The sequence below is a fragment of the Tympanuchus pallidicinctus genome, unplaced genomic scaffold (genome assembly GCF_026119805.1).
Source record: "Tympanuchus pallidicinctus isolate F22 unplaced genomic scaffold, pur_lepc_1.0 scaffold11, whole genome shotgun sequence".
Classification (NCBI taxonomy): Eukaryota; Metazoa; Chordata; class Aves; order Galliformes; family Phasianidae; genus Tympanuchus; species Tympanuchus pallidicinctus.
Window position 1 is genome coordinate 6,926,316 of NW_026294627.1, and position 72,089 is coordinate 6,998,404.

Consider the following 72,089-nt stretch of genomic DNA (forward strand, 5'->3'; position numbering starts at 1 on the left):
AAATCAGTCTGCATCATACTGTCATAGTTTTTGGTCATTATCAATCCTGAATAACAAGATTTAACAGAATTTTTAGTTCTGGATCTTCTTGTTACCCATGTATATCTCAAAAACATTTTTGAAACTTGTGAAATTATTGATCTTGACTTTTTATTTTGACAATAATTACATTCACTTAGCTTTTGTATTGAAAAAGATAATAAAAAATGACTCCTGGCCTGCTCCTTGTATCTCATCATTATATAGACTCCTGGCATACCTCATTCAGTGCCAAGTTGAGTCCTGTGCAGACCCATGTGGAAGGAGCATTCTTATCCTGACAGTTAGACACAACCTTCTGGACAGGGCCTCCTAAAAGCCAGGAGCAGCACAGATAGACCATTATGTGCTTCCTTTGTGTCAGTTGGCTTTTCCACAAGGAGATATTTGCTTCTTTAGAGCACTGCACAGAGCATTCAGAGCCAAATGAAATATCATCCTGTGGAGGTACACAATAAAGGCAATCTGTCTGAGAAAAGGAGAAACATTTCAATCATCCTTCATGACACAATCTTGGAATAATTATTTCTCAAATAAATATATACGTATATTTTTTTTAATGGAAATTATTTTAACAACTCTAAGCCCTCAGACAACTGCAGATGTTTTGTTGTTTTAGGAAGGTATGCTGCAACTATCTTCCTTTTCAGCAAATCAGCAAGTTACCCTACAAATATTCAAAGAACTGCACAGCCAGTTGAAAAAATACGTACATATACATCTTTATGGTGTTTTGTTCATTTGTTTGTTTTTCTTTCTGTTTTCCTTTATTCAGCATTCTAATACTAAGCGAACATAACTTCTGGCCAAAGAACTGAGCTGTGATTTTGGCTTGAAGAGCGAGCATTGTGCTACCTTTTGTCTCACCTTCTCTGTCTATAATCTTATCCTTTCTTTACCTCAGTAATATTTACAGTTTGAAGATGTGATGGAGCTTTCTACAAGTATAACCTGAGTGGAGAATGGTTTGAGAGCAGCCCTGAGGGGAAGGATTTGGGGTTGTTGGTTGACGAAAGACTCAACATGAGCTATCAGAGTGCATTTGCAGCCCGTAAGGCCAACCACATCCTGGGTACCATCAAAAGAAGCATGACCAGCAGGTCCAGGAAGGTGATTCTGCCCTTCTACTCTGTTCTCATGAGAGCCTACCTGGAGTACTTACTCTGTCCTGTTCTGGAGCTCCCAACACAAGAAGGACATGGAGCTGTTGGAGCAGGTCCAGAGGAGAGCCATGAAGATGATCAGAAGGCTGGAGAACCTTTCCTATGGGGAAAATCAAGTTTTTCCTACGGGGCTCTTCAGCCTGGAGAAGAGAAGGCTCTGAGGAGACCTGAGATGGAGCCCTCCAGTACCTGAAGGGGCCTTCATGAAAGCTGGGAGGGACTTTTTATGAAGGCAGGTAATGAGAGGATGAGGAGAAATGGCTTTAAACTGGAAGTAGGCAGATTTAGACTAGAGGTTTGAAAGACATTCTTTACTGTGAGGGTGGTGAGACACTAGAATAGGTTGCCAGTGAGGTTGTGGATGCCCCCTCCCTGGAAGCACTTGAGGCCAGGCTGGATGGAGCTTTGAGCAACCTGTTCTAGAGGGAGGTGTCCCTGCCTATAGCAGAGGGGTTGAAACTACATGATCTCCAAGGTCCTTTCCAACCCAAACCATATTGTTCTATGAAGCTGCATATCAGTGTATTGTTGAACTGGACATATGGACAGATCTTTGACTCCAGACTCACATTTTTTTCCATACCACCTCATAACAAATTTGAACTGAATTTTGAGGCCAGTACAGTAATAAAGAAAAAGAAAAGAGAAAGTGCAAATGAAACCAAAGTCCCTAATTCATGTAGAGCTAAGAATTATTTTCAGAAGAGGAAAAATTCAAAATGATTTTTATTTTGCTTAAAAATAAAATGGTATGATGTATTAATCCTTTTATCCTTTTATTCATATAAAAACAAACAAACAAACAACAAACTTCAGTCTTTAAAGTAAAAAATATTATTTTGGTACCAAAGAATTGACAGATTTTCCCTAAGAAATGTTGAAAGCAACAGTCTCATGTTTTCATGATAAAATATTTCAGTTAATATTAGACACTTAAAAAATGTCAAAATGAAGTGATTCAGGATTATAATTTCCCTCCCTCTCTATTTTTCAGCTGAAATTATTATGAGTAGTTTCTTTCCACCTACTCTCACTCCAAACTACACTTAGTGCTAGATATTCCGTTCCTCACATGCACGCTCTATAGGCTTAGGCTCTATATCATACAGCACTCCTGGAACTTGGAGTGCCTCAGGCTGGGAATCTATCTGGTAGTAGGGATGTTTTAATGCTGTGCTGAACAGAGCACACAAAACAGCAGGAAACCTGAGGAACTCTCAAACTCCAAGCTTCAGCCGCCACAGACAAGAAAATCATAGATTCCACCACTGTGTTAGTGAATAACCAGTTAGTTTATTCAGCTGAGAAATCCAATTTAAAACTCATATAGGAATATCATTATCCTGTGAGCTACAGCAGTGAGAAGAACGTAAAAAAAAAGATTGCTCAACCAGGACTAAAGTGGGTTATTCTTCAAGTAATCCATTCACTGATCAATTCTAGTGAGTGTTTTAACTAAATCAGGACAGAAGGAGAAGTTCAGAATGGGTATAAAACACCGCCATCTGCATAGCAATGTTTCTAAAACAACTACTTCACAAGCATTTTCCAGCAGCTGGACAAAATCCACAGAAGGCAATTCTAAAGGGATTTGTTCTAGAAATACTGCTTTTAGTATGTATCGTTCCAGTTACTACTTTCTGACCTTGCATATTTCAGGATCTCTGGCATATGCTATACCATAAAATAAATATTTTCTCCACTAAAACTGCTGTCTGCTTTAGATTTTTGTTTTATTTGAAAAAAAAACAACCTGTGCAGTAAGTGATTTTTCCACCCCAATTTTAATTTAACAACCTCTGGTTTCTTGATGTGTTTCTTGTAATACAACTCTGTCCAGAATCCATTGGTTCAGGTAAATTCCTATTTTTGCTTGTTCATAATAGGGTTATTCAGGTCTTTTGCATTCCAAGAAGGCTTTATGCCATTCATTTAAAGCGTTATTGTACCTTATGATTTCTACTTTATTTAATTTTTTTTATTTAAAATGATCCCATGTATCTATATGGTGGTCTGGGGCTGAGGCTGAAGGAGCCCTCTCTCTGGCTAATCCTTCAGTAGCTCAGTTTCCAGTTTCAGAACAACATATGCAGGTAGCTAGTAAATGCAGATGATTGAATCCAAGCTTTTACCCATTAGCCTTATGTATAATAATTACAACCGGAACAGATATAGCTGTGCCTTGCTTTCTCCATTTTAAACTTTCTGCAGAAACAATTTCTGATTTTTTCTATGACACAACTCTAACAAAATTCTTTTTCTAACTGCTGCCTCTTCTTTGCTATGTCAAAAGTTACTTTGCAAAGCCATCAAAACCCACTATTCTCTCTTCCATATTTAAACATCCCCCTCCATTTTGACAACCTCCAGGGCTGTAGCACCTCAGGAACTGCTCTCAGGTGTCTTTTTTTAATTTCATTTTGTTTTTCTTCTCATCTTCCATAAGAGTCTCTAATTGCAAAACTTGACAATGGTTGTACCTTTAGGATACAGATACCACAGACTTCTACAACATACATGTAACACTGTATTCCACTTTTCTCTGCATGTTGCGTCCTACAGGTAGATGGTACATCTTTGGAACCTTGTCATGGATTTTCAGATCACAAAAAGCCATGTTTAGAAATTACCTAAAAGAATCCTAATGCCATGTCAGTGTTGTTGTTTATCTTTCATCTTGTTGAATCCACACAATTAATTAGTTCATGAGTCACAGCTTTTATTCTCATTTAAATGTTTACGTAAGTAATATTTATGAAAAACTTTGTAAGCAAACTTGTCTATACTCAGTAATGATGGAAATTTTTATGTGGATTACTCTGCCAGCAAGAGGAGCACTCGTGAGAACACATTTGCTTATTACATTCAGAGCATTAGTACTAGCAATGTCCACTCTGGATCTGTGGATCTCTGATCGACATATCCATATAATCTCTGGATTATATCCACAGCTGGATATAATATCCATTTATTTTATTCTTTTAAACGAAAGTTGTGTCAGACTTTTAACAGTTTAGATGACAGGAATTAAGAGGTCAGCCATTTTCCTAATTAAATCAGTAATCAAGAACCTGGAGTTGAAGAACTTACACTCAATAGAAATGTGACTGGAGGAATCAGCGGTGTGCCATTAAGTGTGCCCTTGTTGCAAAGGCCCCTAAGAGCATCTGGGCTTCATTAACATGAGCATAGCCAGCAGGTTAAGAGAGTGAGAGTTATTCTCAACTTTACCACTTGTGAAATCACGTTTGAAGTGCTATGCCCATTTTTGAACTCCCTAGAATTACATAAACTGGAGCAATTCCAATGGAGGGCCACTCTCATGGCTGAAGCATGAGGTAAGCAGGAGGCAGCTGAGGTACCTGAGTTTGTTCAGCCTGAGGAAGAGAAAGCTGGGTAGTGACCTAACTGCTGTCTTGAACTGTCTCAAAAAGGACTTGTAAGACAACTTCACTCTTTCCAGATCTGAGAAATGAAAGGAGAAGAGGCAAGGATAAAATACCATGCCAAAGAAAATACCAGATAGATGTAAAGAAAATAAAATTCTGAATACAACTTGTTATGCAATGTAATAGGTTGCCCAGAGTGGCTGTGGGATCTGCATTTGGCAATTGTCAGAGATCTATTTGGGAAGTGCCTGAACCCCAACACTCCAGAACAATTAATCCTAAACATCTTCATAGGCCACATCTCAGGAAGGCCAAGGTGTAGCTGGGTATCTGGGTGCTGCTCTGCTAAGCTTTTAAGGGAAGAAGTGTTTGGGACTTGGTAATGGAGATCTTTCTCCAAGGGCAGGCTCTAGCTTGCTATCCTGGCCACGCAGCAGCATGGTGGGAAGACTACCTGGATCATAAGGGACTCTTTCGAAAATAACAACCATCTTTTATTTCTCACACTGTAAGGATCTTACAAATTCTGGCCCATAAAGAGACCTCCTCTGTGCTACAGCAGCAAAAATTACACTAAAAAAGAAGATTGCTCTGCATCTAATAGAAAAAGAACACTTGTAGAATAAGCTGTGCTAGTGGCATAAATAATGATGTCATAGTCTAGTTCCGTCTCTTTTTCAGTTCACTTCTAATAATTTTTGTAGTTTCCTTCTCTGTATTCTTTTCTAAACCTTTCCTATTTTTTCTTTTTTAAACTTTCATTGTATAATCCCAGGTAACACTAACCTCTCACTGCAAAGAGCAGACAGGAGTCTGTCTGCACTCAGTGGGAAGGCAGCCCTTTAGGCAGTCGTGTCCTCTTTCATTTATTGCCTATTCTATTTGGTATCTTTCTTGGATTAAAAATGGTTTATGTGAAAACATCTCAGATAATCTCAGCTCAGTAGCCAGTGCTGCAACCATTTTCTACCTCCTTCCTGCAGTCCATACAGAGATACACGTGTGCATGTACATGCATAGAATTAGATCAGGAGGTGGTTTTGAAGAAACAAAATTGAAAAAGACTTAAATCCCTCTCTTTGCTTCTCAGCACAAAAGAAGAGAAATGGAAGTTAGAACATTCTTAAATAACTTCACTTTTACTTCCTGTTTATGGGGAAACTTCTCTGTCCGCGCCTTGACAATGCAAAGTTGTGAGCATTTCCAGAAAATTTCAGATTCCTGTATGGAAGCTAAATTCTTTGGAAAATGTCTTTCTAATACTCTGCATGAAATTCTGTTCCTAAGATAATTCAAATATCTGACCGTCAGGCATGCAGAACAGCATTCACTCACATAACAGATTTTACTTTTATTGAGCAGAAGTTAAATGATCCTTACATCCTTTCACCCATAAACAAAGGACCCTATCCCTTCAGTCCCTAGTAGCAAAATAATAATCTCCTGAAACCAGATAATGAACGAAGCCTACAAAATGTCTCTTTCTGCAAAGACTGAGTCACAGCCCTCAGAAATATTATTCCTTCCAGCAAAAAAAGGCGAGCAATTCCCATCTGCTTTTTTTCATTAAGTTTCAGCAAAGAAATGTGAGAGTTCCATACATTTTCCTCTCTCATTTCTACTCTCAGACCTCATGAAAAATTGAAAAATGTCTGTAGCCAGAAAAACAGTTTTGTATGATTTGTTGATCTGTGGAAATTAATTGTAAAATATCTTGACTTATTCCTGCAAGGGAACACAAATCAAGCTTCCTTCATATCAGAAAAATCTTAATTCTTTAAAACAAATGGCAAGGGATTAACTGTATCATTTTGACTGATTAATCAGATAGATCCTTTCCTTAGAAATACTTGCATAAAATTAGAATAAATCCTTTGGCTTCATTGGCTTTTCTTGAGTTTTACTCTTGACAAGAAGAATCACAGAGTCTCAGTGAGAAGTTGATATCCTTCTGGCATGACACCATTTAATTCAGCTTATTCTTGTATAACTACATCTGGTGAATATGGACTTGAAACCAGACTCAAGCCCAGCCTGCTGATTAAGGTATCACAACTGAAAAAAGGCTTTTACTCCATGTAGGCAGTGATGTTCCCTTCCTTTTCAGTCAGATCTCAGAAAGATTAAGTGCTTCAGAAGATTGGAAAAGATTTCAATGTACTTACTCTATTTCTTCGAATAATTTATCTTTTTTACAGATTAACTACAATAATTAAATATCTACATGGTATTAGTTATGAGATCTAAATGTTTTTAAAACCTCAAAGAAATACTAGGGCTTCTGTTAAAACCCAGTGATAAGTATAGGTACTATGTATGCAACTTATACTAAACTGCTGTGTTCAACCATGCCACAGATGGGACTGATTTGGGGTTTTAAAAGGTACGAGTTCTTGGCTGCCTTTACAATTTGTTTTATGTTTTCTTTTGTTCCTTCACAGAGTATTTTTGGGGAAGAGGTAGACGATAGGATTAAGTTTAGGGAGACTGAGGATTAGGTACTTGTGTGAGAATAAATCTATGATTTGAAAACAAGACAAGATGTAATATTTTATAAAAGACAATATCCAGGGAGAGAATTACATGCATATGGGGTGCTGACTTGTTGAGAGCTGAGATAGCTGAAAATTGACTTTGAGAGTGAATTTATTGTAGTGGTATATAATATTTACATGTCCAATGCAATAAATTTCTTTCTGTCCATGGGAAACTGTATGATCAATAAATGACTTTGGGTAGAATAATGGAGCATCACCTGAGTGCTGGCATCTGCACTAGGCAGGCCAGGTGTTTGTTTTAGCACTCCTAGGAACTACGAATACAAAGGAATATTCTTATTTTAGGCAGGGTGGTAGAAAGGCCGATAAACAGCCTGCAGTAATGCAAGAGAAGTAATGCAATGAAGATCCATTGTGAGTAATGGAACTGAAAGGGTCATGTAGAAATGATGAAGAATTTTTCTCAGTGGAGAATAGGCTTCTTGTGAACCTAACAAGTTTACTGCAAGCTATAGGGCACATACTTGTACCCCCTGGCTCTCCTGTTAGCAGGTCAAGAAGATGGACGCAGGAGTACAGGCAAGTGAGTTCAAACACAAGCTCTATTGCAGTCAGTGGCAAAGCTCTTAAAGAGATCAACTAAAAGGAAGTGGAGAACACAAAAGGAGTGTGTAGACAAAGTGAATGAAAAATGTGCATTGGTGAGAAAAGAGAAGGGCCTCTGTAAGAATAAAAAGCAAAAATGTAAGGGACTATATATATAAAGTAGGAGAATAGAAGCAAAAATAAACTTTCATTAACGTCCTTTTAAACAGGCACTCAAAGCAGCATGCAAATGCATGAAGCAGAGGAAACAGAGGAATAGACTAATTACATTTTTAAAGGGAGAAAACAAGCCGAAATGTGAGAAAAAATATGGGTGATGAATTTCAGCAGAGAAAGCTTTGTTAGATTTGAAAGTGTTGGGTACACTGCAAGAAGTAGAATGTTGAAGGGAAGGGGTGAGTGAGGGAAATTGAAATACATTCAAAATAAAATTCACGTTTGCCTCAGGGAGTGTTACATGTTGTGTATATTACCTACCTAGTAAATATATCATTACGCAGAAGGGATGCTGATGAGAATGAAAAATGCTTTGTATGAAGTAATCAAGCTTAGAAAGGGACAAAATGTGAGGGATAAAACATAGATTATGGAATAGAGAAATGAGAAAATCCAGAGAAAAGAGAGAAGAATTCAGCAAAAAAGGCTACAAGCAAACTAGTGCAAGAGGCGAAAAGAGAACCAATAGAAAAGTGTTAGGGCAGGAAGGTCATCAAAAGAGATTATAGACTAGGATATTGTAAATGTAAGGTATCATTAACCAAAGAAATAGATATGGCTACAATATGAAATTAATTCCCTGCCTCAGTTTTCACAAAATAAAAATAAAGGACAAATGTTAAAAGCAGACATAAAATTTCCCCAGGGAGGAAAAAGAAATATTAGAAATATTACAGGAAATCTCGGTCATGCCAGAACAGGTAATCAAAAATAATGGTCAAAATCATATACACCAAGAATATATACAGGAAAAAAAACCCTCAAACTACCTCTACTTAAGTATACTTTACAACTTCTTTTCTAAAAAAAAAAAAAAAAGAAGAAGAAAGAGGTTAGAGAAGGGAAGAATAAAAGTTTCAGCTCACAGCTCTTTTTAAAGCATATCAATGACAAGCTAAAAGCTATATTTAAAATACTCTGCTCACCGATTCTTAACTCTTCTGATAGAATAAATGTCTTTGGAAAAGAACACAATAAAACCATTCCTCAAAGCCTGTATCTTTCATTCTCTTGTAATTCACATACCCATTAAGCATCTAATCTGCTGCCAATGAAGCCAATGGAAGGATTTAGCGCTGATTTCACTTGGCATTGAGTCAAGTCCCAGCTAGTAGAGCAACTTACATGCCTACAGCAAAGACGTAGCATGGACTTTCATAGCCCTGCGTGCTGAGAGTGTCTCTGCCATAAAGTCATGCATGTTTATCAATGCCATGTGTCTTCCAGGTGGAAAACGCGATATGCAACTGGAGTTGAAGTGAAATTAGTCAGTGAGAAGTTTTAGATTTTATATATACAAGAGTCTCTTAAAACCTCTTTCCCAGGATATACACAAGAAGAAATGACTGATAAGCACTCTTTTATTCCACTGCTGTGGCAGCCTATCTGGATAAAAACCAGATCAGGACAGTAGCTTCATCCAGACATCCACACTATTCCAGTGCTCACAGTCATGTTCCATTGAGTGTGGCATTCAGTGAGAAGGAAAAGTGTTACTTCTATCCCAAAGTCATACCTTAATTCCTTCTGTACTGCCAGATGAGCATAATTACATGCTGCCATTTCCTCAGGAAAGAACTCAACTGCTGTATTTTCAAGCAGTGCTGAGCTAAGACTAAGGCCCATTATCATAATAGTCTTAGAGGAATCAGCTTGAGGAGTAACATATCTGAGATTCCCTCTGAGGTCAGTGGTTCAAAAGCTACAGGGAGCCTTTGTTTTTCCTTTTTTTCAAATGTTCATCAGCACTAGAGGATCTTCTAACAAAAAACTACAGCTGGGTGAGGTGAATCATGCTTTAAGCTACTTTGGAATGATTTCAGAGAAATTCCCTTGATTTATGCATGCATGTAGAGCAGCTAATACTGATACAAGCATCTGATGTTTTTTCTTCTTTTCCTTTTTTCTAATTAAAATTTCTTAAAACCCATTTGGAGAATCCATAAATGCTAGTAGATAGCTTAGTCACACATTACCCCTCTTCTCCTAGTTCTCCAAGTGAGATGCCACGTATAATCTCAAAGAAGCACAAGACCATAGGTTTTGCTTTTTTTGTCTTAAATATCAACGACGTATTAAATTTTGCTGGAATGGAAAAAGAATTTGGAGAAGTAGTACATGGATGGCAGCAGGGTGTAGTTGTTTGTATTTTAGAATATACTGGCTTCAAATTTCTACTGAATACAGAGGGGTGGTTATCTTCTGTGTTTCAAAGAATGATCCCTAAGATTTTAACCCACAGGGTTTCTGTGAATATTTCCAAAGGTGGGAATCTCAGCTGGTGAACTGACACTGACTATACTAAAGTTAATTACTTGCACCGGATGTGAAAGATTAAGCAGAAAAACTGCAAACTAGAAGCAGAATTCAGGAATCCAAACCGCTGAATCACATTCCCACCGCATCTTGAAAGCCGTTAGCCATCCCAAGTGCTCAAGTATATTCATTAAACCTTCTGGTTTATTTATTTCTTTATTTGACATTTAAGACACATTTAAGCTGTACTGCATCACTGGAGAAATTATGACTTCACTGTAGGAACAAAAGGTACATATGAGCCAGCCCTTAGTTAAAGCAAAACAGCCAAAAAGGGTTAGTCAATAAACAAGTGAAGGTTTTGAAAAGCTTTGCGAACATCCAAGCTTTTGTAGTGAAAGCTTCAGTTCAAGAACCTTTTGAAACTCTGGGACATAAGTAAAAGATAAAGCACTACAAGTGCTCAACACATAAAATGTTAGAGCAAGTAAGAAAAAGAGTGAGAATTTGAGCTGCATTCTAAAGACAGCTGAAGAAGGTACAAGCAATTGACAGGACAAAGGGCTATGGTGTTACTGAATGTATGATGCTTGGGAAGAATCCAGATAAGCACCTGGGCAGCTGCATATTCTAGACAATCTGTTGCTGGTTAATGAAGGAAGAGGGCAGTCAGTCACAATCATCTCAGCCCAGTGTTATGAATGCATGGCATAAATCAGATTTTCATCATCTTTTGTAAAGATCTTAGTACAAAACATGGAATAACTTTCAGGTGGAAACAAGGGCACTGTGGAAAATCATCTTCTGTAAGCAGACACATTGGTATAAACAAAGATATAAGACAATGAACAAGCTGAGGAAAGTTTTAGAAATAATTACCTAAATGCCAGAGCAACTGACTGAGCTCATTCATCAGCTTTGGAGGTAAGCATTTGTATGGGTAGATGTCGAAGTGTTAGATCTTTGCAGGGTAAATGTCCATTCTTGATATTCATTTTTTCTTTATATTCACAGATGAATACCACTTCAAGGCTAAGTTTCTCTGGCCTATCATAAATGGTAAAACAAGGATGAGTGCAACCATTCTTAACAATGAGCATTTCACTCTTTCTATTTTGCCATAAATCAGGCTTTCAGTAAAACTACCTCAAATGTGGATGATAAAAACAAATGCAACATAGGTAGATATCTCCCCTTCTTTTAGCACTGGACATTGAATTTTAGATGTGAAACTTTGCAGTTGAAGTTAGAGATATTTAGGATGGAAAATGCTGCCTGAGATTCTTTGCTTATCCTGCAGCCTTGGTGATTCCATTCACACTAAGCTGTGAAGTGTGATCCAGAGATCCTCAAGCTATCAGCAACCCATGTGTGTGAATATGTTCACACAGCAATATATCTTGCTTAGCACCTCATCTTCAGAAGTGGTATAATCATGCTGTCAGAGCTGTGGAACAATATGAATAAGGAAATATTGTTTTCAAAACATGTTTGATAGCTCAGCAGCATGCTTCCCAGTGTGTTGGATTTCAGGGCACGAAAAGAAAGTTTGAACTTCTTTGCATGCATGACGCAAAATATACACTAGGTATTCTTTGGTTACTGCAGTGACATCAATATGGTCTCCAGTCCATCATTTTCTTTTCTTTTTTTCCCACAACTGAGATATTTTAACTGTGCTATTTAGTGGCTTGAAACCAGAGTAGAAAAATATGAAATGTCATGGAATATGTTTAATTTACTACGTAGTTTGGCTGAACAAACAAATAAAGGCAAACATACACTCTAAACAAGTCTCAGGAGACAAGGGAGATTCTGCTTTAATTTTAGGTTTTATTAAAAAAAAAAAAAATCCTAAATTTATATTACATTTTGTAGAATATTTTTTAAAAGTTAAAAGCAAGCTAAGTATTTTCAAAAGTATTTTATATGAAACAACATCTTATGAAATTATTTTCTTTTCAGATTGGCAAAATTGTGCTGTTATTATTATGAGCCACAATAAGGAATGAAAAAATGTATATGGCTATCTTCATATGGTGCACCCAAACTCTGAGAAGAGTTACTCAGTGAAAGGACAGGAGACCAGTTCCAACATGTAAGAGTTCCAACACATGAGCTGGAACATGGAAAAATCTGTTCAGATATTAGGAAAAAAATGCATCCTGGGGAGGATTCTGAGCACCTGGTTTAATGGGACTCTGTTTCAAGCAGGTGGTTAGACCAAGTGACCTACAAAGGTCCATTCTAAACTGAAGTCTTCTGTGATTTCTCTTGGATGCAAATCAAGAGCTTCATTTGCAGAATCATAAAATTCTGTTCTCATCCACCAGCTGCCACCTCTTGATTTGTGACAGCAGACTGGTAGGCAAGAAAAGAGTTTTGTCTATGGTCCTTTTCCACCTGCAGCAGCAGAGCCACAGTACATCTCCACAGTATTTCTTTTTTCACACAATGAGTATACTAAAAATAAATCCAAAACTTAGGTCATCTGAAGATGAAGAGTTTCCATACACACCTTCACAACATAGATGTTGATAAAAAAAACTTGTCAGAACAGGACTCACAACCCTAGTGGAACTTCTAGGTACTTCAATCAGGTCTAAAAGTAAACTCCACTTTTCTAATACCCAGCTTCTCTGTTCTTGCCTGTGCTGGCACACTTCTGTCCATGTGTTGAAATCTGAACATCTGTCACACAAATTTTGCATCTTCATTTTCCATTTGGCCTGAAGTTCCCTAGACCTGAATTCTTCAGAAATAATTATCTTTTCTCATTCTGAACTCACAAGTTGATTTTATTTGAAATGAGCAGAGTTTCATACAATGAAGATAATGCTGGGGAAAGATTATATTCCTAATCAGAAAGCCTATATATTTTTTACATCTAGATTATCTTTAAATTTGAGGGGCCTTCAATTATTGTACTGAAACTAGGAAAAGGCTCCAGACTCAGTTCAAAATCATCTGAATCTTAGCTGCCTTGCTGCCTGGACTGAACTTAGGCATTCAGAAACCTGATACAGATAGGCATAAAATGAGCACCTTAGAATACATTCTGCAAACACAAGTGCTTAGAAAGGAGATGCCGAAACTAGCAAAGAGAAAATCCTTAAATGTCTTCAATGTAGCATGTAGTTTTATTTTTTTTTATTTTTTTTTATTACTACTATATTTTTAACGGCAAAAATGAATTAATGCTTATGTCTAAAAATCTGTCCAATTGGGCTACACCTACATGACAGGTAGAGATACAAGTGTGAGAATGACTTTTCAATTTGCTGTTATTCACAGATGTTGTGTAATTGTGCATTTTACCAGCATCAGAAACACATGACTTGATGAGATTTAGATGCTACATGTGCAAAGTGGAAAGAAAGGGTCTGTGAACTCCAATGGATGTGAGTGGCAGTCACTAGGCTTCCTCAGGTATAATTCGTTAGTAAGAGGTATAAAAGAGTAACTTATCCTGTAAAGTTTCATTAGATCTCAGAACAATTGGAAAGCATACATCAAAAAGCCATGCATTTGGCTTTTCAATCATAAGTTTAAAAGATAAAAAGGGTTTATCTTGCTGTCTAATTTCTCATTCTATACAGTTCACTTTCTTCACGTTCTCTGTACATGTGTGACTGAAGACATTTCATTTTCTTATATAAAAAGAAAGATGAGAGTCTCACTTAACCACATCATTTTGCAAACTGGATATGGAACACATAATCATTTCCTTTTCACAAGCTTTTACATGATGGTCCTGATCCCCATGGTTAATAATCTCCTGTAGTTTTTTACTACAGTGCACTACAATTGAACTAGACCAACTTATATGTGATCCCAAATCTCATCTTGAAAGCAGGTTTCTCTTTAATCTTACCTAGGTGATTTTCCAACTGACCATTTCTAGTTTTATATCACGTTCTTTAGTTGTTCATGTTCATGCAGTTCAGGATGAATTATTGATCATTTGGACAGACTCCAAAATGCACAGACACCTTTTAAAGCCTGCAGATAGTTCATACCATTAAAGGTAACCATCTCTTGTAAACATGCTTTCCCCTTCTGATTCTGCCTTCTGCTCTCCTATATAAAAAACACTTTCAGCTTTCAGATTCTCTTCCCTGAATATGGTCTTCATTTCTCATGAAATTACCCAGTCATTTTCCCCGCCACAAGCATGTGGTCCTACACTGGTCTGGAACATATAGAGGGTTATTGTATTACATGGTTATTTGTGACCTGTAAAATTGATACCAACTTTATTACAGTGCAGCTGACTTGGTTTCAGATTTCAGACGTTATTAATCATAATAGAAAAGAGTGTAACAGCAGGAGCATGTCTGATGGAGGAGACTTCAGACTGAGATTTGTCCTGCGTGTGGGTTGGAAAACAGTTAAAACTATCCATACTTTAAGCCAAGTTCCTTACTTGTGAGATTTATATAGTGTCTTGCATTTGCTTTTAAGGCTACTAAACATATAAGGAGAATTATGCCCTTGGAAGCTTAGCATTGCTTTTATCAGGGAAATAATAAAAGTAAAAAGGCAAATAAAGCTCGAGATAGAAAAGTAAAAATCCCAGTTCAGGACTTCTTGTACACTTATTATAATTGTTGAAATAGCTTCATGGAATGCAGATTTATGAAATACTAAGGGATAGATTCTGACTAAAGTTACCAGGCAGTAAACTGGAATTATTCCTATAACACGAACAGATCTATGTTAAGGAAAATAGAGTCTGAGTTTAGGTGGAATTTGTTGGCAAGATTGTTGATTTTCATCTCACTGAAAGTCATTAGTATAACTCCAGCAGGAAAATGCCAAGACACATAAAGATAGGATGCAATGATTAGTTCCATAGAATCAGTTTATATATATGCATATATTTATATAAAATTTGCAACAAGAAAAACCAAGAAGCTCTTATAAGTAAAAGGAAGTTTCTTATATGTACTCAATAGTCTTTGATAAATTAATCAGTGAGAAAGTGCTTAAGGAGCCATGGCTCACACAAGAGCCCCATAAGTGCCTTATCGCAGGGCAGCAGCTCTGTTATCACTGCATGAAACGATGGAGGTGTAGCAGTGGAGCTACATCTGTGTGGCTGACCATCATGGAAGGACTCACCAGACACTAACAGAGGTATTTCTAACTTCAGTTGTAATACTAAAAACTACAGTTCTGAAATGGGATGACTTTTCATGCCTCAAAGGCACAGGCTAACAGAAAGGCAGAACTTCCCCAGCAGGCAGATACCTTTTAACTGCTTTCCTGATGCTTGCTTTGAAATATGCAAAACCTGCTATGCCATGGCTGCAACCTATGCAGAGACAAAATGCTGTGATACTATTACTATGCCTTCTTTTGTTAGGGTCACCAAAAAGAACTTCTGCATACTACGAAGAGGAATGGGTAATTTGACATAGGAAGGGTTTGGTGCTTCAAGCATGTGATTAATTTCAAGGTTGGGATTACTTTTACTGAAGGCAGGAGTACTTAAATCCTCTACTGAAGAGATCCAAGCTTTGCAGCATATCTGCAAGCACAAACATTAGTCAAAATACATAGAGCAAATGGTTAAAAATTAATTTGCCTGGCTCTCTTTAAGAGCTCAAAGAAAATGTGTTGACACTACAAACAGAGGTGTGAAGGAGAACAAAACATAACCATTTATACAGTGTTTCTTTACTCTGTCAGATCCTCCAGACTGCAGAAGCTGTTAGAAAATGCCAATTTATTTCATGGGTGTGCATGGATATTCAGCATAGATAGCAAATAATTTTGCATAAAGCTTAAAACCCAGTACACACAGTGAGGCTAAATCCCAGGAGTGCTTCTCAGCTTTGAACAGTGCTGCTTAGGAAAAGAAGTGATTGTATATGCAAGAGGAAATCAGAAGTAAAAACCTTCTATGTCGAAAAATGGAATACCAAATGGGGAGATAAATAATATGCTGTTTCAAAGTAAGTCTTGCCACACAAATCCCATAATCACTGTGAGAAAATGGGATTATGTAAATGTATTGGTGATTAGTAAAATTACATATTCATAATTATTTAATTTTATTATCTACTGAAAGTTACACAAATAAATACCTACTGTACCTGCATTTTTCCCATCTGCTTCTTTGTCATTTTTTGATAATTATTATCTATAAGCTATACACTACACAACCCAGATAATGAGCTAGATTTTGTTTAGCAAACATTTATCATGTAGTACCATAAATGATTTCAGAGCAGAAAGAACAAACTGATAGTTAAAGTATATGGATGAGAATCAAGAAATGTTAGCAGTGCTGTCTACTGGTTACTCATAGAAAGTCAATTACTTTTGTGCCTCATTTTTGGGATAATCAAAACAGGCCAATTGCTTGCCCAGAGGTCCCCTTGTTAAGGAGGAGAACAGTATGCAACCAGAAGAGAGCAAATAGCTGACACCTCACCAACTTGTTACCCAGAAAGGCTCGTTATGCAGAATGGCTTAACAACACTCAAGTCTGGCTGCAGGGAATGTAGAAAGAGAAAGCAGTCCAGCTTTCTCTAGAGAAAAAGATTATAAAGTTTTTATGGCCATAGTTTTACTTCAAGCATTAGTTAACATTACTCTGTTCACTCACCTATTAGAAATGCATTGTCTTTATTGATCACAGGCATTGTTCATTCACCATTCTCTTTGTTCTGTTTTCATTTGAGTGCCAAGGTGTGTATTGCCATAACCCAGGAGACCAAGTGAGGTCTTGGGTGGAGCACTGCCTCAGGGGTGGAGTGGAAAGTGACCATGGAGGAGCAGCAGAGACAAAGCACTGTGGGCTGGGTGCATTGTCCATAAACCTGTGGTGCTGTGGGGGAGAAGGCAGAAGAATGTAGGTGTGGGGAAGATACTTGTAGTTAGCTTTTAGTTCTCACTGTTCCAATCTGTAAATTACATTAATCTCATTATGCTGAGTCAATTTTGCCCATGATGGCAGTTGATGAGTGACCGCTCTTATCTCCACCCATGAGCTTTTTTCATTCTTTATCCCTCTGTGCTTTCGAGATGAGTGAGAGAGCAGTATGGTGGTACAGAGCTGCACATCATGTTAAAATTACAACCAGCATTTCACACCACACCTAATCCAATGTAATTTTGGGTTGTTTCCAGGAGAGACAGACCTTCCCCTTCCCCTTCCCTTTCCCTTCCCCTTCTCTTTCCCCTTTGTCCCCAAACGACTCCTACTTCAGTTTCAGCTCTGGTACATGGAAAACATGAGGAGAGTACAGCAGAGCACAAAGAGCAGAAGGAAACACCACCTCTGGGTGCATTGACAACTTGTGAGCTTGAAGTGTTCATCAAACTGTAGACCATATCACCTATTTACAGTTTCCCCCTATTCTCAGCTTCCCCCTGCACTCAGCTCTGGTGAGGCCACACCTCCAGTACTGTGTCCAGTTTTGAGCCCTCCACTGCAAGAAAGACACTGGGGCCCTGGAGTGGGTTCAAAGAAGGGCAATAAAGCTGATGAGGGGTCTGGAGCACAGGGCTGATGAGGAGCGGCTGAAGGAGCTGGAATTATTCAGTCTGGAAAAGAGGAGGCTCAGGGGAGACCTCATTGCTCTCTGTAACTTCCTGAAGGGAGGTTGCAGTGAGCTGGGGGTCGGCCTCTTCTCTCGTGTAGCTGGTGATAGGACTAGAGGGAATGGCTTCAAGCTGCGCCAGGGGAGATTTAGGCTGGACATTAGGAAATACTGCTTTTCTGAAAGAGTGGTCAGGCAGTGGAATGGGCTGCCCAGGGAGGTGATGGAATCACCGACCCTGGAGGTGTTTAAGGAACGTTTGGATTTCGTGTTGAGGGATATGGTATAGTGAGAACTATTGGTGATAGGTGTATGGTTGGTCTGGATGGTCTTGTAGGTCTCTTCTTACCTTGGTATTTCTGTGATTCCTCTCTGTAGGACAGAATAAACCATTTTTACTTTCTTTGTAAGGAGACCAGCAAACACAACTCAGTAACCATTTTGGACCACTAATGATCAGTGCAGATAACAGCAGGTGCAGGTAGATAGCAGATAGATAGTTACAGACATATCGTTCCTCAAAGCCCTTTCTGTTTAGCAGAGCTCTAGCTTGACTTTTTGACTTATGTCTTCCCATAGATGACTTAAGAGCAAAACTTTCTTCTTCCAGAACAAAGCTTGGAAAATGCGATTTCTCATCTGAGAGCAGTATTGACTTTTAGGGGAAGATTAAAAAAAAAAAAAAAAAAAAAAAAAAAAGGAATCCTCTTGAATTGAGATTCAAACTCAAAGAAACACAGTGCAAGAGGACTATAAAACATAGTGAAAGCACTTTGGAGTTTCGGCATCTCATTTGAATGTGGTGTTGACAAACTGAATCCAAATTAGCCGGCCACCCTGTACATCCTTTGATCCCTAGGGAGAGGCCATCTGGAGGTTGTGTCAAGGCCAAACACATATTTTGAGAGGAAAAGCACATACTTCCTTGCATCAATCTCTTCAGACTTAGAAGTCTAAGTATCCAAATCTAAGTATTTGAGTTCAAGCATTCATTTTCCTCATCAGTCACTAAATTTTTCATGTGTATATACTCAAAAGCAATGTATGAATCTAAAAAAATCCTAATACTGTTGACTAGATTTAGGATAAATGTTATAAAATAATGAAATAGGAGAAAGGAAAACAAATCTCTTTCATCTCAAACAGCATTGTGGATCTCACAATAGTCAGTGCAGTCTATTCCTCTGCCCCCTGCCATAGTTTTGCTCCCACATCAGGGCTAACACAGCATCCTTACTCACAGGGGTCAGGCCACCTTGCCAGCAAGTTTCCATCCATACTGCAATGAGTATTCACTAATGTACCATTTCCTTGGAGCAGCTCCTTTAGCTAAGGCATCTTGTTGTCATTTCCCCATCTTCAATTCCATTGCCCTGAACTATTGCTCCCATCCTGCTTTTTTAGCCTTCATTCAGACCCAAAGTCTGGGAAAATGGCTGAGATGTGACCATTTAATGGAGCCACAATGCCCTTTGCCCTCTGAAGCACATACTGCTCGTGAGAAGTTCAGTTTAAACGTCTGTAAGTCCATTTCCTTGTCCCACTGTAATTTTCTCTGAATTTTAGCAGAATCTTATCATGCCACATGGACCACAACATTTTTTAGCTGATATGCCAGCTGTTGGCAGTACAACTTGTGTCATGATCATAACGATAAACACCATTCCAGTTCCTCTTGGTGATGTTCTCCGTTTGTGGGCACATGTCCTTGTCTTCTTGGTAGCCTTCAAGCACCACAGATCGGGTCTGTGTTTCTCGTCCTTTGCTGCATCTCACCCTAGACAATGGAATAAAAACACATGTAATATACAACAAGTTTGGGGTCATATTTCCTTCAAATAAAAATTTATAGGTTCTGATTCTGCAGAGTCAAGTGTCTTATGCTAATAAAACATTGAACCTTTATGTTCTGTGTAAAACTGGCCTTTCGAATGGGCCACCATCTGGTCTTTAATTTTTATATATGGTCTGTATTGATGCCTGAAGTTAATATCACACTTAGATTTCAATTCTTAAAGCTCATTACTAAAAGCTTATAAATTTAGCCATTAAAAATGAAATGATCTGTTCTCAGACAGCTGTCAAATGGATTTCAAATATATGAATGTAAGCAGCTGTGTTTCTTTTGGGGATGCAGAAACCATGTTTTCTTTCTACAGAATTTTTGCACATCTGAAATACTTCTGATGGCTCAGCAGAAGATAGAGACATGAAACTTGGACAGTGAAGTATGACTTGCAGTCATGTAATATCAAGGAAAACCTGTTTTAATGTGGCTGCTTTTTAGACGCTTAAAATGTCTTTTCCATATGCAGTGTTCTTCATATTTCACCTGTAAAGGACCTGCCAGTACTCCACTGATACAGAACATGTGTGGAAGCTGATTAGAAATTTCCATTTTCCACTAAGTTGTTAATGTGCATTTAGCACTGGAATTTTGAGGGAAAAAGAAGAAAAGAAAAAAAAAAAGGAAAACAGTAGGAAAAGAAAAAGGAAGATCTTCCTAATATATGTGCTGCATGAAACAGGAAACTGTATCTACATATTAGTATGTGTTTATAAAAATACTTACGTACAAAAAGCTTCAGGAGGTTGAATTTCTGTATTGCATGTACAAGAAACATCAACAACTGAAAAAACTACCAAAATCTATGCTGGTGAAATCAGAATTAAAGTGAAATAAAATAATTTTTGCAAAATATGAAAGTTTCTCTTTCAAAATTCTCCATTCTCTTAAAGTAAAACTTTTAAAGTTCATTTATCACTAAGTAGCATATACAACTTTCCTATTTACTATATATCATATCATATTCCATAGATTTTCATTCTTTAATATCTAATAATGGAATTTCTATTATTCATAGACTACAATGTTTTCAGGCCAGGAAGAATCAGTAGTGCAATTTAATCTGAATCTTGAATAACCAATACTATGGAATATTGTCCAGGTTGTTTTTTTTTTTTTTTTTTTTTTTTTTTGTAATAACTGCTTTCATTAATCTTTTTTCTGAACAAGTTAAACCCCTCTGTATTTGTTTCTCAAAGTGGACACCTGTATTTATTCAGCTGAATCGCTCTCAAAGCTACATTACTCTTTGCTCACATTTGGGGATTTATTTGAATGCTTTCTTTTTGTATATTCTTTCCCTTGCTGAGAAGGCTGCACCATCCTTTGAGGAGCCCCAGATTACCCAGAACTCAGTAAGTGTGCCTGGTGTGACACAGGGTCTATGGGATATCCATCAACCTTCTATAATGACAACTATAAGCCAGGCAAGAGAATTCCAAATGGCTCTAGAATTCTCCGAGACTATCGAGTCAAACCCATGATCTCCATTGAGTCTTACTGGAGCTCAGACACGTAGTTCATATGAGAACACTAAAAGTCACTGGTATTCATCTTAAATTGATTTGCCTTCTAACATAATTTACTCTTGAAATTGCATATTTTCCTCAATTTAAATTTCTTTGGCTTTATCTTCTTAGTATTAGGTTTTATTATGCTTCTTTTCTACATAAAATACTTCACTAGAAGAGAACTAGAAATTTTTTCCTTAAATAAACTAGAATTGAGTCATCTCTTAGATCATAACTTCACTGCAATTCTTTTCTACAATTGCTCTAACCCCTTGAAACCAACTGTTCTTTTATCCACACCAAATAAATTGTGCTGATGAGTGAATAAAAAGAGAAAAACATATTAATGTAAAGAAATAGGCAGAAAGGAGAAGGAATAGGCAGAAATGAGAAAGGGCTTTTTAAATTGACAGCTTATTCTTTGTTAACTGAGTTTATTTGACAAGAACATATATTACCATCCTTAACACACAGGAAGGCAGAAAATTCTTAACATGTGAGTCAGTAACAGGCTTTTAAAGGGGAGAAGACCTCTACATGTCCTAAGAGAAGTCTGATCCTTTTTACCTGATTTTAAAAATTGATAAAAAGATATCTATATGGAAAACAAATTCTTCCCTTGGATGATCATCCTGTCATTAGAACACCACAGGAACACAAATGCCAAATAAACTTTAAACCATTAAACACTGGGAATAGGAGTAATGATAGAGGAATTTTATTTTATTTTTTCCTTTTTGGATTTTTATATCTTAATGCCCTTCTGAACCCTTCTATCCATGTTTTGCATGATTTTCACAAATACAAAATCACAGAATGACTGAGGATGGCAGGAGCCACTGGGTCCATATGATCCAACTGCTGCTTCAGCAGGGTCACCAAGAGCCGGGAGCCCAGGGCCATGCTCTTTACCTCTTGTCCTGGCAGTGGGCACCACTGACAAGAGCCTGATTGCCTGTTCATGTCCTCTCTGCAGCTTCCATTCAGGTATTGATATACACTGGTAGGATACACAAATCTCATCAGTATGTTTTTCAAAAATTAAGCTGTAGAACTTTAAAATAAGCAAACAAAAAAAGTAATTAAAGCAATCCCCATTATGCTGTTTCCACAATATATGAGGCAAATACCAAGACTTATTTATCCACAAGGATTCAGCAGTGTACAACAAACATCAGGATTAAATGAAAATGCACACTTCTTTTTCCATCAGTGTTCTATGACCAGAATACTGCACCCCTATTATACCCCCAGAAATATTTTAAAAGTGTATCAGCTTTAGTCACCACAAAATCAACTTCTGATATTTGAGAAGTTCTGACATGCTGACACAAAACCTCAAGAATGGAAAATCACAGCCCAACAGAAGTCTTGCAATATGCTTCAGCTGGCAAGGCTGAAAGATTTGAGAATTTAGAAGGAGCTGACTTAGAAACAAGAGACTATCAGCTCTACAGCCTAGATTTCCACAGGGATTTAGAGGCAATTCATGGAATTAAGACCAATAAAGTAATCACGGTGTGGCCATGTGCCCAAGGTGAAGAAAGGCTTCTATTTGTATAAATACTTTAATATAAACTGGTGCAAGTACTGAAATCCAACATAATCCCTTTAGTGCCTGTGTACCTCTATCCAACAAACAATGAAACTATTTCCAGTCTCAGTTTTGCGTGAGATAGATGAGTACCTTGCTCAAAGTCACAGAGAGTACGTGCTTACCTGAAACAGTAAATAAAGACATTGCTACCAAATTCAGTGAATTCAAGTAGACCTAGCATAGTTGATTTAATTGGATTTTGATTGGGGAAAATGCTCTTCTTCTTCTGAGAATGGAACTCATAAGAAGAACAGCTTTGTATGTTTTAGGTATTGTATTACATAGGCTTGCCCTCTCTGCATTAACACCATGAAGTATTAGGACCTTCTAGAGTTCTAAGGTGTGTTAAAATAATAAAATTGCCCACTGAGATTTAATAACTCCCAGATAGATTTCAGAGGGAAAGCTGTAACTCCATGCCATGGGCACTTTCCATACTCTCAATCCTTTAACAATGGCTGGGTTTATTTGATGGCTATGTGACAGTCATTGTTTGACTTTTTTTGCAAGAAAAAATAACAAAATAAAGCTCAATATCAGTAAAATGTGAGAGGAAACTGCCTTACAAGCGTTTGAATCCTAAGGAAATTTCCTCTTTCTTTATATTACAGGATTATTCTTTATATTACAGAATTATAACAGTAATGAGAAAGCCCTTGAGAATACATGAGAACTGGCCTCTTCTCAAAACAAGTGTGAAAAATCGCTTTAAGAAAACACGTGTCATTTTTTTTGATGCACTGAAGGATACTGGGAATATCAAATTGTGGACTGATAATTGGCTTAGAGCATAATTATAGCATTTTCACACATATGCAGATAGGTGAGTTGGATTGTGAGGTACACATGCTGAGTCTGTCTCCACTCTGCTACTTTGTCTTCTTCAGTAAGAAAGACATGTGTGATCTCTATGGTTCAGTGATCCAAAAACATCTCTCTCCAATGCACCTCCTTCATACTTCTTGCATGTTCAATTCAAAGAGAGAGTGCACAGAGAGTGCACATGCATTGAGAAGAAATACTATCACTGAAACTCAGTTTCCAAAGCATTCCTCTTCTAAAATGTCTTACTATTTTCTTACTTGCTCACATTTCCATCCAGATATTTTGCAAGCTCCTTTTAATTCAATTCCTCGTTATAAGTCAGATATTCTCTAAATATTTTCTGGTATGTATAATTCATAAGAAAGGCTACCAAGTAGAAAATTCCCTTTCCTGTTGTAGGCATCGCCTTCTCACCTTGTCTTCCCTTTTGATGTGTGCTGTAGTAACTGCAGAATTGCAGCCACACAGAAACATTGTTCAGTTAGCCTTTAATGTCCTTATCCGTCTGTATTTGATTTAAGAGCAGCAAATCAGGAGACACATTAGAGTACAGCCAGTTTCGAGATTAAGACTGTTTTAGTAAATTACTGCCCATCAGTTCAGATGGTGTAATTGACTTTGGGTATTCTCTAAGAGCTCGGCTTCGTTTATAGCACTTTGTTGCTTCTTTGGGTCTGGTACATAAGCAGCGATTCAAATCAAGCCCTTTAACTTTCAATTGCATCAAAGGAGGAGAGCAGGCACAGATGAATTCTAGTCCCAGCCTTTCTCTCCACATTCTCCAACTTTAGCCAAGCTGGCAGCTAATCTCTGTTAATCCATCTTTCTCTGAACATCACTTCCAAGCCTAAGTCATGCAGCAGTGATTTCTAAAGTCTGAATATGCCCTCAAATCCTCCTTTTCCTCTACCCTTTTACTCTAAGGGTAGATCAGATTGAATCTGATCTGTTTATTTTAATGTCTGAACCTTGAAAACCTTTTTGTGGTTGAGGAGCAAAGTCAGTATAAAATATATTCCTTACTATACTGATATACGCAAAGTTGTTTTTAGGGGCAGAGTTTCAACATGAAGAAAAACAATATTTTTTCATCTTGGATTCAGTAGAGAAAGTTGGAAATCTCTTCCCTGGGGCACTAAAGCAAGCTTGCCTTTCTTGAAAACCCTACAACGAGATTCAACTTCCTAGCCAGCAGTTATTCTAATTATCTTCAAGTGAAGAACTGAATTAGAGTAGTTGCTGTACTGGGAGTCCCTGATGTGTGCTCCATCTGATTTGAAAGTGTTCGTAATCTTTAAAAAACATGAGAAGAGTAAAACCTTTGCAAAATAAATATATGAATAAATAGGCAAGTGGATAGATGGATAAGATGCTCTAATATAATGGTATTAAAGAATAAAATTAGAACTTTGTACAGCTCTTAAAAAGGCACCAATGAAGATGAAAACCTTACATGAGAGATGTTATACATCTGAGACTGCATGCTGTGCCCCAGAGGAGCCCGGTATTGGCTGGACACAGCATTTCATGTTTACATCTCAGTGCCATTGCCCTTTTCCCACTCCAGCACTCACTATCTCAGATCTTGACGCTTGGTCAAGCTGTGATATGTCAGCTGGAGCTTCCCCACATCCAGTGCTGAAGATAACACCACCCCACAGACTGACTAAATCTCAAACACAACATCAGAAAATACTCAGAGAGTTGCTTCTTCCTGGGGTTATGTTAGAAGTGGTCTATTGAGAGAAAAGACTATTCCATTCCAGTGTCTTGTTTAAAACAGTAGCCAAAAAATGTGTGTCGAGACAACAGTTTAAAAATTGGATGAACACAGCAATATGCCACCAAGACTTCTAACCTTCTCTACTCATCAACAGAAGCAATTTCAAAAGCAGAGGTGGTGCCTTTGGTTTCCTTTGCCTTTAGTTAACTGTTTAATCCCATTTAGGGCAGCATCCATGACAACCTATGACAAGGATTTCCAAAGCTTACCTGCATATTGTGTTAAAAGCCATTTCACTGTGATGATTTTGCCTGCGGGTTTCCTTTGATGCTCCCTGAATCTCATTTAAAAAAAGCAGAATGATCTCATACTGCTTATATTTTTCATACCTCACGTGTTTTTGTAGATTTCTGTCAAAGTCTTTCTTACATGATTCTCTTTCTAGGTGTCTGAGTACTACTCTGTGTCTTATTCTGAGTTGTTATGCTTTACAGACAGACACTAACTCTCTCAAAACATTGTAATTTTGACCACGGTGCCTCACGTGAAGCTGGAGATTACATGGGCATTTGGATAACAGTCTTCCAGCAACAAAGTTCAGTGTCCCTTGACTTGTGGGTTTTTTGTATGTCCAGCCTAACAGGAGCATTAAGTGTTGATAAATGCCTCTTTATAACAGGTCAAGCCACTTCCTAAAGAGGGTCCAGAAGTGATTATGCTGATGAAGCACAGGTGTCTGCCTTCCAGAGCTGACAGATTTATGACTGAGGCACAGTTCAGCCCTGGAGAGATGACTGATTCTGCTTCCTGAGACCTCCTCAGAGCCAAAGGCTGTGTGCTCAGCAGAAATCAGGTGTCTGAATGCTGGATCCAGGTCTGAAGTCAGTGCTGCAGAGCTGCAGGCTGCATGCACAGTCTGTTCCATGCTGAACACCAGCATGAAGTACACCTGTGGCGAGGTATTTTACGTCCACATTTGCAGCCCTACAGAGATCAGTAGGGCAAGGCCCTCCAAAGCTCTTGAGTTCAAGCTTCCTGTTCATTTAATAACATTCCTTGACTTTCTTGTTCTCCTGAGTGTGAAAGAAAGGGCAGCACTTGATCTGGCCAGTGCTAATACACAGCATAACCACAGCATTTTCCTTCACCCTTCCAGCCTGTCATCATTCCCATGTAGGCTGGTGCCTTTTTCATGGCAGGCATGATATCTCCTGCCTCAGCCCAGGAGGGTTAACTGAAGTTTGCTAAAAGATCTAATACCCTAAAGAGGCTACTGAAGCCTTAATTTATGTTTATTCACAGCCTCTTCAAATGCGAATCACTTATGTAAAGCCCTGCAGCCCTAAGACTCAATTCGGATTACTTACAATTACCTGAAATTATTTGAACAGAGTAAAGCTCCCTCTTTTCAAGCTTTTTAAGATCAAAGAGTCAGTTTCACCCTTTACTGCTTGTCACTTTAAAACCCTGAAGTAACAATCAAGGGACACCTTTTTCTGAGCACTTCCATTATTTCCGGACTACACAACTGAGCTGCAGTAAAAATAGGTGTGGAAAGATATTTGCTTTTTTTCCTTCTATTTCATTAGAAGACTTTAGCTTCTAAGAATGTGTTGACTTTCCCAACAAGCAGCTCGCTCTCCCCATCTCTCTGCAGAGCTCCATTCTCATGGAACGCCCAGACATTTCCTGCAAAGCCACAAAAGCAGCCTTGAAAGATCTGCATTCCTGTGATCATTCTAGTTACAGAGGTCAAAAATGGAGGTAACTCAAAATCACCAAAAGAGACAGTTTCATGCATCTTAACAAGCAGCTTTGTTTTCTGCTGTGACAGTGCAAAGCAAAATTTTCTCTTTTGCTTCCATTGTAGCTCACCAATCTGTTTCTGCTGAACGGTAATGCCCTTGTAATCATGATCAACAGGACCACTTTTCTCCCTTCCACCTCTCCTTCACCATAAACCTTTGATTACAGCTTTCATTTTCCTCTTGCAAAAAAAAATCTCTTAACTGAAAACAATCAATTCTGTGAGCAGGTTGGGCTGGTAGCAATTACTGCTGGGTTTGAATTTATTATTCTCTGATAAAAATAGATAAGAATGCCCAATGTCTGTTCTGGCACAGTAGGGACAGTGAGGCAGTCTAAGCCTTCAAGTCAGACTTCATGAAATCCAGTCACAATTGAAGATGGATTTTAGACAATAGCTGCTGGGGCCCTCTGAAACATCCTGTGTTATCACACAGATTTGGTGCAGCAAACACCAGTCACTGAGGGAGCAGAGCCAGAGCTGGCAGTTCCAGGCAGAGTCCACACTTCCAATGCAAGAACCACAATGATAAAAGAAAGTGTAGTAGACTTCACCAGTATAATCCTTTTGATGGGATAAGCCATTAGCTTTGAACTGGATGACTTAAAAGGACAAAATGAATTTCAATAAATTTCCTTAATGATTAAGTAGGCATTTGGTGAGGTCAGAAGAAAGGAAAATAACCAGTGTCATATTGGCTTCTGGTTTGATATATGTCCTTTAAAAAAGTAAGATAAGGAATGCAATCCATGCATCAGGGAATAAAAAAGTTAGTCTAAATTCATCAGCTCTCATAGAATCATAGAATTAAAGACTCATAGAATCATAGACTGCTTGGGTTGGAAGGGACATCAAAGATCATCTTGTTCCAACCCCCTGCTGAGGGCTGAGTTGCCAACCACTAAAACAGGAACTACCTAAGCTTGCCCAGGGCCCCATCCAATTCTCCCATGATCTGAATGCTGTGAAACAACTGATTTCCATTCAGCACAGTGTGTTTTGTGACTCATTTATTGCACTGGGCACATTCATATTCCTTTAGATTCGTCAGGTAGATTTCCTCTCCAGGAGGAGAAATATTCTGTTAGATAATGGTAGTAATCATCATGTACCCGTTCTCCAATATGGTTGCATATGTAAGCACCTAGTATTTAAGGAGCACTAATTAAGGCTTGAATATTTTCTCTTTTTTTATTGTCCCCACTTGTGCATGTATATTACAGCACAGGCAGTAATTATGCGACATGCAGTTATTAACTACAAAATACAATAAAATCAATGCAGAATATTTTTTGCCCGCGTTTACATATATGGGACAATTTTATGAGGCTCCTTCAGCCAAATCGTGTAGCATTCCTGGAATTCATTCACCCAGATCCCTGAAGAAAAAGCTACTGACAGAACCTGGGATATTTTTCAGACAAGGTCCCACACGGACCCTCCTCCATCTGCTCTGCACGGCTTCCTTGCCCCCTGCTGCCAGGCACTCCCTCCGCCTTAGGCCAGTTATGGGATTTTGAGTGTGGACCTCACCTACTCTTCTGCTTACAATAATGAGTAAAAAATTGTTAATTTCAGAAACTTGCCCACTGGCTAAAACCAATCAGAGATGGCACAGCACTGGCACAAAGACAAGAGGCTGGAATACATATGGAAAGCTGAGCTCCTGGGTTGCCTGAGAGCTCAGGAGCCAGAAATGACTGAACAAGGGGTTTGTGATAAGCCCGTCCCTAGGGTTAGTGGCAGAGGCTCATGCTTTGATGGCATTCAGTCCTTGCTCTTCCCAAAGATTTTCCAAGTGGCTGTGATTTGTGGGGAAGAAGTGACTGTGACATTCTGAAGCAGGAATATTTTGCCAGAGGATGGCTATCTATTTTTTTAAGACTGTGCTGGAATTGAGGTTCATAACAGCCAGAAAACTAAATCTTTATTTAGGAAACTAAGGCAATGGCCTGATTTTCCACAGTTTTGACTCTCCTGAAGAGGCAAGCAGGACCTCTGGGCACTCACTGGGGCTGAAAAACTACCCATTAACTTCTAAAGCTATAGCCATCTCACAGCTGTAATTCTGCTTCATGACATGCTCAGTTCTCCTCAGCAGCAGAGGCACAAAAAAGGCCAAGGGCTGCTCCATGCACTGATCTCTGGCCTCCTGCAATGGGAAATGCAGCCCTCAGGGGTTGGTTTGGGTCACTCACAGATTGCTGCTTGTGTCACACCCATCTCCCACCCCCAGACCTCACCTCAGTCTGCTGATGTTTCCCTGATAATGCTACTGTAATGCAAAAGAGAGCATTTTCTTAATTTACATATAGAGTACAGAGTAAAACATAATTAAACCCCACACTACAGATGCACTATAATAAAAAAGAGAAATTGTAAAAACAATTACAGGCAGGCATACTTACTGCTTCACATTTAAATAATAATGTGAACTATTAAGTAAACTAGGGCATAATCAGCTGAGGTTCATTAACTTATCTTACTGTAGAAATAGAACTACAATTCAGTACAATTAGGTACATACTAGTAGGAAACCGTGCTTTTCCTGCACCATGCTGCGCCCAGTCTTAGAGATGCTGAGGTCTTTCACCTCCCACTGACTTCTCAGTCATGAGTGCTTCTTTTTAGGGAGAACCAAGCACTGCTGCAGATCCAGTCCCTTGCAAAGAAATCACAGAATCACACAGAATCACAGAATCGTAGGGGTTGGAAGGGACCTCCAGAGATCATCGAGTCCAACCCCCCTGCCAAAGCAGGTTCCCTACAGCAGGTCGCACAGGTAGGCATCCAGGCAGGTCTTGAACATCTCCAGAGAAGGAGACTCCACCACCTCCCTGGGCAGCCTGTTCCAGTGCTCCGTCACCCTCTCTGTAAAGAAGTTCTTGCGCATATTTGTGTGGAACTTCCTATGCTGCAGTTTCCAGCCGTTTCTCCTTGTCCTGTCTCCACTCACCAATGAAAACAGTCTGGCCTCGCCATTCTGCCCCCCACACCTTAGATATTTATAGACCTGGATCAGGTCCCCTCTCAGTCTCCTTTTCTCAAGGCTGAACAGACCCAATTCACTCAGCCTTTCCTCATAGGAGAGATGCTCCAGGTCCTTCACCATCTTCGTGGCCCTCCGCTGGACTCTTTCCAAGAGATCCTTGTCTTTTTTGTACTGGGGAGCCCAGAACTGGACACAGTACTCCAGATGAGGTCTTACCAGGGCAGAGTAGAGGGGGAGGATCACCTCCTTCGACCTGCTGGACACGCTCTTTTTAATGCACCCCAGTAAGCCATTGGCCTTTTTGGCCACAAGGGCACACTGTTGGCTCATGGCCAACCTGTCATCCACCAGGACACCCAGGTCCCTTTCCGCAGGGCTCCCCTCCAGCAGGTCATCCCCCAACCTGTACTGGTGCATGGAATTATTCCTCCCCAGATGCAAGACTCTACACTTGCTTTTGTTAAACCTCATCTGGTTTTTTTCTGCCCAGCTCTCCAGCCTGTCCAGGTCTTGCTGAATGGCAGCACAGCCTTCAGGCGTGTCAGCCAATCAAATTAAGTGTGTGATTTCAGTCCAGTGGCATTGATGGTAAAACCTCCACAAATAGGCCATATCCACTGACCCGTTCAGCTAGGGCTGTGTTACCTAATCACATTTAAGGAGAGCAGAAATGGAAGAGTGTAAAAAGGAGATATCTGACACTAGCCTGCACACAGCAGCACCTCTGGCCTGAAAAGATAGAATCATAGAATCCTTAAGGTTGGAAAAACCACTAAGATCATCCTGTCCAAACCCATCATGCCCACTAAACCACAACCCCCAGTGCCACATCTCCACATCTTTGGGCAGTCTGTGCCAATACAGATGTAAACCAGAAAATAGTAATGTCACTGCAGGCTCCCAGAAGTCCCAGGTGAAACTAATTGGAATAAGCCAAATAATTTACTTTGGGCTATCTACAGCAACTAGCAAATTCACCACAGCAGATCACCTGCCAATGATCTTTTGAATCACAGCAACCCTTCCTTTCCACAGGATAAAGAGTTAAGGCATAGAAAGCCTGAAATGGTGTCCATAAAGCCGTATTACACTGCAAAACAGCACCTTCAACTGCACATATGCTCTTCCTTGCTACTCCTGTAATAGAAAAACAGAGAGGGTAGGGCCTGGCCTCTGACCCTGAGGGCAAGTGGCATGCATAGCTGATGTCTACCCAGATAAATTTATTTCTTTTCAAAGCACGATGGTTTTAGGCAAAGTGCCTGTTGGGTATGGTCCCTGCTCTGTCCAAGCACCATCTGGGACAGAGGAGAGGTGCATAGGCAAAAAGTTCTAGTAAACAATATGGAAAATAACACTGGTGTTTGACTCAATGTCTTGATGCCATTTATTGTCTTTGCTTTCCTCAGAGCTAGCCAAGGCAGAATTTTGATGAAAAGGATTTGACTTAAGATAACAGATGCTGATAAATTGGCATCTAGAGCATCTAGAGGATAGACTGGTAAAAATGTTTGAAGAATTTCCCTAATCATTCTTGATACCTGAATGCTTATGAATCGCTCATTTCCTAAATTTTCACATGAATTTGATCAGTAGATACTATTTTCTTTCTCCCATTTGTGTGTGGAAGGAGATGCAATACTGTACCAGATGGAAATGCTGAAGGTCTCCCTGAGACCTCCAGATGGAGAGTGGTCAAAAACCTACAGAAAAGGACATCGTTCTTTTTGGACAGCATTTTAATCACAATTTCAATGGGTGAAAATAACAGCATATGGCACAAGAGTGTAAAACGCACAGCTGACAAGGGAAAAGATACTCTGTCAATATTAGGTAGGATTCATAAATATTATCTGTGAAATTAATGTAAAATGTATTCCTAAGGTTATAGTCTTTATGTGTCCCTAAAAAGCCTTTAGTAATTTCTCGAGGTTATGTGAGGACATTATGAGTTACAGCTGCCAATATCTACAAGAAAAGTAACTTGGAAAGAGATGCTCCGTGTCCTCTTTACAGCAGGTGTTACAAGGGAAATAGTTCAGGATGGGCATGTTTTTAAACCTTGGAACTGTGCGCAATGCCAAGCAGAAAGTGTGTTATTGAGAGCTCAGATGGACAGCTCACAAAATATCCTAAGGTCTGTTCAATAAAAGTATGGTTCAAGCAATGGATCACACCACTGCTGGCATTGAAGGAATTTGAAGGAATTCTTGTTTAAATTGAATCCCTCTGTATGTCTGCAATTAGGGTACAGAAAATGAAGCTTAGTTGTATAAATACATTCATTCCAAATTTCTCATTTCAGTGCCTATACCTGGAAGCTAATAAACTGGAACTTTCATGGAAAACTGGAAGATTCATGGAAAGTTCCACAAATTTCCTATGAAATTTTATTCCAGATTGGGGTTAGATTAAAAAAAAAATAAATAAAAATCATAATACTCTGTAAAAGGAAATTTTAAGAGGCAGGATGTTATTCTTTAATTATTAGAATATTCTGTTGCATCAAAACTTCATTTTAACTTTCTGAGTTTCCAAATGAAATGTAAAATGATGAAACCAGATTGAGATTAAAGAAAAAAAAAAAAAACAACTTTGAAAAATGAAAAGGTTTTGCAAAAGAATAGCAGGCAAGAACTGTTCCCAAATGAAAAGCTGTCGACAGATCATGTGACATAACATTTTCCTGCTCAATATTACTCCTTTGAAAAATATGTGTACAGAATATACCCAAGACACTTATCTGAGGCATAGCTGTGACAGACTTTGTTTCTATGATTAAGGTGTTTCAGAGGAAGTTTCTGTGTTATATGTTCTATAGACATACACCATTGCTCTCTGGGTAAACATAGGAAATCTTAGGTCAAACTGAAAAAAAAGAACATAAGTACATTTCAGGAAACAGAAAATAAGCAGCCCCTCTGGATTGCCATTCTCAAGGTTTTTCTGTAATGCTGCTTCCGTGATGTCTTGCAAATGGGTTTACCAGTATTCCACAGGCCCCAGATGATTAAACTACTGAAACCAGGGCAGAATATTCCATTGCACATGTGAAGTCACTTGCTTAATCGCATACAAACTCATAACTTTTAGAAGCATGCCATAGGCAATTTAAAACCAGGCAAAGCCCAACTGCTTCTTTTTTATCCATTGCAGTTTACCATAGCTTCTTTTTTTTTTTTTTTTTTTTTCCATTTATTCCTTCTTTGTTAGGCTTGCAAAACATTTCATTTCCCATTATTCACTTTCCCCACCCCAGTAAAGCAGTTGAATTACTGACTCACCTGCACACAGCTGTCTGTCTGCTTCTCTACCGTGATCATACAACTCTGTGCAGTATAGCAAATTAGCAAAACTAATTTGATTTCCATTATAATGCTAATGAATACTTTCTTCCAAAAGTGCTTTGAGATCTACTGACACAAGACATTATATCAGAGTTGGAATTAACATTAGTGTGTATTTATGATTTTTATTCTTATAAATATAATTGATTTTCCACATTATTAAAATTCTCTGTACCCTCATAAAAATGCCTGCTCAAGCAGTTCAAAATTGGATGCATTGCTTCTGCTTTTTGGACATTCTAATTAATCTGTTACAGTATTGTGATTAAAGCTTTTTGGAGTTCTGGTTCTTGTGATATAATCACCATCATTTTTATTCATCAGTTGTTGATGGTAGTGACCATAAAGTGCTCAGCAATTTCCAGACATTCATAAGAGAGAATAACTGCCCTAAGGAGCTGAGAGTACAAAAAGAGCTCATTAAAAGAGTATATATATTTTTGGACTCGATGAAAATCTGTATTAGACCCATTCATCTCTTGCTTTAAAGGCTTTGCTCAACAGAAATGACAATATGGAACTTAATCAAGAAACAAGCAAGAGTGGGCACGTGCCAGGGAACGTGCTTCAGCCTCTCGTACTGAAAATCCCAGTTTTCTGCGTCTGTCAGACTGATAAGGCACTGTGTTTGTGTCACAGCCAGGCTGTGCCTGCTGCTGGTGCCCAAGGCCCTTCCCAAAGCTTTGGGATGGATGTCTGTATCTGGCAGAAAAACACACATCCTGTAGTTCTCGCTCAGATGCCTGTCCTAGGAAAGGACGGCATCCAGCTTTATGTATTTGTAACAAAATTCCTACTTCTAAAGCACTTCTCAAAATTCAGCTGTCCCAGCCTTCTCAGACTGTATCCCATCAACCACAGGCTTCCAGAATCAGCAAGGGCCAGGGAGGTTTGCGAGCAGTGGAGTGGGGTGGGTTTTGTCATCCTAAAATAGCTGAAGGGATTTTCCTTGACTTTTACAAACGTATTGATTCAATAGTCCTACTAAGGATCTTATCTGGACTTCTGTTCAGTCTGAACATGGAACAACAAATCTGAGCTTTGGTTATAAATGGAAATCTTTTGTAGCTGGCAACCAGCTTGTAGCTGCAATTCAAACCAGAGGACAAAGCATATGTCTGAGGGTTTTCTTTTAATATTCACTGTTATTTGATTAACAGATTTTATTAGTCTGGCAGCAGCTGAGTTTCGATTCTGTTTGTGCAGAAGAGAACTGGTGCTTCTGAGCAGCCTCTGGTCTCTCAAAGCAATTTTGGGATGTGATAATGGAAATTTCTCTAGTCTATCTTCATACCCTTCCTCACTCTGCATCTTTGTTCTTAATAAAAGCACATGGCCTATAAAATGTGGATTATCTCAGACAAACAGATTGAAAAGTTTTGTCCTTTACATTTAGTTGATATAAATCAGCAGCACAATTCCCAATTCTTAATATTCTGTGCATGTTTATATCCTTTAAATCCAGGCAGTTCTCTAGCCTTCTACCACCCCCTGCCCTTTTTTTACCTTTAACACTGATTTTATTGTACCTTTTTTTGAGCAACAATACTTCATTTCCTAGAACTGCATGCATTACCAATTTGTTATAAGTTAAAAAGAGATTTTAGAAGCAATCACTTATTTAAGGCCAAACTACAAATCATATGAGTTCTCATATCTTCCATTTCCGCACAATTTGACATGTTCAATTTACCAAGTCAAATAATTTTTTTAGATAATTTAGACAATACTTCTAGAAGCATTTTAAATCAGGTGCTGAATCTATTCTGTACTCTCCGTAATGGGATTTAGAGAGCAGGCTTGCAGTAAACAAAGCAGCAAATGAAATAAACCGCATTAATTAGGGTGAAACAGTAACGGAGCAGTTCTGGTTTTACAGATGGGCAAGATGTCTGATTGAATTTCCCAGGCTATGCAGATTGTCTGCAGATGGTGTGGAAAGTGGTCCAGAACTCAGAATTCATATAATCAAAAACATTCTTAGATCCAAACAAGAATGTTTTCCCATGTGATGCTCCATAGCTTGCAACTTGGTAAGTTTTCAAATCAAACCATAACATAAACCTCTCATAACACAGGATTCAGCAAGGCTTCTCATTAATGGTGCCGTTATATCAAATAATTCAGTGACATCACAACTCTTAAAGGCAAGTTAATTTGGCCCGAGGTTATAATTTCCTACACCGACTGGTAAGTGCACGGTCCCACTGGAAACACCAAGAGAAGAGCATTCACAATATATGAACCACGCCTGTTAACCTTAGGACTATAATACTTGGAAGTACTTACTGCATGTGAAAAAATCCTGAGGAATTCAGCAAAATATTACTATGTGGCACACCCGAAACTCCTAGGAACTTCATCTAAACTTTGCCAACCTCTTTAATCTAAAAATTAGACCGTCTTCCTGAATTTTTGCTTGCAATATCTAGACAGTGCAGAATAAAAGTCTTTTGCAGAGGAAACTGTGTAAATAAGGTGAATTCTTACCCTCTGCAAAGACACAGAGACTCTTCTACTGGCTTCAGAAGGCAGCAAATAAATGATTGCTCCCTTCAATCATGTTCAGTTTGCAACAGTATAACCCATTTTATCAAGACGTTGCTTAGGTTTTAATTTTGTACTGTAAAAACATGTGCAGTCTCTACCTTTGTTCTCGTCTGAAATGAAAGCTCTTTGCTGCACTGTCCTCTTTAGGAAGAGAAAGAGTCTTCCAAATGCCTTGATGTAATATTTTTGTGCTCTTTACACCTTCACCCAGATCTGAATTTGTCTTAAATCAGAGTAGGACAACAGATGCTTCAGTGAATTTAATTCACCTAGTGCAGCCTTCACCTCTGCTCCACATCTGTTTAATCTGTGGTAGAACTTAAAATTTAATTAAATAATATTTAATATTGTGGTTGACTGAGAACCAAGCCCAGAGGCTTCCCATAGGTGTAATTAAGAATTTACCTGTGTCTCTGGGCCTTCCTTTTCCCCCCCCCTTTCATTTTACTAACAATAAATGAAATGCAGTCTTCAGATTCTGCAATGCTTGAGACAAATATGAAGCAGAAAAATTAGTACACCAAGTTTTGCAAGACATTAGATGGCAATAAGAAAATACATAAGAAGACTTAGGTAATTAGCCAACACAATGGATTTTTTTTTTTTGTAGGAAGAATATACAAAGTAACTTAAGTCTGAGAAATTGTCATTAAGTTTATTCTAATAGGCTGATCTGGTTTCAAGGTAGCCAGACATATAAAAGTAAAGGAAGAAATAAAATAAAAATGAATCTCACATATAATTTGTACAACCAATTTCAGAGAAGAATCACATTTTATGCAAAGGCAGTGAGCCTTGGTAGAGAGGTTCACAAAGAGTGAAGTATCAGTGGAAGTTTAGTTTTTATATACCTCTCTAAAGGTATTAATTAGCATGGAAGGATGAAAGTGAGCTTGAAAGAAAATCACCAAAGATATTCTGGAAAAAGAAATGTAATTAAATAAATCCCTATCACTTGGCACTTCAAAATTGAACTTGACAAATGATGGCCTGAAATACAATTGATAAAACTTCTGTGCTAAGGCATCTCTATTTAGGCCTTACCAGAGCTACAGCTCTAAGATAGGAAAAATAGAAAGATTTAAGAAAGGAAGGAAAGATAGGAAGGAAAGAGAGGAAGGAAAATATCTATTCACATTTTAAGGGAAATTCACAAGTGAGAATTTTACCTTGTAAAGGGATTTCCAGGGGAGATGGAAAAATCTGTTTCAGAAGGAGCTGTTGGCTGCCAACCATCATCCAAAAAGACCCTGTCAATTTCAGTTTCCAGCATAAACTGAGTTTCTAGCAGAAGGTGAAAATGATAAAGTTTCCTACAGTTGGTCTGTAGCTCTAGGGCACTACGGAGCTGCACTGCTTTTCCAGCAGCTCTGTTCTGCAGAACTTTGGAAGATTTTACTCAATTTTGCCTTCCTCCTAAATGTAGAGATGAATATAAAAACAGTCTTCCCAATCAAAAAACACAGAGACATCATTTCATTTTTCTTGAATAACTAAAAAAAATTTCAGCCAAATTGAAAATTAAATTTTGAGCGGCTGTAAGATTCCTTAGCTTTGTGAAATCAGTGGTTTACTTCTATCTAAACAATCTATCCATCTCTGGATAACAGACAACATAAGTGGCATATGATGTAGTGCTAGAATATAATTAATAATGAAGAAACAACTATAAATGCATCAAGACAATCAGGCAGCTGATTAAAAAGGGAAACAAATGTAAGTACTGTTTTTGCACTAGAGATATTAAACTGAAGGTCATTAACAGAGTTTAGAAGAGACACTGAGTTCATAACAGGATTCTTCACAATGATGGAGAGGAGATTCTACCATGGTGGACCACATGGAAAATCTTAGCTCAGGAACTCCCAAAATAATGAGTGTCAAAACTCCAGAAGGTTTATGCAACACAGCTTAACTTTTTTTCTGTTTCTCTAAGCATCCTGGTTATTTTCAGGGACAGGATGCTAGAAAAAATGGACTACTGGGCTGAACTGTCTTGGCAGCTTGTGCGTTCATACAAAGGAATAGAAAGTGGTTTGCCATCTCAGAGGCACTGGCCATTGAAGGGTGCTCCATGTAGTGCTGAAAAGACATGCAAAGACTAAAGCTTAAAATCATTTTTTAGCTCAGGCATATCTTCAGCTTGTTAAGGAAAGCTGATATACATGAATCATCACAAATTAAGAGGAAAGTTAACTATTCCCAGAAGACAAGTCTGCCTGCTAGGTAGGTCTTACCAAACTCCCAGTCGAAATGTCACTAATTTTCTCACTTGTTGTCAAAAGTTCTGAAGACTCAGGAGAGAACAGAAATATTCATGCTTACCACGTTCCTGTTCCTTTTTGGTTTATCATATTTTCTTCCAAGACTAGAATGCATCAGTCTTCCACATTCTGAATGTAAATTACATCTAAAAGTCGAGTCTTACTCTGTTCTTGAGACACACATAGAGAAATAGCTAATGAACCTTTTCCTTATCATCAAGATTTCAAAACAAACAAAAAAATTAATAGATCAAGCAGTAGCCCAGAATACTGAAAGCTAATTGGATTTAAATTTTCAGTGCAATTAAAAAAAAAACAAAAAAAAAAAAAAAAAAAAAAAAAAAAAAAAAAAAAAAAAAAACCAAAAACCCTACCTTTTTTTCTTTGGCTTACTTACCTCAGCTGTGTTTCATTTCTTAATTTACAAAATGATACAACAGTTCCTTGCATTATTGTAATTACAAAAACTTCTGGGGGACTATATGGTGTGCAAGATAGACAGAAATGAAATAGAGAGCAGAAATTGCTTCTGTTCCATGAGAAAGCAGGGGAATTATTAAGAAGTGTGGACTGGACTACTTACAGTGAGTTCACTGAATAACCAGTGCTTACAACTTTTTTGCATCAGCAGAAACCATTTTCTTTATGCAAACAGTGCAGTACACATTCAAACTACATGCTGTCACATAATAGCATTTCATAGGGATGATCCAGGCTTTAATGTTCTTTAAAAGGAAGACTTTGGATGAAGATTCTTGCATGAGAAAAAGAAGAGCTTTTGAAGTTTGTAAGGATTATAATTTTTATTGCATGTTTTGGAAAAAGGCCCTTGAGATGAATGCCATATAGCTAGTGAAACTCAAAAGAGGGCGGGCTAAATTCAAAGTAGCTGATAATAAATGCTAACAATGGTCACAAAATCACAGAATCACAGAAACACCAAGGTTAGGAAAGACCTACAAGATCATCCAGTGCAACCATCCACCTATCACCAATAGTTCTCACTAAAACTTTGCTTTGTCATTGCTTGTTTGCATTTCTGAGCAAAGACCTTTCTGTCTACACACAGAAGAATGAATGTTTGGATCTGATTTTACAGTAGTGTACAAAGACCACAGCAGCCTTCCATAAGTATAAACCTTAATAAAAAGCTCAGGTTCTTAAATCCACTATACTATAGATGACTTCATACATTGTACGTGCACCCCTGGCTTTTTTGTCCAGATGATAATAACCTTCTGGTAGTTTGGGTGTGCCATTCTTGTGGTTTAGATTTTATGAAAGTCAATTAAATAAGATATAAAATTCAATACAGTAAATGTTTAATAATAATAATAATAATAATAATAATAATAAACTGCATAAGTATAAATAAAGGTAAGACCTCACATGAAGATATGTTGTCTAAAAAGTTGATAACATTAAAAACTCACAGAGATGAAGAGAGCTAAATAAGATTCACTGATTTGGGAATTATCTTTAGATCTTATAACATTCAGGGTAGACTTTGACCATAATGGCATTCTTCAACTTAAAAAAATGCATGTGTCAAAGATGTTTTTCAATACAAGCAACTATCATGTTTTACATCACTGGAGTTCATAGTCCTTCAATTACTGGAATTTTGCTTGTGCTAGCGCCTTTCTGTGTCATCCACACTAAGGAGCAGATTTATTTACCCTAACTGAACACACTAAGGTGAGATGCTTAAATTAACATTATGGTCTTTTAAAAACACTCATTTTGCCTAAATGTAGTCATCTGGAAGTCTGGCACTTATTCTGGTATGATCATTTCTAAAGTAAGTGGAGGCAGACATTTCAAGGAGATTCATCCCATTCCACACTTGTATGTTAAACAACCAGTGATGTCCATCTCTCCCTTTACAATACAGAGAGCATTTATTCTTCAGACTGAGACTTAGATGACTTTGATAGATAATATGAAATGAGATGAATGCACTCCTACTTTCTTTTGTACAAAGGGACAAAGGCACTGCCAATGGATGAAACAATCACTTACAAACTGACTGACACTCTTTGACATGACATTCCTTGTTAGTGAAATTTATTTTTGATAGATTTTCTGTCACACTTGCTGTTGACTTTTTTAAATGAAAAATATATTTTGAATTGATTTTTCTTTCTAAATTAGAAGAAATCAACTGAAATCTCTCTTTCTTCTTAAGTTTTATGGTTAATCACAAATTTTGGAAAAAAGAAAAAAAGAACACAACAAAACACGTGGCTTTTACTCAGAATATATTATGATTCTATTTTAAGATGGATTTTCAAAAACCTGAAAAGTAATCCTTCAATCATCTTTAATCCAATCATCTCTAAATTAAAAATCCTTCAAATTCTTTTTCATGTAAGAAGTATACTACTGTAGTGGTTAAAAAACTGCAGCTGCTTTTGTAAGAGTATGGCTAGTACTCTATCTATGGTATTTTGGCCAAATTCCAAGGCAAGTAATTACATTTACATACCTAAATTCACCCTAGTTGTTTCATCTGGATACTGCAATACTCTGTAAGCTCGTTTAGCTAATTTAGAACCCACATGAAGAGCAGAGGTTCAAAAGTTCAACTCAAACTTTATTAGGTTTGCGGTCCGCTTAATAATACTTAGCACTTAATTAATCTGCAGAACACCCTTGTGTGCTACTAAAGTTAGTATCACCAGGAGAGTCTATAAAAAGGAACAAAAAAAGAGCCAGGAAGAAAAATGTCCATCCTTTAAAGCCATCTCTAATACTCAAATGGATGTTCAGATAGTACTTATTTATAGTTCATGTTATTTAGTCTTGAAAGGCCATTAGAGCAGAGAAAAGTACAGAAAAGACGATGTGACAATCTACTCAATTTTCTGATTTCAGAGTGCCTATGCATGCATTCGAAATGAGCACATTTGCTTCTTTTCTTTCATAACTGAAGCACTGGATCCATAGATAGAAAAGGGAAATCTCTGCCACAGGGAAAAACGTCAGAAACAACAATAAGGCAATACTCAAATTATTTGAGTACCTGATTGACTTTTCATATTGTTTTGAGAGGCATTCCTCAGCACCCTGAGGACCATCTTAAGGTGGCAGTGATCACATTTCTGAACAGGGGAAATCTTCTCAGGTCAAATCCTCATTCTTGTTTTGTCAGTACCATGACAGTAAACAGACTGGCACTCCAATTAGTGTGCTCAAATGCATTCTCAAGCAATGCATTATCAGGTTGTCTGAGAAGCTCCTATGTGTAAAAGAAGTAGGTGGAGGAGTGCTCATACTCAATTCTGAGATAGCTACCCTTCAGAGCTTAGGGAAGTACTCATGGTTGCCAAAAAGTTGCTGCTCTCTGTTTATTTCTCCTGCCTTGTAGGAATTGTTCCCTTAATGCTGTCTTGAGATCTCACTGTTTGATCCATCTCCTTTCATTAGGGCCTGGTAGAGGTCTTTAAGTCCAGGTTTTTTTTACCTAATGAGTCTCCACCATCTTCTCCACACCATTTGCAGAGACAAACCCTTTCTTTGTTGCAGAATACTCTAGTTATAGAAACCTAAGTCTAAGCTGTCTAACCTTGTGGAATTGTGGATATGTATAATGTATAAATGAAACTGAAACAGCAGCGTTCACAAAGATTTCCTTTTCTGAAGTTTACAACTGCATTTGCAGTCAGTGGCACATGTCACAGTCTGCATGGACTTATGATTAGGTCTACATCTGATCTTCATCACAATAGGAGTCTCAAACACTTGCAATCTCTTTACTGTCATGTCACTCTTAACAATGGTAACTATCTCTGATCAGTTAGGAAAACTGAGACACAAGATGCTAAAAAGATTTGCCAAGGAAACCTCGCAGTGTATTTGCGATATAGGCATGAGACCTCAAACCCTCAACCAATGACCACTGCCCATCTTTCATTTCTATTGGACTACTGATTTTTGATGATTTTTCTAGCTGCGGCTCTTACCTGCTCCACTGCGTTGCCTGTGGCATAAACAGGAGAAATGTAGGACCTTATCCTGCTAACAGATCCATGCATGGAGAGTTATATCCACAAGGCGCACTAACTTCAGGTGAACTGTATATGGATACAAGGGATAAATCTTTGTGAACATAAGCAGTAGGCATAAATATTTCCATGGTAGATGTTTTATGAAGTGTCAGGTACATCTTAAATAGGGTAACAACAAAGCCATATCCAGATGTTGTATTGCAATTACATCTTGCTTTAAGTTGTCCAATTTTTTATGTCCCTTTGGTATCCCTCTTCTTCACTGCTCATTGGAAATCAACTTATTCCCTCACTTTTCCACCATGATTTTCTTAAATTATTTTAAATTATTAAATTATTTGCTCCAGGAAGATCAAGACAAGATCCTGATTGTCACAAAAACTGATGTCTCTTTTCTCAGACATCCGTATACAGCATAATCCAAGCTATTTGATGGAAACTCATATGATCCATGATCCTTTTGAGAGAGAAAGCAAGGTGCACTTGTTAGGTAATATAATCTTTAAAGTATTATTATAGAATCATAGAATCATTAAGGATGGAAAAGATCACTAACATCCCCTAGTCCAACCATCAACCCATCCCCATCATTCTCATTAACCATGTCCTTTAGTGCCACATCTGCACATTTCTGGAACACCACCAGGGACACTGGCTCCATTACCTCCCTGGCAGCAAATTCCAAAGCCTTGCCATTCCTCTGAGAAGAATTTTTTCCTAATATTCAACTTTGACAAGGAATGAGCAAGGACAATCAGAGGAGTCCAGCCTTTTCCTTCCACCCACTCAACCTAGTTCCTGAAGCTACCTTTCTTGCTTTAGCATTCATTTTCTCACTGAAGGATGAAAGAAAGGTATTGGTTGCACTTTTTGATTCTCAAGGTATTTAGCACTTCAGCAAGCCTTCCTGGCAGAAAGAAGAATTCTTGTCTTTACACTGCTTCAACAACATCCTCAAAATAAAGGGCTTTTCTCCTGCCATTGGCACTTGAGACTGAAAGGAACTGCAAAACACAACAATTAAAATACCAAGAAAAGTGCACTGAAAGAGGCTGTACAGCAATTTAGGATACCTGAGGGCATAATGAAAGATAAATCTTCCATCTTTGCAGAAAAATGCATCTCACTATTCACCCAAAGCCAAAGTAAAAAACTACAGCTGCAGCAAAAGTTTTGGAGAAGTCCTAATGCAAGTATTTCCTATACTTCTAGGCAGGTATTGGAGAGCTTTTCCAAGGTCAGGAGAATATTGTCTTTCTAATCACTCCTTGTTTTCTGGGTAAATCAGATTGTTCCAGACAAGCTTAGAATTTCAGACTCTCTACAGAGTCTGCTAAGAAACAAAATTGTACTTCCCAAAACAGAGGGAATAGTATTTCCTATACAGTCTATCTTCTCTCTTCTGCACCCTTGGTTGGAGCCATCTCTTTGCCAGTCTTAGAAAGACAAGACTGAAAGAAAATAGATGCATGAGAAAATTTGATGAAATCAATACAGCACAGAGACTGAAAAGTAACAGAGATAAAAGACAAAAATGTAGATGACTTATTGAGAATAAAGTAAATTGGAATGAACGTTTCTAAGATGGAACAGAGAGTGGGAATTTGCCATACCTAAATTCAGCACTAAGACTGGGGAGAACAGCCATGCATTGTAGGTGCCTGCCACCCTCCAACTTTTCTCCCGGTAATTAAAGAACTGCTGCCAGCCTGTGCCTCTTATTAAAAATACTGACTTCAGGATACTAGGTCTGAGACTGGAATGATGATCCAGATGACTCTTACAGACTTTGCCATGTAATTATCTTTGTACTGTCTTCCCCTTTGTTGGAGGCAAGTCCTGGCACTATCTAACTGGTCCTTGAACAGTGCAGTCTGCCTTTCTCCACCAACACACAAAGCATTCCCAACTCACACGTGACACAGAGATTGCTAGGGCTGACCAGAGGGACATGCAGTGGCTCTGATCAGATTTTTGCTGTTCTCCGTCACCTTATGTATCCTTAGGACCAACCCTGTTCCATCTGATCAAGGGACCCTTTGGGACGCTCTCCTGACCCTCACGCCCTTCTTTCCAAGGAGCCCAGATCTCAGCGAGTGCCCAGCAACTCCCATCTCCATGTGCAACTAGGACACATATAGTGAGAAAAAGACCACAGTTGTCCCGCATGGCACATACACAGTTTATAGTTTCACATACTTCTGTTACCATTCCAAGCTCCAAAAAGCCTGTGCTCTTCCATCCCTTGCCTCCCCCAGTAGACAAACACAATCTCACTGAGCTTTTTCACATTTTGGAGCTGCAAATTCTCTCATTATTACCTATTTACTTTCTTTGCCTGCTGCTCACAACCTGATCTCTGCTCTTAGGTGAAGGTCCAGCTGGAAAAAATAAGCTTGCTCTTCAAGTTCATCCTGTTTTTAATCTGCTGCTGTCACACTGAATTCCCCTGTGGGGGTTTTCTTACTTCCTATTGCTTTCCCTCTCTGCTATAAACCTCACAAATATTAATCTCTTTTTGTCCCAATTTTCCCTTGCCTCCCATCTTTTATTTGTCTAAAATGCCTGCCAGGACTTTTCACACTTCATCATGTCTCCAGCAATACCGGCCCTGGGCCAATGCCAGAGACTGCAACTTGACAAAATATGTTGCAAGGTGGCTTTCCTTCCACACCGTCTGCAGCTGTCATCTTCTCTGAGGGCCTGATACTACAAATTAGCCAGAGTTGGCGGGAGACCATAAGTTTTTACCTCCCAAAAGTTTGATTGGAAACAGAATTGCCAGTGAATTTTCTTTTAGGTCCCTGCATGTTGGACAAACATCCTGACTATCATTTAGATGCTTTATTGTGGCATTTTTGGCTTTTTTTTTTTTGTTTATTGTGGTGTGCCAGCTCCCACTGTACTATAGCAGTACAAAGACTAGATAATTTGCATCATCTCATGCCATAACATGGCACAGTCTGAAATGTGAAAATCAGTTAAACAGTGGACTAATCTTAAATGGAAAATGCTAGAAGGCAAGCAATATCATGCTAGAGAGATCACAGGAGTAAGTAACTTACTTTTGGAGATTTCAGTTCATTAGTTTTCAAGGCCTGATTTCACAAAGGCACAAAGATGGAATAGCTGTTTGCATATCATACTGTCCTAGGGATTCTCACTCAAGAACATCCAGTAGGTTCTGTTTTTTTGCAGCACTGTGTTTTGGATCAGTGACTGGGAACAATGTGCTCTGCATATTTTAAGTTGTGAAATGCCACAATATCTTCTTGAACTTTGATGTTCTTCATGTATGCAGAGTGAAACAGATCAAGATGGATTAGTGAGAGAATTAAAAAAATAAGAATTGTTGCTTTCATATTTTTCTCTTTCGAAATCAGAGAAAAAAAGCAATCACAAGAATCACAAGAATCACAAGAATCACAAGGTTGGAAACGACCTGTAAGATCATCCAGTCCAACCGTCTCCTCGTCACCATTGCCACCACTAGTACTAAACCATATCACGCAGCAATGGTTATGCAGGAGAAGGCAAAAAAACCTCACATCACTCATATAAAAACCACTATGTTACAGATCTTAGGCTGATCCAGAGCCGAGAAGAAAAGAGTTTCTTGCAGGAAAAGATTTCATGAGACTTCCCAGAAGCATGACAATGGTCATCTGCATCGTCTCCTGAAGCCTTGCCAACTGGAGGCTCTCAGGTTGTTGGCCTACAGCCCTGTAATTTATACTTTGATCCTTGGAAGACCATAGAGAAGAGTGCTAATAAAGCAAAATGTCGGAGGTGTATAATTTGAGTTGATGATACAGCAGAGAGATGGTAGGTTGGCACAAGGGGACTCTGGAACAATTAAGGAAAAAATGATACTTGCTCAGTAACGGCATCAAACATCTCCTGAAACAAAGAAAACCATTCTTCAGTGTCTGAGGTCCCCATGGGATGAGTGGCATCTGGCAGGGTTGATTATGCGGTATTCAGAAAAAGGATGAGCAATCACAAAGAAATAAATCAATTGGATACTAAGATGTTAACAATGGTCTCTAGAGGATCCAGGAAACTCCTTAGAGCTTATTTCACAAATCACAGCTTTTTAAAGTTCAGACCTCCCATTTGCTCTATGATCTCTCAGATATATTATTATTTTTATCATAATATTTCATTATGATTATTATACTTTTAGAAAATTCCATGTTTTTTAAGTTCAATTCAAGAATTAGGATGACAAACCATATAGCAAGTTCTACCTGTAGGTGGCTTGAATAAATGCATATCTGTTGACTTTAGTGGGGTTAGGCTGATTTATACCAGCTGTTAGTCTGGAAAGATTATTCATTCCCCATGGTAAAATAAGACGTTTTTCCTTGGAGTGGTTCAATAGACTGGGCCAAAGGGAACCAGCAGTCTTGGACTCCCCAAGCAGTTCTGCTTCTGATCTGTTGCATGACCTTCAGCAAGCTACCTCACTTCCCCAGTCTGTTAACTCCTTTACCATACTCAGAGTTTTATGAAAATCTTCATGACAGACCACCTGTAGGAGAGACTTTATCCTTCTACTTCCTACAATATTGACATCCTCATCCACTCTACTCTCTACTGTAATCCAAATAAGGTACGACAATGCCTGGTTGTAATGTAGTGTTGCCAGGCTGAAAAGTAAATTTCTCCCATGATGCTTTCCAGCTAATGTATGCCTATATTTATTTGAAGAAAGCAAAGAATATCCTTGTGGGACCATCACCCATTTCCAGACAGAACACATAGCAGTCCCAGTGGAATGTCAGCTATGGAAATCACAAAAATAAGCCAAAAGGTAAACACATTAAGTTTCAAGTTTGAAAGATCTGAACATTTTTGCTGGCATTAAACTCTCTCTTCAATGCAGACTCATGCCTTCTGATAGCTTGAAAGAGAAAAGAAAAACTTAAATGAAAACATAAATATTTGAAAATGCGCTACTGTTCTGTGCATGTTCCTGCACACTTTTCATCTTAACACTTATTGGCTGCACAGTTAGATCACATAGCTCCGTGAAACTGAAATGAATGTATCAGTATGATATGGACTATTTGTTTTTCCCTTTTTATCCTTTTGTTTCAATTCTCATGAAATCCAGAGGCATCAACCTTGATGTCAAGGCACATTAACCCATATTACCAACTACCATTTCCAAACCAGAGACATGTTTTTTTTGTCCCCAGAAATCCCCTATGACGGGAAAGATCAATACAGTCTCATATTATTATCTTATTTTGTACATTACACCACTTCTACCATAAGACAGAGCTGCCCTGAACAGCTGCATTCAGCAGAGATAAAAAACAAAAGGGATTACTGAATCACCTAGTCACTGTAGAGTATTTTCTGCATAAAAACAAGATACACAGTTCCCAAGTTTCTGCTCAAGCTTTTTGCTAAGTTAAACTGAGTTCTGAGACTTTTCTTCCAGTCTTCAAAACAAGCTATTGGTACTTTCCATATTCTCTTCTTATTCATCAGTGTGCTTTTGAAATTGGTAGAGATCAGACCCACATGCAGTATTCCTATATCTGTCTTACCTGTGTCTTACGCAGAAGCAGAGATCCTTCTGTGTACTATTCCAGGAGTTGAAACTAGATGATAAATGTCCCTTCCGATCCAAACCATTCTGTGATTATCTTGTGTCTCATGCAGCCATGAATCACATTAGCCTATTTGGCCCTATTTTGATGGGAGCACCATTATTCAATTGTAAATTCACTGCAATCCCTCATATTTTTTAAGATATATGTATATATCTTGAAAATATATATCTGTATAATATGTACAGGAAAAAGAAAAAGAAGAAAAAGTTTGGAAGAAAGTTATTATCTCCTTTCAGTTTATTCACACCATGATTCTACCAGAATCACATTCTCACCCCATCCAATCACAGACAGTTTAAAAAATTTACATTCATCTCTGCAACCAATGGTATAAAATAGGCACTTTCAGGAGTTGATTCATTATGTTCCAGAAGGAGATTTTAACAGAAATACCTGAACTGTACGCTGGAGTTATATCTCTCCCCTTCTGCAGCAGAGAACTACTACATTTTCAGACAGTTATATTTGGGTGAAATCAATCTGTGTCAGGCTTGTGCTTCTATCCTCCCCTTATTTCAGTATCTAAAGGGAATTCCTTTCAATACCTAAATGGGAGCTACAAGAAAGAAGGGGACAGACTCCTTAGCAGGGTCCCTGGTGATATGACAAGGAGAAGTGGTTTCAAACTAAAAGAGGGTAGATTTAGGCTGGGTATAAGGAAAGAATGTCTTACAGTGAAGGTGGTGAGGCACTGGCACAGGCTGCCCTGAGAGGTGGTGGATGCCCCATTGCTGGAGACACTCGAGGTCAGGCTGGACGGGGCTGTAAGCACCTGATGGAGCTGTAGGTGTCCCTGTTCATTGTAGGGGCGTTGGACTAGATGGCCTTTAAAGGTCTCTTCCAACTCTATGGATTCTACGATTCTATGATTATCTGGAAGTTTCTTGGCCTTAGACATGCAATTTTGAACCAGGCTTTATTAAAGAACAATTTGTTTTAACAAGAACAACTTATTAAGTTTGTGTCTGTAGGGCTCTATTAATAACAGATACAGACCTTTTCCCAAATTTTGTTTTGCCTGTCAACATTAAACTTACTGATTACATAATTATTTTTAGATCACAGGTTAAATTCTTTTTAAATGTTGGGCCTGGCCCATATGACTTCAAGATGCAACACAGCCAGAAACTTTTCTACTTACTCATGATTTCAATAAATTAGAACTATACTAATTATCCACTTTTCTACTTACTCATGATTTCAATAAATTAGAACTATACTAATTATCCAGTTTCTACTTAATTTCAAGTATTATTTTCTTTCTCTGTTTACAGTCTTACTCTTTCCAGGTCCATTGAAACCAGGGGTAGAGTTTTATAGAGCACTTGTAGTGATAAAATCATTAAATTTGAAAATTTAGGGGCAATTCAGATTTGGCTTTTCAAAGGCCCTGTGAGGGATTTACTACCAAAATTCCTTAATCTCTCTTGAAAATGTTAAGCCATATTAAGATACCATTTTAATCCCAGTCTTTTCCAAATTTGTTTACAAGTCACAGGCAAACACAAGACATGTTTCTACACAGCCACTTCCCTCCTCCCTAGACATACAGCGTGATCGTGTCAACAAAACTACTATTTGTATGTGCAGAACTCCTCACACATATGCTGGGATATTTTTGAGCTATGAAGCACTCATTCGTCTTCAACATGATGTAAAAAGAGAACAAGAGAGCCAGCTGAAGCCGTCATTCCTTTAGTGTGATTTTTACTAAATACTACATAAAAGGTAAACTTTTGCACCAGATGTTTGTACATTTATGGAACTAAGAGGTCAGAGAAAATAATAAAAAGTTTTTCACCATTTTATTATGAGCTCCAACTTCTCTGCAATAGTAATATTCACATGTTAACATTTTGGACAGGTCAAAATCACTCTGGAATATTTCAGAAAGGAAGGTTGTTCCTACTGAGTGTGTGTGGGTTTTCATTCCTTTCTCTTTTTCCTTTAAATAATCAGGAGAAAGTAAAAAAGCAACACAAGTTATTTGATTAATTGAGTAGTTTCCATAGCAGCTGTGAGCCAGGTGGCTGGAACCAGTAACTTAGGATGCTAAATTCTGGGTAATTAGTTTATTTTTAATCTTTTAATTCTGTGGGAGTGAAGTTTAGTGTGATAATGGGAGAGGTTGTGCACAGAAGCTTCTTGACTAATGTGCTATTATTATTTAGTTTTACTGATGAAGCCCAGTCTTGTACAAAAAGAAAACGTGTGGAAAAATCTGAGGCAGAGCAAGATACAGTTTTCATTCTGACTTAAATGTCCCTAAAGGGCTTTTTTATATTTTGCTTTTATCAGTTTTTTATAACTGAAAACCTGAGGGATTTGGTTCAAAGAGCACCTTGTGTTCATGCACAAGGACCCACTCTAACATAGGAAAAAAGGCTTTAATTGCAGAATGAGAAGGCATGGAAAACGTATTAACTGTGTCATTCTTTTACCAGCTCCTATTGTTGAGGGAAGACTGATTTTGATTATTTTACAATGTGTACATTTGCTGAGCAAAAGTTTTTTTACTACTTAATAGTCACGTTTCTTAACTTCCCACCCCCATTCTTTTTTTTTTTTTTCTTAATTCTCCCACTACTGGTTTTAGCTTTTAGAGCTACTTGTTCAATTTTCCAGGTTAAAGCAATGCAGTTCATTGTTTTGCTTTGTTTTTTGGCTTGAAACGCAGAAATGGATTGATGTATCATTGCTGTATTTTCCATGTTCTATGAAGTCTTTCTCTTCTGTGGATTAAAGCCAGTTAGCAGATGGATATTTGTGAGTTGGAGGGAGTCCAAGGGGGAGGAGGCACTTCCTTTCAACTAGAGGCCCTCTGACTATCAGCTAAATATTTCATTAGAGAAAATATTCATTCTCAAGGATATTTTTACTGCCACTTTTCCCAAGCATGCTCTAAAACTACACAGAATAAACCAAGGAAACTATTGTGTTTCCCAGACCCATGCTGTGGTGGTTAAGAATGAAAGGGGACCAATTCAGACCACAGACCACACTTCCTGGCTTAAGCACAATAGCTTCGTTCCTTTAATAGAATCACAGGTGTGCAGGTAAATTTAGCAGAAGCTTAGAGTTTCTCCTGGCTGTCTTGACTTTCTTTATTTGTAATAGGAAGCTAAGTCTGGTAGGCCAGGAGTTGAGTAGCTTGTGGTCTGCTTCCTCTGTACACTACTTATGCACGCTGAGTGCGCTGACTTTAGCTTCCTAATTCAGATCAGAAGCATGCTTAACAAAGTTTTCATTTGCTCTTATGGTTCCTTATTTTGGATCTTCAGATTTCAGTTTGTAAAGACACCCATGTGCTAAATTCCAAGTTCTGTAGGAGTGTTACCTACCATTTCAGTCTGCACTCCCCAGCCTGCCTCCTCCTGCTTCCTCCTGTATTGCTTTCCCCATGAACACTCTTTCCACACTCATTGACTTCATTGTTTGCTTACAGCTGCTGCTCAAAGAGCTTCATTTGCAGAGCACTTAATGTAACCTCCATTCTGCCCTCACTGACAAATTCTGTTGCAGTCACTGTAGTAAAGAGGTTGATAGCTTTCCCTTTAAAAACAAACAAACAAAAAACAAAACAAAACAAAACAAAACAAAAAAACCCACTAAAAACACAGCAAAGTGAACAATGCCATATCACACCAAAGAAAGGGAATAGTTTAATCTGAAATACATTCTTTCCTTCTTTGTACACTGGCAGATACTGGCAGAGCTCTTGTTACCTTACATAATGTTACCAGCTTGATTTTTGTCTCACTGCGTTACAGAGACCAAACCTGTAGCTATAAAGGTAGCAAGTGCTACAGATCTCAGGGTGAGGAGAGGGCAGCAAGGGGAAGGCTCTCTTGGCAGCCTGAAAAAAAAGGCTCTTCTGGCTATTAGGAGATGGAGGAATATTTTTCACCCTGAGAAGCCCATCTGTGCTTGCAAACATAAACGCACAAAGGTGAGAGGTCGTCTTATTATTCAGGTAGGACAGAATGCAGCTGAATCCTGTCCAGCTGAGCTGGACTGTTGCTTTGAACTCCCTAGAAACATTAAAGATCACAGAACTCCATTGTACAACTGCTACATTTCTTGGTTTGTTCATTTGTTGTTTTCTCTCCTCTCAGAGTATTTTTGAACTGGGTTTTTAGTGAATATTTGCTTTGTCTTGTTCCCATTGAGAAGTGAGAAGGATGTCAATAAACTACATTTTTAAAATTCCAGATAAATCTGTGAAAATTAATTTGAGTGTTCTTTATTCTGATCATTATTTACAAAGTATTCCATGTTGGGAGAGATTGAAATTCTTAAAATACTTCTACCTGTTTCCACCAAAATTCAGAATAGTTACAAAATATGTATGGAGAAGTATAAACAGGAGACTCTTTTTTGTTGAAAATTTCACCAGATTTTGCTGGAAATGTACCAAGCTGCTTGGTGTTTTAAAATGAAGGCATCACTAAATGCTATCTAAATTGAACACTTTATTTTCTTGCAATCAATCAGAATAAGATTCTAAATAAAAGTGCAGTGTGATTTTTCTCCTTCATTATCTTAACTTCTAACATGGCCAATTTGTCACTCCAGTCCTAAAAATAAGGGGGGAGGAAGGGGGAGAAAGAGAGAGAGAGAAAAATCACTGTTCACTCTGTTTCTCCATTTCTTGCTTTCTGTTCTCAGGTAGACATATTAGTACCCTACTTTCCTATTTAACAAGACGAAGGATAAGAATGTAGAAAGGCTGGAGGCTGGAAGTCAATGAAGCCGTGGTGATTTGCCGTAGCTGAGGATCTGGTGCCTGTCACCCCTGTATCCCTCTTGAGATGCACTTCTCTCTCCCTACACTCCTGCCATTCACAGCCTTTCTCACGGTAATCTGTAGAATAGCTTCAAGGAAATATAGTCCACTGTGACTGCAGTTTATCATATCCATGTCTTCACTAGTCTAAATAGATGCGTTTGTATTCCTATATATACCTATGACAGGACAGAACAGCTGGTTGGCATTGATAAATGGGCATATGTTCCTGTGCTGATCCACATCTGCAGTGTTTAGGAAAGTCGTTCATTAAATATAGTCACATATGAATGGATACATGTATATGTACTTAGGCCAGCATAAGTCTCTTTTCTCAGTGGTGAGCCATTTCTGTTTTTACTAAATCTTTCCTTGTTCTCTCTGGGGAAAAGCAACCCTGTGAAGCTGCTATATTTTGGGACCCAAGTTGAAATTGAATCACTTGAAATTTTTGTCATGTGCAATATGTTTCATGGTTTACTGCTACAATTTCTGGAAAACATTCTAACTGAATATAAAGAAGACAATGGCAATGAAAAACAGGAACAATCATACCAAGAAGGTGCTATATATTTAATGCCACTATTATTTAAGCAGCAGCTTCCTGTCCTAATATTATAATGTGAGAAGGAGCAGCTGCCCCTGCTTTGGGGACATTGGTAGACATTGCTATTTACTCTGAATTGGATTCAGATCACATGCAAACCAAGCTATACTTCTTTTGAAGTCAACAAAAGTATTCCTGGCAGATAATATTTACTTTTTAGGGATGGTTAATTAGCAATCTTGCTCAATGAAGACATACTGATGAAGCAGCAACACATGAACTGTAGGTATAATTATTTTTAACATCTCATTTCATATTGATACTAACTGTTCTCAAACAGAGGTGTTTACTGCTGAGAGCAAAGGTCTTGATGATACGAGCCTTTCGTACTTTATAAACAATAGCTGATGTGAGTAGGTCTTGGCACATTTTTGCAGTGCAAGATTCTTCTGCTCAAATGTCTATGTGTTAAGGAAATAAGGATTTGCATTTCCCAAACAGGTTTTGTTCTTGTCAGACTGTAAACATTTAAACAAATGTAATCATCTGCTTTGTCATCATTCCTGAGTTCAAATAACTTCTGAGAAAAGGTTTATTATTAAAAAAAAAAAAAGTAAAAAAATGTATGAGCCTGAAGCTTCAGGGCCCTTTTTGGCAGGCTTTGCAACTTGAAAAAAAATACATAACTTTTTATTAAAGATAAAGAATTATTTTCACAGTGCCATTCTCTTTTTATCGAGTCTCTCATTACTGAGCAGTAATGCACCATTAGTGCATGAGGCCAGGATCCCGTTTCTTTTTCTCTGCCTATATGTGGTGGTTGTAAATTTGCTGCCATGTCTCCCCGCTAAAGCTCATCACCTCCCTCAGCCTGAGCAAACCCCCTTTGAGAATAGTGCTCCTCCAGGGATTGCTTTCTAAATTATTTTGGGAATGAATTATTCTGGGTTGTTTAACTAGATTAAATAAAGTTATCTCTGACTGATTTTAACCTGGGATGTAGCTATGAAGCTGCCCCTCAAGCAGCTCAGGCAGCAGATAACTGTTGTCAGACACACACAGGGACAGCCACCAGAGGAGCTCTCCAGCTTCATCAGCGATGTCTTTTATGGAGCCTGTGAGACCAAACCCCAAACATCCAATGAGTAGACAAAGGAGAGGGCTAGAGGTTGCTTTGTCCCTTTGTCAAAGAAAGGGACTGTTTGGCAATTCCTGGACAAAAAAAAATCCAATTAGACTGACTGAAGAAATACTTCACAGCAGATTAGTTGCCTTGATTCAGAATGCACCAGTAACAATCACATTTAAGTTTGTCCAGTGCTCATACATTCAACAACAAGCAAAAAATATTTTCTTCATTTTGACACAAATATCATTATAGAATCGTAGAATGGCTTGGGTTGGAAGGGACTCCAAGGACCATCAAGTTCCAACCCCCCTGCCACAGGCAGGGCCACCACCCTCCCCATTAATACTAGACCAGGCTGCCCAGGGCCCCATCCAACCTGGCCTTGAACACCTCCAGGGATGGAGCATCCACAGTCTCTCTGGGCAGCTGTTCCAGCACCTCACCACTCTCTCTGGGAAAAACTTCCCTCTGATATTCAAACTAAATCTTCCCTCCTTTAGCTTAAAGCCATTCCCCATTTTCCTATCACTATCTACCCAAGTAAAAAGATGATTCCCCTCCTTTTTACAATCACCTTTTAAATACTATTTTGATTCAGCTTGTAGAAGTAAAGCAAAATAAAAATTTTAAAAAATATATCAAGTTCCCAAGTTAGCTTGTATGTTCTCAGGAATGTCTTACTTCCCCTTGCTTTATCTTTTTGTTGTATTAAAAATCAGGAAAATAAAGGATTAAATATGAAAGTGCTTCTTTTATTTTCTTTACTTTTTCATATTTCCACATTTCAGAAAAGTTAATAAATGTTTTCATTCTACTTTCTATCCCCTTTAGAAATATTTTGTCAATGTTCTTCAGGTGAATTAAAAAAAAAAAAGGTATGGGAGAAGATGTGAATTCCTTCTTTTTTATTTTAAACTCTCATTTGGCACACATTTTTCATGTGAATATAAGCCAAGCCAAAATAATAAAATTTAAAGGGGAGCGTGAAAAGCATAAAATGCTTTTTATTTTCCTTCAGTTTCCAAACAACCCAGAGCAGCTTCCTTTTTAACATCATGTTAATACATTAACATTAACATCATTTAATACATTAACAACATTTTAAACAAAGACAAAAATGTTCAATTTGATGACAAGATTTGAAGTCATACAATGTTTCTCCAACTAGGAGACCTCTCTGTGGGCTTCTCCTCCACCCAGCATGTGGGTGCAAATCCCTGTAACATAAAATTTTCCTTTTCCCTTTCATTTGCTCTGAAGACCAGACTTCACTCAGTGTAAAAAATGTCTTCTCAGAAGGGTGCTCCTGAGAACTAGAAGACATCAGTAAAACTCTTCCCTATGGCCTTCTTCCAAATGCAGAAAAATAGGCATTTTCATCACGGCTGGCTAAAGTTATCTCTGTATATATCTAAATCTTTCTATTGCTTTCAGAGAAGGAAGACCTGGTTTGTTCTGCGAGAGGAGTTTTGTGCCCATCGGTACAGTAAAGAGGGCAAAAAAAGTAGCAGATTGCAAAAGCAGAGGCATGCAGTATAAAGCCAAAGATTTTATGACCAACTGTAAAAAAGTGGTGAAATGCAATCCATCTGGAAAGTATTATGACCCATAAACTAGTAAAAGCTGGACAGCTATGAGGAACTGACCATGTATGACCTGTAGCTTTTTTGAAGAAATACTGCATTGATCCTCAAGAAGAGAACAGGCAAGTATTTGAGCTATACTTCTGATATGTCCTTGCATCTCTACACAAATTTGGCAGTGCTCAACTGAAAGACTGCACAGTAGAACAAAACTTCACTACACGAGTGGCTACTCTCAGAATTTAGGATGTAAGATTTGAAATGTTTTATAAAACATCATTTCCAACCCCAAACAAGTCAGCATTCTGACTTGGAGCCCTGGGAGTTTTGTTATATGAAAGATTCTGCCTTGAAATAGCTTGATGGAAGACAAAAAGAAGATCTCTCTTTCAGTAGCACTTCTAAAGAGTGTATCACTAAGATTTTATAGTTGTTTCCTCTGTAGGCATCACAAGGATGACCACTGTAATGATTTTCTTTACCAGGTACTTTGCAACTATAGGCAATACTGGGGAGAGCAAATGACCTCTTGTTTCATAGGAGAACTCCTCCTGGTATGCCTAATGTTATTCTTGTCCTCAAAGTTGGTCAGAATTCTGTGTTCAGAGAAATGTATCTGTGGCTGGGTATAATAAAAATTGTCAACACTAAATCCCACGAAACATAACCAAGAATAATACCTTGGATGTTGCATGTGGTATGTCCAGTCAATTTCCTGGAGGTTTTCAGTTTCAGGACAATTTCCTGGTAGCTTTGAGCTTTAGCACTTTCAGGTAGAATTTCTGTTAGAAAAAAAAAAAAAAAAAAAAGGGAAGAGAAGAGAAGAAAAGAGCCTGGAGAGCAAAGTAAAGAAATGGTATTTTTTACTCAAGGGAATGTTCAGTTACAACACAACAGTCTATCATGAAACAATACTGTGTGATTGCATCACAATCACAGTTTCAGTTTGATTTATGCGCTCCTGAGCTACTCAGTACCATGCTGTAAGAGGTATAATGTATTATTTCCAGACAAAACACTTTATTAACTTCCAGTTAAGACTGAAAGTAACTACTGCTTATTCGGTCAAGAGTCTTTTTAGAAAACACTGAACAACAGCCATAAGAATTCTAAATTTAGGTTTCATATTACAGAAGAAAAATGCTGCAAAAACTCAAAATACTAGAAGACAAAATCTCTACTTTTGCAGTTTATTTATTATGGTCAACCCTGTTCTACTTCAAATAAATGGAAAAAGGCACTTATTTTTAGGAACAAATCCTTAGAAGACAGGCAGAAGCCATGCAGTATTGGTTATCTCTCTGATTCATCTTATCATTGATCTTGAAGTGTAGAATATTTTGTTTTATCATGCCTATAGTTCTGCAGACTCCATAGGCTTCTGTAGTCTCTCATCAAACCTAGAAATAGCTCTGAAGCACAATAGAAAGTTGTATCTCCAAGTATTTATATATATATATGTTTTATCAATTTTGTTGTGAGATTTTATGTTAGGTGTAATGTTACATTCTCATCTCCAGGAGGTGGAGGTAAAGGGAATAACTAAAAAACTGCTGTCAATTCCAACAATAAATTATGACTATGCAGTTCCCAGAGCAAGTCACTTTGCAGTGACAAAAAAGCCCCAAAAGTATGTTTGGATTTAAAATTATATCTATTCCAGATATTTTCCCAAAGCATCTTTAAAAAGAAACAATATATTTGGTCTATGAAATGCTGTTTGTTTGGGTTGCATTCTGATCAAGGTTTTGGTTAGTAAGAAAAAAAAACAACAATTTATAATAAGAGGAAATCTGTCTTCATCTAAAAGGCGTAGAAAAACTGGAGTCTTTCAATAATGTAATTTTTCATTGTCCCGTGAATCACACTTTCTGGGAGAAGGATTTTGCAGCCAAATAAGGTAGCTCAATTACTCTAGTGAAAATGCATTATTTATTGACCAGAAGGTCAAAGGGGACCATGTGATGCAGGGAATTTTCAGGACGAATTATGATCATTTGTTAGGAAAGAAGAAATGTACATTGATATGTGAGGTTATTATGCACCTCCTGATCACAATTTGACCTTTCTTTTGCTGGAACTATATGTCACCTTAAGAGAAATGGAAACAGGACTCAACTCACAAACAGGCAGAGCCTTAATGCAATAATTAGAAAAACTAAATGAATGGATAAGTGAGAAGAAAACAAGCCCCTTTTGCAACAAACATATGCACATTAGTGGATAAAACAAAATTTTGTTATAGAGACTAGATTCCATGTATTCCTTACAAACTTTGAAGAATTTTGTTTAGAAAATAAAAAGGAACTTAATCTTAAGGCAAACATTTGAAAGATTGCAGCTCACAGACATCTGAATAAATTAAATTCTTCTACTAAGCCCAGTTTCTTATAAAAGTCACCTACTTTATTCCAATCTACCTGTCTTGCAAGATGTGGTATTCATATATATGTCACAAAAAGAGGAGGAAAAATTATGAAAAATCCTAGAATAACCACATGGCATGATTGTGAAATGTTAAATAGTCCACAGATGGAGAAAAGGAATTTTTATTGCCCTAGTGGACTAGAGATTGTATATGTGGCAAAGTTAAGCAAAAACACTGTTACAGTCAGACTTGCAGTGCACTATTCCATACAGGTGCTAAGCAGGGGCCTGCTCCTGACAGGGTATCCATGGGCTGTACCTCTTCAAGGCTACATCCACTGCTGCACTGTGGGCTGCTCTATGGCTGCGCATGGAGATCCACTCTGTTCATGGTGCCCATGAGCTGCAAGGGAACAGGCTGATCCACCACGGGCCTCTCCTTGCCCTCAGGGAGCTGCTGTCTTTTAAAATCACTTACAGATGCTTAAAGTAGCCAGTGTTGAGACATAAATATTAAAATTTAATTTTTAAATCCTCCCTCTCAGTTACATGTATTTGCACCAGGAAGAATCACGGGGAAGCCCCTCTACTCTGCCCTCGTGAGGCCCCATCTGGAGCACTGCATCCCAGCAGGGGGCCCTTAGCACAAGAAGGACGTAGAGCTGTTGGAGCAGGTGGAAGGCTGTGAAGATGATTGGAAGGCTGGAGCACCTCTCCTGTGTAGAAAGGCTGGGTTTGTTCAGTTTGGGTCTGAGGAGACATTACCAGTACCTAAAAGAAGCCTATAATCAGGATGAAGATGGTCTTTTTACATGGTCAGATAGTGAAAGGACAAGGGGGAATAATTTTAAACTAAAAGAGGGGAAGTTTAGGTTAGATGCCAGGGGCAATTTCTTTATTCAGAGGCATAGAATAGGTCACTCAGAGAAGCTATGGATGTCCCATCCACAATAGAGCAAAGGGGTAGGTGATTGGAACTGGATGATCTTTATGGTCCCTTCCAATTCTAGCCATCCTGTGATTATGTGATATTCAGATTACAGTTATCAAGCTGTGTAAAGAACTGATGCATCTGTGTGAAAAATACAAAACAGCTCTCTCACATGCAAACTGAAAAACAGCTTCTCTGTTTAATACTGCCAAACCTGTTAGTGGCGAAACACAGAGTGACCAAGAATCCTTCATTTCAATGAGGTAGTTGATAATTGCACTTCCTTATATTAAACTAAAAAATAGTAATTTTCAGGGTTGATTTCATTTATGTTTCAAAACGGTCTTAGGAGAAAAAGAAAAGGAGGAAACTATGTAAGTATTTTATGGACAAAGGAAGGCATCTAGCTAAGAGAACTAACTATGATTGAGGACAGCAGCTATTCAAAGATAGCCTGTTTAGTAGCTCATTACTTTGGCAAAGCGGTGAAAGAAACATTATCTCAGACAAAAACTAAGCTTTTCCAAAAATTGCAAGTCAACAGATCTTCAACCACTGTGGGGAAAAAAAAAAATTAAAAAAAAAAAAAAATCATTTTGACTACACTGAATGAAATTAGTAAAGCTCCTATCTGCACAACTACTGTCCAAAAAAGCCTGGGACTTGAAATCTCTAGAGCAGAATCTTTTTTATCAAAGTTTAAATTACATTTTATCACTAAAGGCTTAGATCAAGATGATCTTAGAGTTAGCAGTGCTGAGTCTGCACTAACTGAGACCAAGAAACATTTCTTTTCCATTCTTTCAACACTTCTTGGCCCAAGAAATGTAGAAATCTGATGTAAATGCAAAAAGCAGAAGACAACAAGGGAAGACAGATATATATATAATAGACCGTTGGGAAATAAAGGATGTTGGCAATGCAAAGAAGCCAAACTATATTTTTGGGGTCAGGATACCTGAAATTCAGAGAATACTAGATGGGAGAGACTGGAAGCTGTTTAAGGGTGAAGCCTGGTAGCTACCAGGTAAATGGAAGTTAAGATCAGGTAATGAGTTGGATGAAGGCATACAGAGGTTGGTAGGTGTTTGGGAGTTAAATGAGTGAGCAAGAGAGGAATCAGAGTGAAGTTAGAACAAGCCAGGCTCTAGGAAACATACTGGAAAGTATCACACCTGAGCCAATGCATTGAATAATTCTCAAATCAACACTTTTTTTTTTTTTTCTGAGATTCAGAAGTAATATAAGAGCCTCATCATTTTTCTGTTGAGTAGTGTATTTTGCTTGTTTTTCCTGGATGTTCTCTGGCAAAAAAAAAGTCTCACTCTTCTCATGCTTATCCAAAGACTAAAATAGCAAACCCTCAGAGCCCAAGACCTGCCAGAGAAGGGATTTTTGAGATAGACTATTGAATAGACTACAGCACCCTAGAATAATCTCTAGAAAGGAGGCAATGTCTCAGTTAAAGAATAATGTTCTGCATAAGGCATCTGAAATCCACTTTCGTGTCCAATTATTAAGACTATGACATTGTTTAAAGAATATTTCTCATGTTGAAAATGACAGATACATTTTAACAGGCTTCAGAATTATCTATGTAGCGTCACACAGCTTCAATATTATGATGCACAGATATTTCCTTCATCACTGATTTGTAGTCTTTCTACAGCTTCAAAATTGCCTCATGAAACTACCAAGTACTTCCTGGTTTAGCCTGAGTTCAGCAAAAACTGGAAGAACTTGGCAACACCTAGGCTTGAGGCAACTTCAATGAAGCATAATGAGTTTGTTTCACCCTATCTTGTTAACTCTTGTAGTGAATGAGATACAGATAGAAAAAAACTCAGCTGGAGTAGTTCTGGCCTAATCCAAACATCAGAATTGCCAGAATTATGTTCAGCTGTAAAACTTCCACTTGCCCTTTAATTGTGATGGGACTTCCCATCACAGGGGATTTCTGTCTCATTCCCTGTAAGGAAGAAAATGCTATTGAAAGTATTCTTGACTGTAAAGGGAAATTAAGGAGGGGTCGTAGGGTTCGTTACTTAATTTTTAAAGAAATGTGCAAAAGATGAATTTTCCATCTTGAATAATTTATCAGTGATTTAAGATTCTGAATGAAATCAGAATGAAAGTTGAGCCAGAGCCCATGTGAACAACTGTATTCTCCTTACATGTCCAAACATACTAGAGGAAAAACAACACTGAATTGTGTTACATGTTTTCTTCTTTCTACTCTTCATGTCCGAAACTTGAATATAATACATTAAAGGCAATAAGATGATAGGGAAAATCAATTAATTTTTTCTTTAAGACAAAGGACACAAAAAGATTTCACTATATCCTAATTTGGCTAAAGCAGATAAAAAATAGTTTTGAAATTATTTTTTTTTAGCTGCCTTTTCTATCAGAAAATAACTGTCATTGATAAAAAATTTCCAGCCAGCTTAGTATGAATAAAATAGGAAATGTAGTCTTTTTTTTTTTTGATTGAATTCCTCTGTGAAAATAACAAAATTGGTTGGACCAAAGAGAGGAGATGGCTCAATTCTCTAAACAGACTATCTCCACAATATTAATGAGGTTTGCTGGGAAGGCTGAACAATGGGTTCCACTCTTTCCATAGGAATGTGTGATTTTCCTGTGGATACATGCTAAATTTAAGAGGTTGATAGCTTTTTAGCAACGTGTGGAAAAGTCTGTACAACTAATTCTTAATATTGCAATCTGTGAACAAAGTACTCAAAATGCAATAGAAGTCATGCAAGAAACATCAATTAGGAAGGCAGTAACAATAGCTTTTAAACAATATCATGGAGAGTTCATACAATTGCACTTTAAAGAATTTCTGGCTTCTCTTTCTTAATCCTGTGTTGCTTATTTTAGCCATGTCTGTGCTGTGTGGGGAGGTTGTACTATGCATCTAATCAGTTTAATGAATCCCATCTGTTGCAAAAAGACAGTCAGTGCTGTTGTGCTGGGGACACCTAAAGATCTCACAACCTCTAAGTTTCTTCCATCTGTAAGAGTGCAACTTCTCTGATTCAATAAAGTCTAATGGGAATTCATGCAGAATGCTAAAGAATCCACAATTGAAATAAATTTATTAGATAAAAAATAAAGTGTAGAACTGATGATTGCCACGTATGACAAAAATACAGCGATAAGAGTCCTTATGCTCCCTCTGTAGTTGAAGAATGACTCTAAGAGAAAATAGAATGAGTGTTTGGAAAAAATAATTAACCATATGCTCTCCCAAGCCTTCTGCATAGCTTTTAATTTGTATAAAATATGACCAGAGTCAGACACAGCAAATGGATGTTCCTACCTGTGAGTGTGTGCCATTAATAAATAAACTGAGCTCTGAGACTCGGACATGCAGCATAAGAAATGTGTAAAAAAGATAGCTGTGCCATAATATTCTGTATAAGAAAACTGTTAATAGACAATGATTGCAAAGGAGTAACAGAGTGGAATTGAGAGTGAAAATATTTCAGATTTGGCTCAGCCACGGTGTCCTACATTACTTAGACATGTCATTTTTTAATGGCTTTTTAACGATTTCCCTATAAAAAGGGATGGTATTCTCTAGATTTATAGAAGTTATGTTTAGAAAAAAAAGTCAAATAACACCTTGTCTGCTGTCATAGACACAAGTCCATGACATAAAAGAAGACAAAATATGTCCTTCTACAAGGATATGCACCATGCATAGAGGATATAATATGAAATTTCATAAATCACTTTGTCTTTATTCTCTTCCAGTTATTCTATTTGGTTATTCAGAATCAGGATCAATCAGGAAAGTCATATGGGTCACACGGATATTTCTGTAATATTGTTATCCAGTGTATGCTCTCAGAATGGGACCACTGTCTGCAAGCAGTCTGAAAATTACAAAAAAAAAAATAATCTAAAGCATATATTTGTACATGAGATTACGTTTTCCACGAGATTGCAAATTCATAGGCAGTTTCTCCTTAGGATCAATGGGAAAATCACACCATTTGGCTCTGGGAAAAACAGCAGCCAATAATTAATACTACCTGCAGAAACAGAGGCACTATAGTTTTAGAAGTTTGAACAAATGTTAATGTATTACAGGATTTATAAAATTAGGTAACAGAATCTGAAATTATCTGAAATTATTTCCCAAAGATTCAGATCGCATTATTTGAGATGCTGTATTAAAGAACAATAGCTGTAAAAAAAAGAAAAAAGAAGAAGAAGAAGAAAAATTTCTAAGGTAACAATGCAGTAAGATTTGTTCTAAGGCTGTGCGTTAAAATGGCTTTCTTATCAGGCATATTTTGATCTGAAGTGAAATGAGAAGCTCCAGAGAATTAAGACAGCTAGAAGGAATTAATGAATTAACCTCACTCATAGAGAGAAAGGTAAATAAAAATTTTCCTGCTGCTTGCGGGATCTCATATCACAAAGTACTAAGACAGTTTTCCCCTTTATGTCAAAGAGTTGCTAGAAAAATCACTTGTAAAATTAATGGCAGCAACTGGTGGCTACTGTTAAATAATATATACGAGAAACTGACATCTCATTTTTCTCCACTGTCTTCTCTAATTTTGGTATATATCTTTATCTTCCCATGAATTTACGCTTCAGGACAAGAGAAGCTTGGATAGATGCATAGAACACAGCCATTACTCCAATTCATTGACAATGAATGGAGGGAAGTTTGACCTATGGAACAGTAATAAGTACAGAATTCTTGATCATGTAAGTCTGAGTAACTGAGATGCTCACCGTGCAGTAGAAGTCTCTGGAACTTTAATGATCTTAGACTTGCTCCGAAATCTTCAATCATTTATTCCCATGATGTCCATCAAATTTAGAGTACTAGACAAAGGATTTGTGTAAGGGGGATCAGTTGAAGTGACCTTCTGGTTGTAATGGAATGTACAGGAGTAGGGTTTTCTTTGTCACTTTTATGGATGCACATGTATACCTCATAGGGGTCTTCCAGGGAGTGCAGGGGACAACATGACACATCAGGCAGTATAGAGATGATGTATTTGTGGAATCCAGTAGTAGAGTTGGCTCCCTGTCATATCAATACCAGGCTGAAGAAAGCAATTTGCAGCCACAGAAGAGCACCTTTAGCTGTTTTGGTTTTTGGTCATTGACATATCAAAATGATTTACTGCATTAATTTACTGAATCCATCCAACTTCAACCACATGTCATGAGTTCACAGTCTGAAAACTTTGACCTTTACTTTCCTGGTATACCATAAAGTTTTGCTGGACAAGAAAAGGTACATGAGGATTGCAGGCAGAGAGGAAAGACCTCATCTGAAAAAGGATGGGGACCATAGAAGACATTGCTCATATTTGCTAGTTCTGAACTGAAGAATTTCTTATTCTTAAACTCCATGGTTCGGGTCTTATCAATTCTATTACTGTCATATTCTGAAAAGAACACAGGAAAGCACATTATGCTACTCATCTTTCTTTTTAATGACTATACACTTATTAAAAGTGGATCCTATATATTTTCGTCCCATTACACTGCTATGCAAACAAGGATTTTGAAAATACCTTTATTTTCAGGTATGTATAATTCCACTCAAATAAATTAAATTAGCGCATTGATATATAGAGACTACAAATCAAAACAGTGAGCACTGTTCATTTTGCCCAAATTTCAAGTTTTTTAGTTCTTTCTGCAAGACTATGCAAAAGAATTTGGACTGCTGTTCTGCATATTTACATTAACACCATCTTCAGGTACATTGTTTCAGCTGGACTTCTTGGCACAAATCTCTTTTTTGGAACTAATATTTGCATTCTTTGCAGAAAAGAAAACCAAAACCAAAACATAGTAAGCAGTTTCTGTGATGTACTAGTATTATAGAAATTAAAATAATTCCAGTATTAAATTTTTACCTCTGCACCTGAGACAACCACAGGGGCAAAGCAAACTTAAAGCAAATGTGGGTACAAATACAATGTATAAATGTTTCTCAGAGTATGGTTACCTCATTCTCAAATTACACAAGAAAGAATACTAATGAATATGAGCATAAATGATCAGGGAACTAATCAAGAATTAATGAATGCAAAGATAAATCATGGTTTTATATTTAGTCGTTATCCCAGTGTTGTGGTGTAATACGGCAGGCAGTGAAGCACTGCACAGCCATTTGCTCATTAATCCCCATGCAACGGGATGGGAGAAGAGAATTGGAAAAATGTTAAAACTTGTGAGTTGAGATAAAAACAGTTCAATAGGAGAGAAAAATGATAAGGAAATAATAATGACACAAGAATGTACAAAACAAGTGATGCGCAATGCAACTGCTCACCAGATGCTAATGCCCAGTCAGTCCTTGGTCAGTGGCAGCCCACTGCCAACAACCAACTTCCACAGGTGGGAAGGCAATATGGCATTGAATAGCCCTTTAACTGTTAGCTGTTGTGGTTCTGCTCCCTTCAAGCTCCTTGTTCACCCCCAGATCCTCCTTGGCAGAGCAGTATAAATGAAAATGCCTTGGCTCTGTGCTCAGCAGCAACCGAAAATTCAGTGCATTTTCAACATTATTACGTAATTCCACATACACTACTAGAAAAAATACTAAGTCTATTTTATCCAAAACCAAGATACTCATGCAGACTAATATATGTGTACTTAGGAAGTGTTCATGAATACCAATTCTTTTTGTCTTGTCCTTAGGAATAATCCTATAGATTAAATACTTTGCTACAGACTAAGATTGCTAATAGAAAGAAAATGATGCAGTCCTAGTTAGATGCTGGTTTTGGTAGCAGCAGAAGTGTTCTTTCTATCTGCATCAATAATGTAGAAAGACTGTCATTTGCTCAGAAAAAAAGAAACACCACCAACAAAATCTTTTTTTTTTTTTTTTTTAATTTTTGAAAATAAAATACAGGCTAACTATAATTAAATAAGACAGCTTTTTCTTTTCTTAAGAATAATGCTAATAAATTCAAATAAAATTAAGTATTTTGAAGTCTTTGTTAGTTGTTTTAATGATGGACACATATTTAGCTAGCACTTAACACCCCACAAGAGGTAACAGAAAATACTGGACTCCTCCAAAATTGGCTTTGAACACCACATGAGGATTAATATATTCTGTTTCTCTGTGGAGACTGTAAAGCTACATTCAAACTGTGGGATTTGAGAACATTTCCCAGAAGGCAGTGCTTACTCTGCTAATGTAATTTTAAGGTGGAGACCTCAGGGTGCAGATCTCATTTCCATTTCTTTAATATGGAAAAAAGGAGGCAAAGCCAAGTTCTAAGGCAAGAAGAGTCCTAGTGTAAGTCAACAGATTTGCAAGATTGGAGTCATGATCAGTCACGAGGATTGTACTGGACAGAAAGGATGCTCCACAGCCCTAAACCTCTGAAACCATACTATGTGAATATTCATCCTAAATACAATTAACCCATTTTAGTAGAACAAACATATAAGTATGTATATGGATGAAACCACTAATAACAGAGGGACTTAAAACACTGCAGAATGAGTCGGAATTTTCAGGAAAAATTTTCAGAGGTATTGGTCTGTATTTTGCTACTTCATAAGCTTAGTGGCTGACATTCTAACTAAAAAGTGCTCACAAGCAGTTTTCATATTAAAGAACAGAATTAAGGAACCATAATATTAACTTAAAATTTATAGCATTCACCCCAGTGGTAAGTGAATAGAGTTAGTATTTAGCATTCAGATAATGGCTTGAAATTTCTCCTGGAAATTCTGTAATCATCATAGTGTTTCACAATTTCAATTTATCAATACTACTTAATTTTAACTCTTGAATAATACAGTATCTTCTTCACTCTTTATTCTATCTATATTGCTTCTGAAGCAGACTTACCACATGATTGAATAAATGTATGCTAAAGTCTTAGGTGCTTGGATTAAAAAAAAAAATAAAAATCTGATAATCAGTATGGGGTTCAATTAGACTTCTACAGAATAGATAAATCATATCCACTGGTGCCTTTAAGGACTAGAGATTTTAAATAGACGACAGTGAAGTTCAACAGATGAAAAGTACACATAAGTAAAAAGTTCTGGTTTAACAAACTGTAGTCTCATTGTCAAGCCTTGCCCTGTCTCAGCACATTATTATAGAATGTTCATTCAAGCAGGAATTAAAAGATGCATCTGCATTGATAATAACAATGAATAATTAAGAAAGCTTGGCTGCAATCTGCTTGAGGATTCCAGTCTGAAGTGTGTTCCACCTGATTACAACTGGGAATTTTCACATTTAGAATCGTATCTCTTACTAAACACAGAGTTAATCACCACTAAAAACCTAGATACAATTTCTTCAGTGTACAGAGTAACTACATGTTGATTAACATTCAAAGAGATTGTTCATGTGTCCTTTTAAAACTACAGTATAGTAATAGGTATATATTTGGGGCTATGGGGATAACATGCTATTAGCCTTTTAAGACAGCCCACGCAGACCAGATAAGTAGGTTGAGCAGCTGAATGGGTCATCAGGGCTCAGAGACTTCACATAGTCATCTGAATGTTTATGGACTTGACCCCAATCTGCCCTTTTTCATGAAAGCAAGGAGGCCAAGAGAAGGTGGCTTGGCATAGTTCTGGTGCAAACAGGGGCCACACCTGTATATACAAGGCTGTGCCCACACAGAATGACAGCAGGATTTCGATGTAAGCAATTTCCCAAGGAACTTGAGCTATGGGAGTTATTTTTCACAATATGTTTAAATAATCCTTGGAAGTCTAGGATGTCTGTCACATTCTGGAATCCACGCTGATGATGCAGTCGCTGTGTCAGAGCAGTTGGCAGAGTCACAGGGGGAACTGTGATGTAGTTGGCCCAGAAAGCCTGGGCCCTGGGCGGGGAAGCAGGGGAGGCTCTGATACATCAGACTGTGTGTCCTCCTCCTTTATTTTTGAATGCCAGAGGCCAAGAGAACAACATGCCAAGACCTGAGAACATTCCCACCTTATGCTGCTCATATGGAGAGGTGTTCCACATTCGAAAAGAACACTGATACAAAGATAAGTAATCAAAGTAACACCAGCCTGCACGTACTTATAGGCATCAGCTGCTGACAACAAACATGGTGATACCATGGGCATGGCAGAGCAGGTAGAATGTTGGCAGTTCCTTGTGTCACACAGGCACTGGAGAAATGGCCAGAACTGGGAGATCATAAGAACTGCTTCAAAAATGGGCCAGCCCAGGCAGGAAGAGAGCAGAATAGTGAGATAATGCTGAGGTGAGAGAGCAGGAGAGATGGCAAAGAGAATAAGGTCTGTAACCTTATCTAAGAAGTAGGACTGGCTGTGTTACAATCAACTACATGTCCTCCTCATTTGTCTTTGAGTGCCAGAGGCCTTGAGGAGACCGAGCCAACATTTAGGAACCCTCCTGTCCTCTACTGCTCAGCTGAGAGGTGCCCCAAATTCTCAAAGGACATCAGCACAAAGATATGTATTCAAAATAACTCCAGTCTGCCTGTACTTGTGGGCATCAGCTACTAGCCGCTGCCACTGTGCTGCCATGGATGTGGCACAGCAGCTACAAGCTTGCACTTCCTGTCACACAGGTCCGGGTGACTTGACAGCCACAGGGAGATAAAAGAGAATGTTCCACCCCACAGCCAGCCCAGCCTAGAAGAGAAAACAATGGTGCACAGAGGCAGAGGTGAGAGAGCAGGACAGAAGGTATGAAAGGGAAGAGCTGGGTCCTAGCAGGAAAAGAGGAGAGGTTGTGAAGCTACAGACTGTGTATCCTCTTGCTTTGTCTTTGAGAGACAAAGGCCTAGAGGCGATTTTGCCCACACCATGGGACCGTTCTGTCCTCCTCCGCTCAGTTAGAGAGGTATTCCTCCTACAAGAAGACTGATGCAAAGGTATGTATTCAAAATAACTCTAGCCAGGCTGTGCTTGTGGGCATCAGCAGCTGGCAATTGCCTTGGTGATGCCATGGGCATGGCACATGAGGTACCATGTTTGCATTTCCCTGTGTCACCCAGGTCCTGGTGACTTGACAGCCACAGGGAGAGAACAGAAAGAGTTGCACCCCTCTGCCATCCCAGGCAATGGTGAGTGGGATGTGATTTCTATGCTGCCATGTGGTGGCAGGAAGGACTGTGAGGAAGAGAAAGTGGGGTGTTGCCATGGGCAGAGAAACACATCTGGTTTTGATGTTCTCTTTGTCCTTGAGTACCATGAATCTGGAACAGACCGTGCCCGCACCTAGGACACATCCTTTTCTCCTCTGCTCAGTGGGAGAGGTTTCCTCCAGCAAGGATACTGCTACAAAGATGTGTATTCAAAATAACTCCAGTCTCCCTGTACTAGTGCGAATCAGCAGCTGGCAACTGCCTCTGTGTTGTCATGGACATAGCACAGCAGGTACAAGCTTGCATTTCCCTGTGTCACCCAGGTCCTGGTGACTTGACAGCCACAGGGAGAGAACAGAAAGTGTTGCAGCCCTCTGCCATCCCAGGCAATGGTGAGTGGGATGTGGATTCAATGCTGCCATGTGGTGGCAGGAAGGACTGTGAGAGGAAGGGAAAATGGTGCTGCCATGGGCAGGGAACACATCTTGTTTTGATGTTCTCTTTGAGTGCCACAAAACTGGAAGAGACTGTGTCCACATGTTGAACCAATCCTGTCCTCCTCTGCTCAGCTAGAGAGGTGTTCCTTCAGCAAGGATACTGATACAAAGATATGTATTCAAAATAACTCCAGCCACACTGTACTTGTGGGGACTCAGTGCTGGCAATTGCCTTGGTGATGCCATGGGCATGGCACATCAAGGACTATGTTTGCATTTCCCTGTGTCACCCAGGTCCTGGTGACTTGACAGACACAGGGAGAGAACAGAAAGAGTTGGACCCCTCTGCCAGCCCAGGCAAAGGTGAGTGGGATGTGGTTTCAGATCTGCCATGTGATGGCAGGAGGACTGTGAGGAAGGGAAAGGTGGGGTGTTGCCATGGGCAGGGAAACACATCTGGTTTTGATTTTCTCTTTGTCTTTGAGAGCCATAAATCTGGAACAGACCGTACCCACACCTTGGAGCCATCCTGTCCTCCTCTGCTCAGCGAGTGAGGTATTCCTCCTGCAAGGATACTGATACAAAGATATGTATTCAAAATAACTCCAGCCACACTGTACTTGTGGGCATCAGTTGCTGGAAACTGCCTTGGTGATGCCATGGGCATGGCACATGAGGTACCACGTTTGCATTTCCCTGTGTCACCCAGGTCCTGGTGACTTGACAGCCACAGGGAGAGAACAGAAAGAGTTGCACCCCTCTGCCAGCCCAGGCAAAGGTGAGTGGGATGTGGTTTCTATGCTGCCATGTGATGGCAGGAAGGACTGTGAGAAAGGGAAAGTAGGGTGTTGCCATGGGCAGAGAAACACATCTGGTTTTGATGTTCTCTTTGTCTTTGAGTGACATAAATCTGGAACAGACCGTGCCCACACCTTGGACCCACCCTGTCCTCCCCTTCTCAGCGGGAGAGGCGTTCCTCCAGCAAGGATACTGCTACAAAGATGGTATTCAAAATAACTCCAGTCTCCCTGTACTAGTGCGAATCAGCAGCTGGCAACTGCCTCTGTGTTGTCATGGACATAGCACAGCAGGTACAAGCTTGCATTTCCCTGTGTCACCCAGGTCCTGGTGACTTGACAGCCACAGGGAGAGAACAGAAAGTGTTGCAGCCCTCTGCCATCCCAGGCAATGGTGAGTGGGATGTGGATTCAATGGTGCCATGTAATGGCAGGAGGACTGTGAGGAAGGGAAAGGTGGGGTGTTGCCATGGGCAGGGAAACACATTTGGTTTTGACGCTCTCTTTGAGTGCCAGAGGCCTAGAGGAGACTGTGCCCACTCCTTGGACCCATCCTGTGGTCCTATCATCACCTGGAGAGATGTCCCACCTTCTCAAAGGACATCAAGACAAAGATATGTATTCAAAATAACTCCAGGCACGCTATAATTGTTGGCATCTGCTGCTGGAAACTGCCTTGGAGATGCCATGGGCATGGCACATCAGGTACAAGCTTGCATTTCCCTGTGTCACCCAGGTCCTGGTGACTTGACAGACAAAGGGAGAGAACAGAAAGAGTTGGACCCCTCTGCCATCCCGGGCAATGGTGAGTGGGATATGGTTTCAATGCTGCCATGTAGTAGCAGGAAGGACTGTGAGAGGAAGTGAAAATGGTGCTGCCATGGGCAGGGAACACATCTTGTTTTGATGTTCTCTTTGTCTTTGCGTGCCACAAAACTGGAAGAGACTGTGTCCACACCTTGAACCAATCCTGTCCTCCTCTGCTCAGTTAGAGAGGTGTTCCTCCAGCAAGGATACTGATACAAAGATATGTATTCAAAATAACTCCAGCCACGCTACACTTGTGGGCATCAGCAGCTGGCAACTGCCTTGGTGATGCCATGGGCATGGCACATCAAGGACCATGTTTGCATTTCCCTGTGTCACCCAGGTCCTGGTGACTTGACAGACACAGGGAGAGAACAGAAAGAGTTGGACCCCTCTGCCAGCCCAGGCAAAGGTGAGTGGGATGTGGTTTCAATGCTGCCATGTGGTGGCAGGAGGGACAGTGAGGTTGGGAAAGGTGGGGCTTTGCCATGGGCAAGAAAACACTCGTTTTGATGCTCTCTGTCTTTGAGTGCTATAGGCCTTGATTAGAATGTTCTCAGATCCTGTAACCCTCCTTTCCTCTACTGCTCATCTTGAGAGATGTCCCACCTTCTATAAGGACGTCAGTTCAGGGTTATGTAATTAAAATCATAGGTTCCTCTCTGTGCTTTTAAGCGTCTGTACATGGCCTTCATTACCCATGTGTTATTGGGCATCTTATTGATTGTGTCTTTTTAACTTGTATAGCATAGGACAGTTTTCCTTCTTGCTGCCATGAGTCATGGA